This window comes from Gossypium arboreum, chromosome 6, assembly GCF_025698485.1.
Source record: "Gossypium arboreum isolate Shixiya-1 chromosome 6, ASM2569848v2, whole genome shotgun sequence".
Lineage (NCBI taxonomy): Eukaryota > Viridiplantae > Streptophyta > Magnoliopsida > Malvales > Malvaceae > Gossypium > Gossypium arboreum.
The window spans coordinates 33,420,046-33,492,134 of NC_069075.1; the positions used below are offsets into that span (position 1 = coordinate 33,420,046).

Here is a 72,089-nt window from a genome sequence, read left to right on the forward strand (position 1 = left end):
GGCATTGAGATGAGGGCTAGTATAAAACGTGTCTGGGACATGCATCGGCCTCAATGATAGTAGCCAGTGTAAGACGTGTCTGGGACATGCATCGGCTAAGCTTCGTGCTAGTGTAAGACATGTTTGGGACATGCATCAGCGCTTATACACAAGAGCTAGTGTATGACCATGTCTGGGACATGGCATCGGCCTCGATGAAGATTGCCAGTGTAAGACCATGTCTGGGACATGGCATCGGCAACTTAACCCATGTTTGAGGCTTATAGAATATCCGATAGTATTCCAAAATGTTCAACTTTAAGAGTTAAGAAAGAGATTTAATAAGGAAAGTATGATAATGTTTTGAGTGTTACAGGTACCCATTTTGGTATACATGTATAATGATCTCAATTAGAAAATGTGACTTGAGTGGACGGTAATGAGTAAGTCAAGTTATGCTTACCTTTGAGCTATGAGCATGATGATAAATGGTGAAACTGTTGTTGTATATTTATTTATATGCAACTTACTAAGCTTTATGCTTACTTTCTTTCCTTTCTCTTTTCTTTCAGTACTGCCAAATTTCTCAAGGATCCCTTGAAGTCAGAGATATCAATGACATTATCAGCCGTAATACTCGGTATAGTTGGATTTATATTTTTGATTATGGCATGTATAGGGCTAGACTAGGAAGTTGTATTATTGAGAAATTTTTTATGTATATTGGCTTAAGATAAAAGCCCTTCATTTTGTATTAAGCCTAGATAATGGCTATTATTTATTTTGGTAAATGTATATGATGTTCCTTCTATGAATGAATTGATGTCTTTTGGATGGAATTAGTATATTGAAATGATCTTGTGTAGGTTGTGCAAAATGGCTTGGAAGATAGCCTAGTTTGACTACACGGGCAAGACACACGGGCGTGTGTCTAGGCCGTGTGTGACACACGGCTCACCCCCATGGGTGTCTGTTATGGTCGTGCGTCGCCTGCACTTAGACTTTTAAGTCAGTATTGTAACACCCCAAACCCGGCCCAGACGTTATGGCCGAATTTGACGTGCCACATTGGAGTTGAAAACCCGCGTTCTGTTTTTAGTGTTTTAAAACCATATATTTTGTTGAGTTAACAAAGTGTATGGAAGCTGGGCACCAGGTAGGTATCCGAGATAGAGGAGGTGAGCCATGAAGCCTGCTTAAGTACCAAGCTCTTTAATTGGATCCAATCCTAGACATGCCCACAACCATAGCCACACTTTGTCATATCGAGTTTAAATTTGTTTAAGTGGACGTCTTTGATAAATCGATTAATCGTGGTGTTGAGATATTTTGAAAACAAGTATCATTTTGAAAACACGTCCTAAGTCTAGCCCATTTGAATAATTATCAACCGTGTTTAAAGTTATTAAAATTAAAGTAATCCCGAAAAGAAATAAAAGGAAAGTTAAAATGGCCTTATTACAACCCAAAATAAATAATATTTAAAGGAAATTTAAAGAAAACCGACGCTTATTTAAAAGTCCAAAGACAATCACTGTGGCCACTCAATCCCTCCTACCCAAGTCCCCACATCAAGGCTCACCGCAAGGTTAAGGAAAGGGGTGAGTTTGGAAACTCAGCAGCAACAAGCCCTTTCGAGCCCAAAACAATAGCGACTGTTGGGTCTAAGCCCAAATCCAATCTCAAAACATGTACTGGGCCATAGCCCTTTTCATATTTCATATCTCATAACACTGGGCCGAAGCCTTTTCAAAATTTCATATTACTGGACCGAAGCCTTTACTGTAAACGGTATGGCCCGTAGGCCCATTTTGATATCACATGTAATGTCAAATGAAAGAATGCAACCCATTTGGGGAGACTACTCAACCCACCATCCGCTACTCTCCACCCGTACCAACCAACACACCATGTGGGGATTAACTCGACCCACCCCGCCATAACTCTCCACTGGCAGCTTAGCTGCTTTATCATATAACTGGGGGCCTAGCCTCTTTTAATAACTGGGGCAAAAGCCCTTTTTATAACTGGGGCATAAGCCCTTTGATAACTGGGGCATAAGCCCTTTTGATAACTGGGGCATAAGCCCTTTAATAACTGGGGCATAAGCCCTTTTTCACTTCCTCCATTCATATAAAAAACCCAACCCAATGCATTTATGAACATCTCATGTGCATATCATACATGTCATGTGCATATCATACATATCATGTGCATATCATACATGTCATGTGCATATCATACATACCATGTTTATCAAAATCCCATGCATTAAATTCATGTATAAACCCTAGGGGTATAATGGTCATTTTACCTAGGGCAAAATGGTCATTTTAATATTATAAGGGTAATATCGTAATTTTACCGTAAATTAGGATTTTTCCATGTTCATCATCGCCACTAACTATTCATTTGTTTAAACTGCGTTTCTAGCCCACTTTTAACTAAACCGAAGTTATTGGGCCTAAAACCCTAATGGGCCCTACTTAGCCGATTTTGTCATCTAGGCCCATTTAGCCTATATCCATAATAGTATTAATAGTCTTAACAGCAATTTAACAGATTTCGCTTTCTACCAATTTTACCCAAATGGGCTCGAAAGCCTATTGGGCCCTATTTCACCCGAGGCCCAACTTACCGTGAACGCCAAAAACACGCCCTTACTGCTTCCATTGTTCCCGATCATCATCTCATCGATTCTAACTAACTAGTGAGCGTCATTGCTCACAAGTCCTCGAAATGCCGAATTTCGACATTTCGCTTTTCAAAGATTTATCACTTTAAGCTATGAAAAGGGTTCGTTACACACCGATTTGCGATATTCCTTGACGAGATCTCCTATGCGATTTCTCCTATAATCAACCACTTATAGATTAGACCATGTTAATATTAAACCAAATCAAAACTACCTATTATCATCACTTACACATTCGCCACCATCCACAATGGCCTTTGGGTTCATACCTTTGTCAAGTTGATGACTAGATTTAGTCATCCGATGATCCAAGCTTTTCACACACCTCAATCGGTAGCCTTTAATCCTCACTAGTACCAACAAACCAAATAACACCAAAAACCCTTTTAGCCTTAGTCGATGAGGGTTTTCACTTTTCTTAAACCACAAGATACAAATGGAAAGAAGGTTCAATACTTACCAAGAGATCTACTCATTGAAGAACGCTCCAAATACCTTCCTACCCCATATCCTTTGTGAATCCAACTTAAACGTGCGTGAAAATAGATCTAAATATTAATTCCTAATCACTAAAATATAAAGCTTTCGACTTTTCAAAGAAATATTAATCTAAGCTATTTAGAGGTTAGTACACACCGTTATGGGTTGAAGTTGAAACGCTTCCAAAATCAATCGCCTACGATAACCACCACCGTCACTCAAACTTAACTAATCCAATATCAATATATGTAAATCCTAAGCACATCACCATACGTAACATAAGGGCATATTCGTCATTTTACCATACGAGGTATTTTGGTAGTTTTACAAATTGAGGGTATTATGGTAATTTCACAAACCAAGGGTATTTTAGTAATTTTGTAAATCGAGGGTAAAACAAGAATTTCAGAATCAAGGGTAAAACAAGAATTTCAGAATCGAGGGTAAAACGATAATTATGTAAATCGGGGTAAAATGATAATTATGTAAATTAGGTAAAACGGTAATTCTATAAATCGAGGTAAAATAGTAATTCAGAACCGATGGTAAAATGGTAATTCAGAATCGAGGGTAAAACGATAATTTTACAAATCGAGGTAAAACGGTAATTCTATAAATCGAGGTAAAACAAGAATTTCAGAAATCAAGGGTAAAACAATAATTACAGAACCGAGGGTAAAATAGTAATTCAGAATCGAGGTAAAATAGTAATTCAGAACCGAGGGTAAAACGGTAATTCAGAATCGAGGGTAAAACGGTAATTTTACAAATCGAGGGTAAAACAAAGAATTCTATAAACCGAGGGTAAAACGGTAATTCAGAAATCGAGTACTTTGGTAATTTTACAAGTCGAGGCATTTCAAGAATTGGTAAACTAAAGTATTCTAAACATGGATAACAATACGAATGGGCCTAAAGCCTATTCTCTACCAAATGGGCCCACACGCTGTGTGGCCCTTTTAGCCCAAACCTAGCCACAGATATGCGATTCACCTAGCCTAGTCCAATATTTACTACACAATCAAACAACTTATCCAATTGGGCCCAGTGAGGCCCATTGGGCCCACATGGCCCCTTTCGCCCATCGCGCCAAGTAGCCATCCAACAACAAGAGTAGTGATAAATATACACCGATAGGAGACCGGAGTTAATCCACGCCCGAGCACTCTTAGCCGACGCCCAACCCAAACGAGCACGCCATACAAATGAAAGGGATCACCAAGAAAGGTACATTTACTCTCTTCATGGTTCCCTATTTAAAGCCAACTTCACAACCACTCTTATATTAGCTTCCGATGTGGGATCCTCCAACATTAGAGTTTAAATTCAACACCAACTCTTGCCGCCTGTTAGCAAAATAAATGCTCTTTGCTTGCCATGGGATTCGAACCTATGCCTCCCCTTAAATGCTCCACATACTACTTGCCACTAAGCCACAAGGCTTTTTGTGTCATATTTTATCCCCAATTAATTATAAGGTCTAAAGGCCAAAGTTCAGGTTGCCTTTAAAAAAAACAAAATAAATTGCAAGAGCCAAGGCTTGAACCCAGGCTCCCATACAACCTTAATGACACCACAACCACTAGACTACAAGCTTCCTTGTGTCATTTATTTAACACAATTATTTAAAAACCCTCATCCAAGCATCCAGGTTTTTTTTTCACTTAATACCAAAATTTTTGCTAAAGCCCAAGTTTGAACCCAAGATTTCTCCAACACTTCTCAAAGCCATTAACCACTAATAGCAAACATTTAATTGTTTCATTTCATTGCACAATTAAATACCTATATAAAACCTCTTTACGGACCCACACTCAAGGCCCAATACTTCTAGGCCCAAATTCGGGTGTTACAATTCTATTTCTTAAAGAAATTTCGTCCTCGAAATTTCCAACTATCAACTAACAGTATTACTCAAGTCAAACCTCTATGCTTCCGCTTACGCACTCTAATTAAAAATAATTCTTAGTACGACCCGAACATCTAATTACCAAAGTAAAGAACATTTATCAAGCACGCATACAATTCATAACACATATTTAAATAAAATAAACTTGGCGATCCCGAGCTCGATGCTCCTTGGACCCACATCTAAGACATGCTCCTGCCTTCCTATGGCATTCACCCGGATGACGTCCGCTGCGATCTTTGCAGATTGGATAGTTTGGTCGTGCCTTAACATGTTTCACAGAACGAGGCTTGGTTTTCTAAGAACTAGAATCCTTCCTTTTCTTACACTCCAAGCACCCTACTTGAAGCGCTTCCCTAATTTCCTTAATTTTGGTATCCAATACTTCCTCTACCACTTTCCTTACTAACTCGGCCAGAGCCTCAAAGACCAAGCTCCGAAGTTATCGCAACCCAAGTTGGTAGACTTTGCTTACCCTCGAATCCATATTAATACTCTACATTACCAAGACATATATCAATTAACTACAAAGATCTCAAAAATTTTACTATTTATTCATATGTCTTATGCGAGAGATAGTATTTTAAAGTTTCTATTTTCACGTAATCATAGCCTAGCTACGCCTCGGTATTCTAGAGTTTTTAGGGTTGCCCTAGTTATAATGTCATGATATGGTCTCAGCCTATCTACAGAATATCTTAATACAAAGGTAATATGAGGAATGTAAATACTTACAGACTTGGTGCCGAGATTCAAGTGCCACTTCTTCTGCTACCAAATTTCAAAACCCAAAAAATTTAAACCATTTTAACATGTATACTCAGAAACATTTTTGAAATGAACTTTCCAAAAACTATTTCCAAAATACCCTTCTTAGGCCTAAATTTTTGAAAAATTTTCAGACCCGATCTACAGACGAGTTGTTGCAACTTAGCTCTGATACCACTAATTGTAACACCCCAAACCCGCCCAGACGTTATGGCCGAATTTGACGTGCCACATCGGAGTTGAAAACCCACGCCCGCTTTTTAGTGTTTTAAAACCATATATTTTGTTGAGTTAACAAAGTGTATGGAAGCCGGGCACCGTGTAGGTATCCGAGATAGAGGAGGTGAGCCATGAAGGTCGCTAAGTACCAAGCTCTTTAATTGGATCCAATCCTAGACATGCCCACAACCATAGCCACACTTTGTCATATCGAGTTTAAATTTGTTTAAGTGGACGTCTTTGATAAATCGATTAATCGTGGTGTTGAGATATTTTGAAAACAAGTATCATTTTGAAAACACGTCCTAAGTCTAGCCCATTTGAATAATTAGCAACTGTGTTTAAAGTTATTAAAATTAAAGTAATCCCAAAAGAAATAAAAGGAAAGTTAAAATGGCCTTATTACAACCCAAAATAAATAATATTTAAAGGAAATTTAAAGAAAACCGACGCTTATTTAAAAGTCCAAAGACAATCACCGTGGCCACTGAATCCCTCCTACCAAGTCCCCACATCAAGGCTCACCAAGGTTAAGGAAAGGGTTGAGTTTGGAACTCAGTGTGCAACAAGCCCTTTCAGAGCCCAAAACAATAGCAACTGTTGGGTCTAAGCCCAAATCCAATCTCAAAACATGTATTGGGCCATAGCCCTTTTCATATTTCATATCTCATAACACTGGGCCGAAGCCTTTTCAAAATTTCATATTCTGGGGCGAAGCCTTTATCAGAAATCAGTATGGCCCGTAGGCCCATTTCGATATCACATGTAATGTCAAATGAAAGAATGCAACCCATTTGGGGAGACTACTCAACCCACCATCCGCTACTCTCCACCCGTACCAACCAACACACCATGTGGGATTAACTCGACCCACCCCGCCATAACTCTCCACTGGCAGCTTAGCTTTATCATATAACTGGGGCCTAGCCTCTTTTAATAACTGGGGCAAAAGCCCTTTTTATAACTAGGGCATAAGCCCTTTGATAACTGGGGCATAAGCCCTTTTGATAACTGGGGCATAAGCCCTTTAATAACTGGGGCATAAGCCCTTTTTCACTTCCTCCATTCATATAAAAAACCCAACCCAATGCATTTATGAACATCTCATGTGCATATCATACATGTCATGTGCATATCATACATATCATGTGCATATCATACATGTCATGTGCATATCATACATACCATGTTTATCAAAATCCCATGCATTAAATTCATGTATAAACCCTAGGGGTATAATGGTCATTTTTACCTAGGGGCAAAATGGTCATTTTAATATTATAAGGGTAATATCGTAATTTTACCGAAATTAGGATTTTTCCATGTTCATCATCGACTAACTATTCATTTGTTTAAACCGCTTTCTAGCCCACTTTTAACTAAATCGAGTTATTGGGCCTAAAACCCTAATGGGCCCTACTTAGCCGATTTTGTCATCTAGGCCCATTTAGCCTATATCCATAATAGTATTAATAGTCTTAACACAGCAATTTAACGATTTCGCTTTTCTACCAATTTTACCCAAATGGGCTCGAAAGCCTATTGGGCCCTATTTCACCGAGGCCCAACTTACCGTGAACGCCAAAAACACATCCTTACTGCTTTCCATTGTTCCCATCATCATCTCATCGATTCTAACTAACTAGTGAGCGTCATTGCTCACAAGTCCTCGAAATGCCGAATTTTGGATTTTGCTTTTCGGCATTTATCACTTTAAGCTATGAAAAAGGGTTCGTTACACACCTGATTTGCGATATTCCTTGACGAGATCTCCTATGCGATTTCTCCTATAATCAACCACTTATAGATTAGACCATGTTAATATTAAACCAAATCAAAAACTACCTATTATCATCACTTACACATTCGGCCACCATCCACAATGGCCCTTGGGTTCATACCTTTGCCGAAGTTGATGACTAGATTTAGTCACTCCGATGATCCAAGCTTTTCACACACTCCTCGATCGGTAGCCTTTAATCCTCACTAGTACCAACAAACCAAATAACACCAAAACCCTTTTAGCCTTAGTCGACGGAGGGTTTTCACTTTTCTTAAACCACAAGATACAAATGGAAAGAAGGTTCAATACTTACCAAGAGATCTACTCATTGAAGAACGCTCCAAATACCTTCCTACCCCATATCCTTTGTGAATCCAACTTAAACGCATGTAAAAAATAGATCTAAATATTAATTCCGAATCACTAAAATATAAAGCTTTGACTTTTCAAAGAAATATTAATCTAAGCTATTTAGAGGTTAGTACACACCATTATGGGTTGAAGTTGAAACGCTTCCAAAATCAATCGCCTCGATAACCACCACCATCACTCAAACTTAACTAATCCAATATCAATATATGTAAATCCTAAGCACATCACCATACGGAACATAAGGGCATATTCGTCATTTTACCATACAGGGGTATTTTGGTAGTTTTACAAATTGAGGGTATTATGGTAATTTCACAAACCAAGGGTATTTTAGTAATTTTGTAAATCGAGGTAAAACAAGAATTCAGAAATCAAGGGTAAAACAAGAATTACAGAAATCGAGGTAAAACGAATATTATGTAAATCGGGGTAAAATGATAATTATGTAAATTAGGGTAAAACGGTAATTCTATAAATCGAGGTAAAATAGTAATTCAGTAACCGATGGTAAAACGGTAATTACAGTAAATCGAGGGTAAAACGGTAATTTTACAAATCGAGGTAAAACGGTAATTCTATAAATCGAGGGTAAAACAAGAATTTCAGAATCAAGGGTAAAACAATAATTACAAACCGAGGGTAAAACAAGAATTATGTAAATCGAGGTAAAATAGTAATTACAGAACCGAGGGTAAAACGGTAATTCAGAATCGAGGGTAAAACGGTAATTTTACAAATCGAGGTAAAACAAGAATTCTATAAACCGAGGGTAAAACGGTAATTCAGAAATCGGAGTACTTTGGTAATTTTACAAGTCGAGGCATTTCAAGAATTGGTAAACTAAAGTATTCTAAACATGGATAACAATACGAATGGGCCTAAAGCCTATTCTCTACCCAAATGGGCCCACACGCTCGTGTGGCCCTTTTAGCCCAAACCTAGCCACAGATATGCGATTCACCTAGCCTAGTCCAATATTTACTACACAATCAAACAACTTATCCAATTGGGCCGTAGGCCCATTGGGCCCATATGGCCCTTTTCTACCATCGCGGCCAAGTAGCCATCCAACAACAAGAGTAGTGATAAATATACACCGATAGGAGACTGGAGTTAATCCACGCCCGAGCACTCTTAGCCGACGCCAACCCAAACGAGCACGCCATACAAATGAAAGGGATCACCAAGAAAGGTACATTTACTCTCTTCATGGTTCCTCTATTTAAAGCCAACTTCACAACCACTCTTATATTAGCTTCGATGTGGGATCCTCCAACATTAGAGTTTAAATTCAACACCAACTCTTGCCGCCCCGTTAGCAAAATAAATGCTCTTTGCTTGCCATGGGATTCAACCTATGCCTCCCTTAAATGCTCCACATGCTACTTGCCACTAAGCCACAAGGCTTTTTGTGTCATATTTTATCCCCAATTAATTATAAGGTCTAAAGGCCAAAGTTCAGTTGCCTTTAAAAAAACAAAATAAATTGCAAGAGCCAAGGCTTGAACCCAGGCTCCCATACAACCTTAATGACACCACAACCACTAGACTACAAGCTTCCTTGTGTCATTTATTTAACACAATTATTTAAAACCCTCATCCAAGCATCCGTGTTTTTTTCACTTAATACCAAAATTTTGCTAAAGCCCAAGTTTGAACCCAAGATTTCTCCAACACTTCTCAAAGCCATTAACCACTATTAGCAAACATTTAATTGTTTCATTTCATTGCACAATTAAATACCTATATAAAACCTCTTTACGGACCCACACTCAAGGCCCAATACTTCTAGGCCCAAATTGGGTGTTACAATTCTACTCCTTAAAGAAATTTCGTCCTCGAAATTTCCAACTATCAACTAACCGTATTACTCAAGTCAAACCTCTATGCTTCCGCTCGCACTCTAATTAAAAATAATTCTTAGTACGACCGTAACATCTAATTACCAAAGTAAAGAACATTTATCAAGCACGCATACAATTCATAACACATATTTAAATAAAATAAACTTGGCGATCCCGAGCTCGATGCTCCTTGGACCCACATCTAAGACATGCTCCTGTCTTCCTATGGCATTCACCCGATGACGTCCGCTGCGCGATCTTTGCAGATTGGATAGTTTGGTCGTGCCTTAACATGTTTCACGTAATCGAGGCTTGGTTTTCTAAGAACTAGAATCCTTCCTTTTCTTACACTCCAAGCACCCTACTTGAAGCGCTTCCCTAATTTCCTTAATTTTGGTATCCAATACTTCCTCTACCACTTTCCTTACTAACTCGCCAGAGCCTCAAAGACCAAGCTCCGAAGTTATCGCAACCCAAGTTGGTAGACTTTGCTTACCCTCGAATCCATATTAATACTCTACATTACCAAGACATATATCAATTAACTACAAAGATCTCAAAATTTTACTATTTATTCATATGTCTTATGCGAGAGATAGTATTTTAAAGTTTCTATTTTCACGTAATCATAGCCTAGCTACGCCTCGGTATTCTAGAGTTTTTAGGGTTGCCCTAGTTATAATGTCATGATATGGTCTCATTCTATCTACAGTAATATCTTAATACAAAGGTAATATGAGGAATGTAAATACTTACAGACTTGGTGCGGAGATTCAAGCAGCCACTTCTTCGGTTACCAAATTTCAAAACCCAAAAAATTTAAACCATTTTAACATGTATACTCAGAAAACATTTTTGAAATGAACTTTCCAAAAACTATTTCCAAAATACCTTCTTAGGCCTAAATTTTGAAAAATTTTGGACCCGATCCACAAACCGAGTTGTTGCAACTTAGCTCGATACCACTAATTGTAACACCCCAAACCCGCCCCGACGTTATGGCCGAATTTGACGTGCCACATTGGAGTTGAAAACCACGTTCCGCTTTTTAGTGTTTTAAAACCATATATTTTGTTGAGTTAACAAAGTGTATGGAAGTCGGGCACCGTGTAGGTATCCGAGATAGAGGAGGTGAGCCATGAAGGTCGCTAAGTACCAAGCTCTTTAATTGGATCCAATCCTAGACATGCCCACAACCATAGCCACACTTTGTCATATCGAGTTTAAATTTGTTTAAGTGGACGTCTTTGATAAATCGATTAATCGTGGTGTTGAGATATTTTGAAAACAAGTATCATTTTGAAAACACGTCCTAAGTCTAGCCCATTTGAATAATTATCAACCGTGTTTAAAGTTATTAAAATTAAAGTAATCCCGAAAAGAAATAAAAGGAAAGTTAAAATGGCCTTATTACAACCCAAAAATAAATAATATTTAAAGGAAATTTAAAGAAAACCGACGCTTATTTAAAAGTCCAAAGACAATCACCGTGGCCACTCAATCCCTCCTACCAAGTCCCCACATCAAGGATCACCGCAAGGTTAAGGAAAGGTGGTGAGTTTGGAAACTCACAGCAACAAGCCCCTTTCAGAGCCCAAAACAATAGCGACTGTTGGGTCTAAGCCCAAATCCAATCTCAAAACATGTACTGGGCCATAGCCCTTTTCATATTTCATATCTCATAACACTGGGCCGAAGCCTTTACTGTAAACGGTATGGCCCGTAGGCCCATTTCGATATCACATGTAATGTCAAATGAAAGAATGCAACCCATTTGGGGAGACTACTCAACCCACCATCCGCTACTCTCCACCCGTACCAACCAACACACCATGTGAGGATTAACTCGACCCACCCCGCCATAACTCTCCACTGGCAGCTTAGCTGCTTTATCATATAACTGGGGGCCTAGCCTCTTTTAATAACTGGGGCAAAAGCCCTTTTTATAACTGGGGCATAAGCCCTTTGATAAGCGGGGCATAAGCCCTTTTGATAATCAGGGCATAAGCCCTTTAATAATCAGGGCATAAGCCCTTTTCACTTCCTCCATTCATATAAAAACCCAACCCAATGCATTTATGAACATCTCATGTGCATATCATACATGTCATGTGCATATCATACATATCATGTGCATATCATACATGTCATGTGCATATCATACATACCATGTTTATCAAAATCCCATGCATTAAATTCATGTATAAACCCTAGGGGTATAATGGTTATTTTACCTAGGGCAAAATGGTCATTTTAATATTATAAGGGTAATATCGTAATTTTACCGTAAATTAGGATTTTTCCATGTTCATCATCGCCATTAACTATTCATTTGTTTAAACCGCGTTTCTAGCCCACTTTTAACTAAACCGAGTTATTGGGCCTAAAACCCTAATGGGCCCTACTTAGCCGATTTTGTCATCTAGGCCCATTTAGCCTATATCCATAATAGTATTAATAGTCTTAACAGGCAATTTAACAGATTTCCATTTTCTACTAATTTTACCCAAATGGGCTCGAAAGCCTATTGGGCCCTATTTCACCCACGAGGCCCAACTTACCGTGAACGCCAAAAACACGCCCTTACTGCTTCCATTGTTCCCAATCATCATCTCATCGATTCTAACTAACTAGTGAGCGTCATTGCTCACAAGTCCTCGAAATGCCGAAATTTGGCATTTCGCTTTTCGGCATTTATCACTTTAAGCTATGAAAAGGGTTCATTACACACCGATTTGCGATATTCCTTGACGAGATCTCCTATGTGATTTCTCCTATAATCAACCACTTATAAATTAGACCATGTTAATATTAAACCAAATCAAAACCGCCTATTATCATCACTTACACATTCGCCACCATCCACAATGGCCCTTGGGTTCATACCTTTGCCAAGTTGATGACTAGATTTAGTCACTCCGATGATCCAAGCTTTTCACACACTCCTCGATCGGTAGCCTTTAATCCTCACTAGTACCAACAAACCAAATAACACCAAAACCCTTTTAGCCTTAGTCGACGAGAGGGTTTTCACTTTTCTTAAACCACAAGATACAAATGGAAAGAAGGTTCAATACTTACCAAGAGATCTACTCATTGAAGAACGCTCCAAATACCTTCCTACCTCATATCCTTTGTGAATCCAACTTAAACGTGCGTGAAAATAGATCTAAATATTAATTCCCAAATCACTAAAATATAAAGCTTTGCTTTTTGAAGAAATATTAATCTAAGCTATTTAGAGGTTAGTACACACTGTTATGGGTTGAAGTTGAAACGCTTCCAAAATCAATCGCCTCGATAACCACCACCATCACTCAAACTTAACTAATCCAATATCAATATATGTAAATCCTAAGCACATCACCATACGGAACATAAGGGCATATTCGTCATTTTACCATACAGGGGTATTTTGGTAGTTTTACAAATTGAGGGTATTGCGGTAATTTCACAAACCAAGGGTATTTTAGTAATTTTGTAAATCGAGGTAAAACAAGAATTTCAGAAATCAAGGGTAAAACAAGAATTCAGAATCGAGGGTAAAACGATAATTATGTAAATCGGGGTAAAATGATAATTATGTAAATTAGGGTAAAACGGTAATTCTATAAATCGAGGTAAAATAGTAATTAGAACCGATGGTAAAACGGTAATTACGTAGAATCGAGGGTAAAACGGTAATTTTACAAATCGAGGGTAAAACGGTAATTCTATAAATCGAGGTAAAACAAGAATTTCAGAAATCAAGGGTAAAACAATAATTCTATAAACCGAGGTAAAACAAAGAATTACAGAAATCGAGGGTAAAATAGTAATTCAGAACCGAGGTAAAACAGTAATTACAGAATCGAGGTAAAACGGTAATTTTACAAATCGAGGTAAAACAAGAATTCTATAAACCGAGGGTAAAACGGTAATTCTATAAATCGGAGTACTTTGGTAATTTTACAAGTCGAGGCATTTCAAGAATTGGTAATCTAAAGTATTCTAAACATGGATAACAATATGAATGGGCCTAAAGCCTATTCTCGGCCCAAATGGGCCCACACTCGTGTGGCCCTTTTAGCCCAAACCTAGCCACAGATATGCGATTCATCTAGCCTAGTCCAATATTTACTACACAATCAAACAACTTATCCAATTGGGCGTGAGGCCCATTGGGCCCATATGGCCCTTTTCTACCATCGCGCTCAAGTAGCCATCCAACAACAAGAGTAGTGATAAATATACACCGATAGGAGATCTGAGTTAATCCACGCCCGAGCACTCTTAGCCGACGCCCAACCCAAACGAAAGCACGCCATACAATGAAAGGGATCACCAAGAAAGGTACATTTACTCTCTTCATGGTTCCTCTATTTAAAGCCAACTTCACAACCACACCGATATTAGCTTCGATGTGGGATCCTCCAACATTAGAGTTTAAATTCAACACCAACTCTTGCCGCCCCTGTTAGCAAAATAAATGCTCTTTGCTTGCCATGGGATTCAACCTATGCCTCCCTTAAATGCTCCACATGCTACTTGCCACTAAGCCACAAGGCTTTTTGTGTCATATTTTATCCCCAATTAATTATAAGGTCTAAAGGCCAAAGTCCGTTTCCTTTAAAAAACAAAATAAATTGCAAGAGCCAAGGCTTGAACCCAGTGCTCCCATACAACCTTAATGACACCACAACCACTAGACTACAAGCTTCCTTGTGTCATTTATTTAACACAATAATTTAAAACCCTCATCCAAGCATCCGTGTTTTTTTTCACTTAATACCAAAATTTTGCTAAAGCCCAAGTTTGAACCCAAGATTTCTCCAACACTTCTCAAAGCCATTAACCACTAATAACAAACATTTAATTGTTTCATTTCATTGCACAATTAAATACCTATATAAAACCTCTTTACGGACCCACACTCAAGGCCCAATACTTCTAGGCCCAAATTGGGTGTTACATTTCTACTCTCTTAAAGAAATTTCGTCCTCGAAATTTCCAACTATCAACTAACCAGACACTCAAGTCAAACCTCTATGCTTCCGCTTACGCACTCTAATTAAAAATAATTCTTAGTACGACCCGAACATCTAATTACCAAAGTAAAGAAACATTTATCAAGCACGCATACAATTCATAACACATATTTAAAGAAAATAAACTTGGCGATCCCGAGCTCGATGCTCCTTGGACCCACATCTAAGACATGCTCCTGCCTTCCTATGGTATTCACCCGGATGACGTCCGTTGCAGTCTTTGCAGATTGGATAGTTTGGTCGTGCCTTAACATGTTTCACGTAATCGAGGCTTGGTTTTCTAAGAACTAGAATCCTTCCTTTTCTTGCACTCCAAGCACCCTACTTGAAGCGTTTCCCTAATTTCCTTAATTTTGGTATCCAATACTTCCTCTACCACTTTCCTTACTAACTCGGCGATGCCTCAAAGACCAAGCTCCGAGTTACCGCAACCCAAGTTGGTAGACTTTGCTTACCCTCGAAATCCATATTAATACTCTACATTACCAAGACATATATCAATTAACTACAAAGATCTCAAAATTTTACTATTTATTCATATGTCTTATGCAGAGATAGTATTTTAAAGTTTCTATTTTCACGTAATCATAGCCTAGCTACAGCCTCTCAGATTCTAGAGTTTTTAGGGTTGCCCTAGTTATAATGTCATGATATGGTCTCGCCTATCTACAGTAATATCTTAATACTCTGTAAAACATTTTTGAAATGAACTTTCCAAAAACTATTTCCAAAAATACCCTTCTTAGGCCTAAATTTTGAAAAATTTTCTGACTCGATCCACAAATGAGTTGTTACAACTTAGCTCGATACCACTAATTGTAACACCCCAAACCCGCCCAGACGTTATGGCCGAATTTGACGTGCCACATTGGAGTTGAAAACCCACGCCCGCTTTTAGTGTTTTAAAACCATATATTTTGTTGAGTTAACAAAGTGTATGGAAGTCGGGCACCGTAGGTATCCGAGATAGAGGAGGTGAGCCATGAAGGTCGCTAAGTACCAAGCTCTTTAATTGGATCCAATCCTAGACATGCCCACAACCATAGCCACACTTTGTCATATCGAGTTTAAATTTGTTTAAGTGGACGCTTTGATAAATCGATTAATCGTGGTGTTGAGATATTTTGAAAACAAGTATCATTTTGAAAACACGCCCTAAGTCTAGCCCATTTGAATAATTATCAACCGTGTTTAAAGTTATTAAAATTAAAGTAATCCCGAAAAGAAATAAAAGGAAAGTTAAAATGGCCTTATTACAACCCAAAAATAAATAATATTTAAAGGAAATTTAAAGAAAACCGACGCTATTTAAAAGTCCAAAGACAATCACCGTAGCCACTCAATCCCTCCTACCAAGTCCCCACATCAAGGCTCACCAAAGGTTAAGGAAAGGGGTGAGTTTGGAAACTCATGTGCAACAAGCCCTTTCGAGCCCAAAACAATAGCAACTGTTGGGTCTAAGCCCAAATCCAATCTCAAAACATGTATTGGGCCATAGCCCTTTTCATATTTCATATCTCATAACACCGGGTCAAGCCTTTTCAAAATTTCATATTCTCGGGTCAAGCCTTTTATCAGAAACAGTATGGCCTGTAGGCCCATTTCGATATCTCATGTAATGTCAAATGAAAGAATGCAACCCATTTGGGAGACTACTCAACCCACCATCCGCTACTCTCCACCGTACCAACCAACACACCATGTGGGATTAACTCGACCCACCCCGCCATAACTCTCCACCGGCAAATTAGTAGCTTTATCATATAACCGGGGCCTAGCCTCTTTTAATAACTCGGAAAAAGCCCTTTTATAATCGGGGCATAAGCCCTTTGATAATCGGGGCATAAGCCCTTTTGATAATCTGGGCATAAACCCTTTAATAACTGGGGCATAAGCCCTTTTTCACTTCCTCCATTCATATAAAAAACCCAACCCAATGCATTTATGAACATCTCATGTGCATATCATACATGTCATGTGCATATCATACATATCATGTGCATATCATACATGTCATGTGCATATCATACATACCATGTTTATCAAAATCCCATGCATTAAATTCATGTATAAACCCTAGGGGTATAATGGTCATTTTTACCTAGGGGCAAAATGGTCATTTTAATATTATAAGGGTAATATCGTAATTTTACTAGAAATTAGGGATTTTTCCATGTTCATCATCAGTACTAACTATTCATTTGTTTAAACCGCGTTTCTAGCCCACTTTTAACGAAACCGAGTTATTGGGCCTAAAACCCCTAATGGGCCCTACTTAGCCGATTTTGTCATCTAGGCCCATTTAGCCTATATCCATAATAGTATTAATAGTCTTAACAGGCAATTTAACAGATTTCCGTTTTCTACCAATTTTACCCAAATGGGCTCGAAAGCCTATTGGGCCCTATTTCAGCCCCTAAGGCCCAACTTACCGTGAACGCCAAAACACGCCCTTCATCGTTTCCATTGTTCCCGATCATCATCTCATCGATTCTAACTAACTAGTGAGCGTCATTGCTCACAAGTCCTCGAAATGCCAGAATTTCGGCATTTCGGCATTTATCACTTTAAGCTATGAAAAAGGGTTCGTTACACACCTGATTTGCGATATTCCTTGACGAGATCTCCTATGCGATTTCTCCTATAATCAACCACTTATAGATTAGACCATGTTAATATTAAACCAAATCAAAACTCCCTATTATCATCACTTACACATTCGCCACCATCCACAATGGCCCTTGGGTTCATACCTTTGCCGTTGATGACTAGATTTAGTCACTCCGATGATCCAAGCTTTTCACACACTCCTCGATCGGTAGCCTTTAATCCTCACTAGTACCAACAAACCAAATAACACCAAAAACCCTTTTAGCCTTAGTCGACGGAGGGTTTTCACTTTTCTTAAACCACAAGATACAAATGGAAAGAAGGTTCAATACTTACCAAGAGATGTACTCATTGAAGAACGCTCCAAATACCTTCCTACCCCATATCCTTTGTGAATCCAACTTAAACGTCGTGAAAATAGATCTAAATATTAATTCTAATAACTAAAATATAAAGCTTTCGCTTCAAAGAAATATTAATCTAAGCTATCTAGAGGTTAGTACACACTGTTATGGGTTGAAGTTGAAACGTTTCCAAAATCAATCGCCTACGATAACCACCACCATCACTCAAACTTAACTAATCCAATATCAATATATGTAAATCTTAAGCACATCACCATACTGAACATAAGGGCATATTCGTCATTTTACCATACAGGGGTATTTTGGTAGTTTTACAAATTGAGGGTATTATGGTAATTTCACAAACCAAGGGTATTTTAGTAATTTTGTAAATCGAGGTAAAACAAGAATTCAGAATCAAGGGTAAAACAAGAATTTCAGAATCGAGGTAAAACGATAATTATGTAAATCGGGGTAAAATGATAATTATGTAAATTAGGGTAAAATGGTAATTCTATAAATCGAGGGTAAAATAGTAATTCAGAACCGAGGGTAAAACGGTAATTCAGAATCGAGGGTAAAACGGTAATTTTACAAATCGAGGTAAAACGGTAATTCTATAAATCGAGGTAAAACAAGAATTTCAAATCAAGGGTAAAACAATAATTCAGAACCGAGGGTAAAACAAGAATTCAGAATCGAGGGTAAAATAGTAATTAGAACCGAGGGTAAAACGGTAATTTCAGAATCGAGGGTAAAACGGTAATTTTACAAATCGAGGTAAAACAAGAATTTATAAACCGAGGGTAAAACGGTAATTCAGTAAATCGGAGTACTTTGGTAATTTTACAAGTCGAGGCATTTCAAGAATTGGTAAACTAAAGTATTCTAAACATGGATAACAATACGAATGGGCCTAAAGCCTATTCTCGGCCCAAATGGGCCCACACGCGTGTGTGGCCTTTTAGCCCAAACCTAGCCACGATATGCGATTCACCTAGCCTAGTTCAATATTTACTACACAATCAAACAACTTATCCAATTGGGCTCGTGAGGCCCATTGGGCCCATTATATACCTTTTCTACCATCGCGTCCAAGTAGCCATCCAACAACAAGAGTAGTGATAAATATACACCGATAGGAGACCGGAGTTAATCCACGCTTGAGCACTCTTAGCCGACGCCCAACCCAAACGAGCACGCCATACAAATGAAAGGGATCACCAAGAAAGGTACATTTACTCTCTTCATGGTTCCTCTATTTAAAGCCGACTTCACAACCACTCTTATATTAGCTTCGATGTGGGATCCTCCAACATTAGAGTTTAAATTCAACACCAACTCTTGCCACCTCTGTTAGCAAAATAAATGCTCTTTGGTTGCCATGGGATTCAACCTATGCCTCCCCTTAAATGCTCCACATGCTACTTGCCACTAAGCCACAAGGCTTTTTGTGTCATATTTTATCCCCAATTAATTATAAGGTCTAAAGGCCAAAGTCCGTGTTCCCTTTAAAAAACAAAATAAATTGCAAGAGCCAAGGCTTGAACCCAGTGCTCCCATACAACCTTAATGACACCACAACCACTAGACTACAAGCTTCCTTGTGTCATTTATTTAACACAATAATTTAAAACCCTCATCCAAGCATCCGTGTTTTTTTTCACTTAATACCAAAATTTTTGCTAAAGCCCAAGTTTGAACCCAAGATTTCTCCAACACTTCTCAAAGCCATTAACCACTAATAGCAAACATTTAATTGTTTCATTTCATTGCACAATTAAATACCTATATAAAACCTCTTTACGGACCCACACTCAAGGCCCAATACTTCTAGGCCCAAATTCGGGGTGTTACAAGTATTGTCCACAGGTAGGCCACACGGGCATGTGACAAAGCCGTGTCTATAAGTCAGTATTATCCACGGGTAAGCCACACGAGCATGTGTCATGGCCGTGCCCTAAAGTCAGTGTTGCACACGGGCTAAGGGCATGGGCGTGTCTCGAGTCACATGGGCGTGTGGAACCCTAAGGCATGAACTTTTCCAAGTTTTTTTTAAGTTCTTAGTTTAAACTAAATCATCTCGTATGTATGTTTTGGGTCTCGTAAGTCCTATTAAGGGACAAATTAAGTATGAAATGAAAAGTTTTAAATTGATCAAAATTTTATGGCCTAGTTTTACATGTGTATGCTTGAGTTAAGTCTGGTGACACCTCGAACCCTGTCCTGGCGTCGGATACGGGTGAGGGGTGTTACACCAATTGTTAGAAAATCGAGTTTGGAAAACGTAGCGGAAAATAAGTATAGGGAAAAACTAGAGTTTTAATTTTTTTTCCAAAAACAAGAACTTAGTTGTGATATCTAAAGTAATAAACATTTAACCAAAATTGTACTTTTTTGATTTGTCTAAGATGAACGCTTCGACCGAGTAGTTGGGCTCACTTCGAATAAAAAAAATTTCCACAAAATTACCAATAGGGTAATTTCGTAATTTCTTTAAACTTTAGGGTTAAGTTGTAAATAAGAAAAAAATCTCTAGAAATTTTTTGAAATAATTTCTTCAGAGAATTTTTCTCTCTACAACTTTCTCTTGAATTAAAGGATGTGAAAAATAATGACCCAAGGCTCTCTTGATAAGTATTATATTAATTTAATTTTAAATCTATTAAATTAATAAAATATTTATCTACAAGATAATATTAAATTAAATTTTATATTAAGATAACCATTTTAATATTAAATTAATAAAATACTATTAATATAAGAATTAAATTAAATTTCATATTAAATCTATTAAAATAATATTAGTTTTGGAATAGTTAATTTGAAATCAAATTATCCGGTAGAGTCTCAATAGGAATGTGATTTCTCCACTGCTCAATCGCCAAAGGACCACCTTTTGGTCATCGAATTGATATCAAAGATCGAAAATTGGGCCCAAAAAATCAAAACCGAAACCAAGACCCGAAAACTGGTCGAACTGGTGGCAGGACTGGACAAGTCAGGCCATCACTGGCCTGGACTGAGTCTACTCAGAGTGTCGTGAGGGTGTCACACCTGCGATGGCACCACCGGACACGACGGATATATGTATTTAGCTAATTATAGTTGGCTTATAGGGATTACATTAACAAAAGTTAATGTGGGTTTGGAAGGACGGTGCATTTACCTACAATTAGCATAAAAACAGCGGTGGTGGTGAGATTAGACACTATAGTGATATTGTAGCTTAAGAAAAAAATGTAAGCTAAACGCACCGTACCGCACCATCCATCCAAACTCATATTTACCTTGATCATTTTTAAAGTGTCACGTGTTGTACATATATTAGCTCTAGACTCCTTGTGATTTAGTTGACCTATTTGTAACACCCCAAACCCGTGACCGTCACCGGATTTGACCACGAGGTGTTACCGGGCTTACTTTACTTATTCCTCTCTTGGAATTTTTTTTTTTTTGTTTTCCTTTTTCTGTTCCAGGCAGGCTAGTTAACTGCGTCACTGTCACCTTAAAAATCATATCTCGAGTTCCAGAACTCGAAAATGAGTTCCGTCAATTTTTCCTGAAACTAGACTCATATATCCATCCATGGATTTATTTCTAGAATTTTTGGTCGGGCCAATTGGTACAGTTTATTAGTTAAAGTCACCCCTGTTTCAGGGTTCGACTACACTGACCTTTACGCATTACGACCTGGATATCATCTCGTACAGAGCTCTAATGCTCATGCCGTTTGTTTCTAATGAAACTAGACTCAAAGGGAATCTATGCATATAAGGCATGACTTCTAATTGTTTCTGGATAATTTATAGTAAATTTTCCAAGTCGGAGCAGGGGATCCAGAAACTGTTCTGGCCTTATTTCGCGAAAACCTGAATATCTCTTAAAATACAGCTCATACGGTCGTTTCGTTTCGTCCATATGAAAATAGATTCATCAAGGTTCAATTTCATAATTTATTCACTATTTAATTCTACTTCTACTATTTTTAGTGATTTTTCCATCTCACCTCACTGCTGCTGGCAGCATCTGGTACTAAAGCAAACAATGACTATTTCATAATTCTTCCATGGCCAACTATTTCATCATACATAATACAAACTATGGCCACCTTATCAAAATTAAGGTTTCTAAGGCTCGTGCCTATAGGTTTTAGATTCACACTCAACCGACCACATAGGCCATCTTCGCATGGCTTAAAGTTTACAACCCGAGATTCAACAAACAAAATAGCCTATACATGCCAAATGTTCTCCTAGCTCAACTACGAAGACAATACCAAAAGATTTCCAGCCGGTGTGATGACTTCAACGACGGTTCCGAGCACGCAAAACGATATGAGTCCAAGAGACCTAAAATGGGTGACAAGAAAACACCGAGTGAGTTTATAACTCAGTAAGTCATAAGCATTTCACAACCATCCGTTACTAAAATTATCATAAAATGAAATAATGAAACAAGGCCCATTGTTCCACCCATACCGAACTATACCATAGTTCCTTAGACCTTCGGATCAATCTCATACCAAGTCATACATTTACATTTCATATACTATTCAATAGGATATTTGAAGCAATTTCCATACATCATTTCATTTCCGCAACAATCATGCAATTGAAATCATCACATAGATTTAAAACTTACCGACTCAACTCCGAGCATGAACATAGTATCTATTAGCCACGAACTCAAGGTACTTACTCTTTCCGCTGTCCATACTCAACTCGATGAAGACACACCTCCATATAATTGTTCGATCGGAGATATATATATATAGAGTACGCACACACAAGGCTTAATACTCGATTTCGCACACTTAGTGCCATGTGATTTAAGCCCGCACACATAGTGCCATACCCTTCGAGCTCGCACACCCAAGGTCAGATATTTCCAGCATGCACACTTAGTGCCATATATTTCCAGCATGCACACTTAGTGCCAATCTCACACCGTACACACGTATTGCCCAAGACACTTAGTGCCGAAAGCAAACTTTCTACACATTTCACTATTTCTTTTACATTCAACAATGTCATCATTCCATACACATACATTTTCATTTACATATCATCTCATTAAACACAATTGCATAGATATTATGATCATTTAAAACAATGCCAAATATATGCTTAATGACTTACCTTGTGTTGGGTAAAATGGTTCCAACTCGGCTATTCGATGTTCTTTCCTTTGCTTTTGCTTGATTCTCCCCCTCTAGCTTCTTGAGCTAATCAATAAATTAACTAGTTTAACCGTCTTGCCAAATATTTATACATATATACATGACATCAACAATACTATCATCATTAATTCATCAATTCACAAAGTTTTATTTCACGAACATTTGACCCATTTTTACCCCATATGGCGAATGCTACATTCATTACCCAACTAGCCATTCAACAATTTTCAGCCTCATTACCACCCTTTTTATGTCTAATCGTCTAAATGAGATCACATGCCTAACTATATCCGAATGTGCAACATTAATCTAGCATTTCCATTGCATTTAACACTTAACATTTACCCCATCTAGGCCAAATTTTGCTAGCACACAAGCCTTTGGCCGAATGTCCTTGACCTCTAGTCACCCAAAATTTCTTTGTTCTTTAAAATTCATCCAAGACTACATTCGCACTTCCAACTAATAATTTAGGTGCTCTCAAGCTCATTCACAAGTACTATTATATATCACATTAAGCATTAAACCATTTTGCAACATAAATTTTATAGCATGGCCGAATACTCATGCACATACACACATAACAACAAGAACTCAATGGCACAAAAATCTCCTTTTTGTTAAACATTCGAACTCACTCATCTCCATGCTTTCATCACAACAACATCAAAACACTAATTAGGAAATACAACATTCTTGGCCGAAATTTAACTCACCTAACAACTTAGTTTCGATCCAAGATTCAAGGAAAAATTTGAACCAATCCTCCAAACTATGCATGTATTTTCAAGAGTGGCATAAAACATACCTTCTTGTATCAAAACACCTTAGTCTAGTAAGCTCCCATGGCTGATTTTCTCAAGCTCCCCCCCCTTTCTTCTTAGTACATTCGGCCATGCAAAGAAAAATGAGAGAATGGACACTTTTTTTTTTCTTCTTCTCAAGTCATGGCAATTGTAACAAAATGAGAAAGGATGAACAACAAAATTTTTCTCCTTTCTTTTTCCTCAACTCACGGCAACAAGGGGGGGCATCCACACTTTTTTTTCATCATTTTCCTTTTTTTTCATTTCTTTATTTTCCTTCCATAATGCACTAGGCCAACATGTCTAGGACATGTTTTCTTTGCCCATCATCATGTCATGGCCAGCCACTAACCTTAGGAAATGGGTTATTTGACATGCAACTCCACCCTTGTGTTAACATGCACTAATAAGCCATTTAAAATTAGCATATCATATTTCACCATGTTTTACATTGATCCCTATTTAATAATTTCTCATAAAATTGGTAAAATTAGAGAATGAAACTTCCACATATGCATGCACACACATAGTAAGCATAGAATATAACAATTAATTATTTTTATGACTCGGTTTAGTGGTCCCAAACCACTTTCCGACTAGGGTCAATTTAGGGTCACACAACTCTCCCCACTTAAGAAATTTTCGTCCCAAAATCTTGCCAGAAATAGGCTCGGTATCGCTCTCTCATAGAGTCCTCAAGTTCCCAAGTGGCTTCTTCAATTCGTGTTTATGCCACAACACCTTCACTAATGGGATTTTCTTATTATGCAACTCTTTTACTTGGCAAGATCGAATCGCGAACCGCTCTTCTTCATAACTCAAATTAGGTCAACCTCGACCTCGGATGGAGTAATTACGTGTGTCGGTCGACCTATATCGTCAAGCATCGAGACATGGAAAACGCTAGAATCCTTTCAAGCTCGGGGGTAACATTAATCGATGCGCCATCGGGTCCAACTCGTTCGGATACTTCATACGGACCGATGAACCTCGGACTCAATTTTCCCTTACGGCCAAATCTAAGCACCTTCTTCCGTGGTGAGACTTTGAGAAATACCTTGTCTCCAACCCGATATTCAATGTCTTTCCTTTTCAAATCCAAGATACGACTTTTGGCGATCCGGCGACCTTCAAACTTTCACGAATTACTCGAACTTTCCGCTCGGCATCCTTAATCAAATCAACCTCAAGATTTTACCTTCGTAAGTTCATCGAATAATGGGTACGGCATTTACGATCGTATAAAGCCTCGTAAGGCGCCATCTTAATACTTGATTGAAAGTTATTGTTGTAGCGAATTCAATCAAAGGCAAATATCTTTCCCATGAACCACTAAACTCAAGGATGCAACATCTCAACATATCCTCAAGGATTTGAATTATCCGCTCGGATTGACCATCTGTTTGGGGATGAAAAGTAGTGCTAAAATGCGACTTGGTACCCAAAGCCTCTTGCAATTTCTTCCAAAATCGCGATGTAAATCTTGGGTCTCTATCCGACACGATAGAAACAGTACCCCATGCAATCGAACAATTTGGGAGACGATAATTCGCCAATTTATCGAGCGAAAAATCCGTGCGGACAGGATAAATGAGCGACTTGGTCACCTATCAACAATGACCCAAATCGCATCTTTCTTACTTGCCGACACCGGTAATCCGATATAAAATCCATTGTCACTCGATCCCATTTCCATTCGTGTATCATGATTGGTCAAGTAATCCCGATGGCACTTGATGTTTCGCTTTCACTTGTTGACATATCGACACCTTGAAACAAATTCGAAATGTCTCGTTTCATACCGCCACCAAAATTGGCGTTTGTGTCATTGTACATTTTAGTACTACCGGATGGATTGACATTCGACTCATCGTGAGCCTCGCTCAAAATCATCGAAACAAGTTCGAATTCCTTGAATACATAATCGACCCTTGAACGTCAAGCGGTCATTGTCGTCAATCTGAAATTCGATTCTTCATCCGAAACACATTCGCTCGCTTAGCGACCAATTCAGCGTCGACCTTCCGAGATTCAAGTATTTGATGAATCAATAACGGTTTGGCCTCTAATTCGACTACTAGCACCTCCTCGGGTGAAACAGATAAATGAGCATCCATCGCTCTCAAAACAGACAGTGCCTTGCGACTTAAAGCATCGGCCACCACGTTGGCCTTTCCCGGTGATAATCAATGATGAGTTCATAGTCTTTCAACAACTCAAGCCAACGCCTTTGTCCTGTGTTTAAATCTCTCGAGTCATCAAATATTTTAGACTCTTGTGGTCCGAATAAATATGACACCTTTCTCCAAACAAGTAATGCCGCCATATCTTCAAGGCGAACACTATGGTCGCTAGTTTAAGGTCATGGGTCGGATAGTTTCTCTCATGCGGCTTTAGTTGTCTCGACGCGTAAGCCACAACTCGACCTTCTTGCATCAACACACAACCTAACCCAAGCAAGGATGCGCCATCAGATATGACAAACTCTTTACCGGACTCTACTGTACTAGCACTGGGGCCTCGGTTAAACAAGTTTTTAGTCGATCGAAACTTTCTTGACAAATGTTCAACACTCGAACTTAACATCTTTTTGGAGTAGTTTCGTCATTGGTATAGCTATCATCGAAAAACCTTTCACAAATCGTCGATAGTATCCGCAAGCCCCAAAAGCTCCTAACTTCGGTAACATTCCTTGAGGTTTCCAATCGACTATGGTCGAAATTTTGTTCGGGTCCACCGACACCGATGCGCATACCACGCGCCCCAAAAAGCTAACCTCTCTCAACCAAAATTCACATTCTTGAACTTTGCGTATAATCGCTATCTCGTAAAATTTGCAACACTAGCCTCGGTGTTCAAGATGTTCGGCCATCTCTCGAATAGACCAAAATGTCATCGATAAATACAACTACGAACCGATCCAAGTATGGCCTGAAAATTCTATTCATTAAATCCATAAATACCGTAGGGCATTAGTGAGCCCAAACGGCATCACCAAGAATTCAGAGGACCGTACCTCGCTCTAAAAGCGGTTTTGGTATGTCCGATTCTCGGACCTCAACCGATAGTACCTCGACCTCAAATCTATCTTTGAAAACACCGAGGCTCCCTTTAATTGATCAAACAAATCGTCAATTCGTGGCAACGGATATTTATTCTTTATCGTCACTTTATTCAACCGACGATAGTCGATGCACAATCTCATAGTTCCATCCTTCTTCTTCACAAACAATACCGGTGCGCCCATGGAGAAAAACTCGGTCGAGCGAAACCTCTATCCGTCAATTCTTGCAATTGAACCTTCAATTCCTTTAATTCCGTTAATGCCATACGATACGAGGCTATTGAAATCGGCGTAGTACCGTGTACAACTTCGATGTCAATTCCACTTCTCGAACCAAAGGCAATCCCAGAACTCCTCAAGAAAAATATCTGAATACTCACAAACCACCGGTACCGATTCGAGTTTCCTTTCCGTCTCTTTACTTTCAAACAAATACGCAAGGTATGTTTCACACCCTTTTCACATACCTCCGAGCGGTCATAGAAGATATTATCACCGGCACTCCTTTTGAATCAAGAGACTCGACGGACTACCTCGTTATTTACACTCCTCAAATCAATGGTTTTCCTTTGCAATCCACCATCGCATCATGTACGGTCACCAATCCATACCAAGAATAACATCGAATTCATCAAATGGTAGAAGCATTAGATCGGCCGGAAAACAGGATTCTCGAATTATTAGGGGGCATCTCTTGCACACTTTATCAACGAGTACGTATTGACCCAAAGGGTTTGACACCCGAATTACGAACTCAGTAGACTCAACAGGTAGAGTCTTACTGGATGCTAAGGTTTCACATACATACGAATGAGTAGAGCTGGGGTCAATCAATGCAATCACACTAGTATCACAGAGAGTAAAAGTACCAAGGATAACGTCGGGGAGGATGCCTCCTCTCGTGCGGGATGGCATATGCTCTAGCAGAGCACGGGTCTCGGATCGGACAGCCAGATTAGAGGTTCCTCTCGATTACCACCCCTACCTCCGAAATTCTCGGGGCCTACCTCCACCGTCGCTCCACTAGGTCTTGCACCTTGCGCCTTATTCCTCTCATCTAGCTCCGTGCAATCTCTAATGAAGTGGTCCCTCGAACCGCATCCATAACAGCCCTATTAATGGACTTACCCCAACATTCACCTAGGTGTCGCCTTCCACATTGGGGCATTCAGTTTCTCTTGACGATTATTGCCCACACTAGCTACCGCAGAGCTCGGAGTCCGTCGATGGTTGGGCTCGATGGAAATTCCCGCATCGCCTCGACTTACTAGTGTCCTCCCGAATTTCTTTACTGGTCGAGAACGGAGCTTTACTCACGATCTTTTACGATAATCTCTTGCTTCAAATTCAGCCTTCTTCTTCTCCTTTCCAAGTTCTTCCGCCTTGCGTGCTTGTTCGACTAGTGTTACGAAATCCTTTATCTCAAAAATACCCACTAGCGCCTTTAAATCTTCATTCAATCCTTCTTCAAATCTTTTGCATATAGCAACCTCATCAGCCACACACTCCGAGCATACCGACTAAGTCTTACGAACTCATGTTCGATTCGAGATCTTGTCATACGGCCTTGCTTGAGCTCCAAAAATTCCTTACGCTTCGATCGATGAACCGTTGACTAATATATTTCTTCCAAATTGCTTGAAAGAAATCCCAAGTAACTTGTTCCTTTGGGACTATGGAAATCAAGGTCCTCCACCAATAGTAGGTCGAGTCTCAGAACAAAGATATAGCACACTTAAGACATTCATCGGTGTGCATGATAGTTCATCAAACACTCTAATGGTGTTATCAAGCGAACTCGGCCCTTTCGGCATTATCGGTAACTATGGCCTTAAACTCCTCACCCCACGCTTCCTAATCAAGTCCACAGTGGTTTACTCAGCCTCACAGGGATCAAGAATCGATGGCATTACGGGCTCTTGGGGTGGATTATTTAAATTCGGGAATGGTTGGACAGCCGGATTGGTTCGGGCATATTATGCGACCCACTCATTCATCATGGTGAAGAAGGCTTGTTTCGCCCCTTCATTTTGATTATTCGCGGATGACCGAGGCTCAACAGGCGGTGTCCCTTGCGCAGAGCAGCCGCTACACTTTCAACGCCATCCGCCAAGGGTCTCTACCCGGGTTCCATTGCTAATCAAAACAAAATTTCAACCGTCAAGTCATCACATTATTAAGCACTAACGATTTGGCATGTATAGCTAGATTCACACGCGCTATGGTAGTCCTAGAACCGACTAAACCATAGCTCTGATACCAATTAAATGTAACACCCCAAACCCGTGACCGTCACCGGATTTGACCACGAGGTGTTACCGGGCTTACTTTACTTATTCCTCTCTTGGAATTTTTTTTTTGTTTTCCTTTTTCTGTTCCAGGCAGGCTAGTTAACTGCGTCACTGTCACCTTAAAAATCATATCTCGAGTTCCAGAACTCGAAAATGAGTTCCGTCAATTTTTCCTGAAACTAGACTCATATATCCATCCATGGATTTATTTCTAGAATTTTTGGTCGGGCCAATTGGTACAGTTTATTAGTTAAAGTCACCCCTGTTTCAGGGTTCGACTACACTGACCTTTACGCATTACGACCTGGATATCATCTCGTACAGAGCTCTAATGCTCATGCCGTTTGTTTCTAATGAAACTAGACTCAAAGGGGAATCTATGCATATAAGGCATGACTTCTAATTGTTTCTGGATAATTTATAGTAAATTTTCCAAGTCGGAGCAGGGGATCCAGAAACTGTTCTGGCCTTGTTTCGCGAAAACCTGAATATCTCTTAAAATACAGCTCATACGGTCGTTTCGTTTCGTCCATATGAAAATAGATTCATCAAGGTTCAATTTCATAATTTATTCACTATTTAATTCTACTTCTACTATTTTTAGTGATTTTTCCATCTCACCTCACTGCTGCTGGCAGCATCTGGTACTAAAGCAAACAATGACTATTTCATAATTCTTCCATGGCCAACTATTTCATCATACATAATACAAACTATGGCCACCTTATCAAAATTAAGGTTTCTAAGGCTCGTGCCTATAGGTTTTAGATTCACACTCAACCGACCACATAGGCCATCTTCGCATGGCTTAAAGTTTACAACCCGAGATTCAACAAACAAAATAGCCTATACATGCCAAATGTTCTCCTAGCTCAACTACGAAGACAATACCAAAAGATTTCCAGCCGGTGTGATGACTTCAACGACGGTTCCGAGCACGCAAACGATATGAGTCCAAGAGACCTAAAATGGGTGACAAGAAAACACCGAGTGAGTTTATAACTCAGTAAGTCATAAGCATTTCACAACCATCCGTTACTAAAATTATCATAAAATGAAATAATGAAACAAGGCCCAGCGTTCCAGCCATACCGAACTATACCATAGTTCCTTAGACCTTTCGGATCAATCTCATACCAAGTCATACATTTACATTTCATATACTATTCAATAGGATATTTGAAGCAATTTCCATACATCATTTCATTTCCGCAACAATCATGCAATTGAAATCATCACATAGATTTAAAACTTACCGACTCAACTCCGAGCATGAACATAGTATCTATTAGCCACGAACTCAAGGTACTTACTCTTTCCGCTGTCCATACTCAACTCGATGAAGACACACCTCCATATAATTGTTCGATCGGAGATATATATATATAGAGTACGCACACACGATTGCTTAATACTCGATTTCGCACACTTAGTGCCATGTGATTTAAGCCCGCACACATAGTGCCATACCCTTCGAGCTCGCACACCCAAAGGTCAGATATTTCCAGCATGCACACTTAGTGCCATATATTTCCAGCATGCACACTTAGTGCCATATATTTCCAGCATGCACACTTAGTGCCAATCTCGTCACCGTACACACGTATTGTTCAAGACACTTAGTGCCGAAAGCAAACTTTCTACACATTTCACTATTTCTTTTACATTCAACAATGTCATCATTCCATACACATACATTTTCATTTACATATCATCTCATTAAACACAATTGCATAGATATTATGATCATTTAAAACAATGCCAAATATATGCTTAATGACTTACCTTGTGTTGGGTAAAATGGTTCCAACTCGGCTATTCGATGTTCTTTCCTTTGCTTTTGCTTGATTCTCCCCCTCTAGCTTCTTGAGCTAATCAATAAATTAACTAGTTTAACCGTCTTGCCAAATATTTATACATATATACATGACATCAACAATACTATCATCATTAATTCATCAATTCACAAAGTTTTATTTCACGAACATTTGACCCATTTTTACCCCATATGGCCGAATGCTACATTCATTACCCAACTAGCCATTCAACAATTTTCAGCCTCATTACCACCCTTTTTATGTCTAATCGTCTAAATGAGATCACATGCCTAACTATATCCGAATGTGCAACATTAATCTAGCATTTCCATTGCATTTAACACTTAACATTTACCCCATCTAGGCCAAATTTTGCTAGCACACAAGCCTTTGGCGAATGTCCTTGACCTCTAGTCACCCAAAATTTCTTTGTTCTTTAAAATTCATCCAAGACTACATTCGCACTTCCAACTAATAATTTAGGTGCTCTCAAGCTCATTCACAAGTACTATTATATATCACATTAAGCATTAAACCATTTTGCAACATAAATTTTATAGCATGGCGAATACTCATGCACATACACACATAACAACAAGAACTCAATGGCACAAAAATCTCCTTTTGTTAAACATTCGAACTCACTCATCTCCATGCTTTCATCACAACAACATCAAAACACTAATTAGGAAATACAACATTCTTGGCCGAAATTTAACTCACCTAACAACTTAGTTTCGATCCAAGATTCAAGGAAAAATTTGAACCAATCCTCCAAACTATGCATGTATTTTCAAGAGTGGCATAAAGCATACCTTCTTGTATCAAAACACCTTAGTCTAGTAAGCTCCCATGGCTGATTTTCTCAAGCTCCCCCCCCTTTCTTCTTAGTACATTCGGCCATGCAAAGAAAAATGAGAGAATGGACACTTTTTTTTTCTTCTTCTCAAGTCATGGCAATTGTAACAAAATGAGAAAGGATGAACAACAAAATTTTTCTCCTTTCTTTTTCCTCAACTCACGGCAACAAGGGGGCATCCACACTCTTTTTTTTCATCATTTTCCTTTTTTTCATTTCTTTATTTTCCTTCCATAATGCACTAGGCCAACATGTCTAGGACATGTTTTCTTTGCCCATCATCATGTCATGGCCAGCCACTAACCTTAGGAAATGGGTTATTTGACATGCAACTCCACCCTTGTGTTAACATGCACTAATAAGCCATTTAAAATTAGCATATCATATTTCACCATGTTTTACATTGATCCCTATTTAATAATTTCTCATAAAATTGGTAAAATTAGAGAATGAAACTTCCACATATGCATGCACACACATAGTAAGCATAGAATATAACAATTAATTATTTTTATGACTCGGTTTAGTGGTCCCGAAACCACTTTCCGACTAGGGTCAATTTAGGGCTGTCACACTATTGGTCCTTTCTTAATATAGGTATGGATTGTTGTGGCAAAACAACATATATGTGAAGTGTGAGTTGGCACATACTCTGTTCTTGTTAGTTGTGTCTTGAGCTTGTGGAGTCTAGGGCTTGTCGATATTAAATCGCGAGGTGAGGTGTACTTACAAAATATGAAAATAACAATATTTATAATTTTACAACAAACCAAATTATTGAGCGATAAAAATACTTAACAACGATGACTGAAATGCAATTATAATACTTATCCAATTTAAACAACATTATAAGTGAAATTAATTAATAGTAAGTAGATGTAAAGTTGTGATCAAGACAATTCTTTGATTTTATATCTTCTTGAAATGATATTTGATTATTAACAAAATATCAAAATCAATGTTAATGGGCTTTTTCGAATTTTGTTGAATATAGAGTGAGTATTAACATCATTTTTCAACACATTATTCTATATTTATAAATACAAATATAAATAAATAATGAATTGATAAATATAAATATTGTTATTCAATATATTTAAATAATTATATTGTAAATATTTTTTGTTTAAATATGTAAATAGCTATTAAATTAGAATATTATTTATTTTATAAACACTAGAAACTCTATCACGTGCATATGCATGTGAAAATCACGTATACAATTGATGAGATAATAAAGTGTGCATCATATAATTAAAACATATAAAAATATTAAAATAAAACTTTAATTGAGTGGTAAGTTTAAGATTTTGCTAACTTAATTGGACTGGATTCAAATATCATCATATGTATATTTTATTGATTTTTAAATAAAAAAACTAAAGTACCCTCAAATAATATAATTTATTTTAAATGTGAAGGACATTAAAATAATTTCTCTAATAGAATTGAGACCCGATTGATGGGTGACACCAACTAAGAAAAAAATTACAAAAATAGTAAGTATTTGTATACAACCGATAGAGATAATAAATTTAATATTTTACTAAATCAACTGGGAGAGTTCAAATAACACTATATATATTATATTTTGTTAAAATAAAAAATTAATATATCTTCAAATAATATAATTTATTTTAAATACAAAATAATTTTATAATATTTCACCGAGTTAATACCTCTCGTTACACAAATTTAATGTAAATCTTGAATAGTTAATCATTACAGTTAAAACTAGTGGCTAAAGTAGTTGGTGGTGATGGGTTGATTCTGGAATGTGGGCGGCCTGGCTTGTGTGTCTTACTCGTAAAAGTTGTTTGAGCGTTCAATCGAGAAGAAAAGGAAGTAGTCTGAGCGGACAAAATTTGTTGGCGGGGCAACTTGGGATTGTCCTAAGAACGGGTGGAACCCTAAACCAAACGCAACCAAAAGAACCAAAATCCGATATAGACGTTACGTTAGGCCAAAAAAACCACTCCCTTCGGATACTTGCTTTTCGTGGATTCCAAGACCAACCGGCTGTTATGCCTTGTGGACCTGTCTCTTTCTTCCTCCCATTCTACCCTCATCCCTATTTTCATAAAACTCCTTTATATTATTTTATATTCAAGTCTTTTTGAATTTCATTATCTTACATTTAAACTATTTCTTTGCATCAATCAATAAATTTATTTCAAGTTATAAAATTCAAATTAAAAATATGAGTTACAACGACCGGAAGAAGAAAGATTTCCCTACTTCAAATGTTTTTGTTGCACTCATTCTAGAACAAAATTATCATTTCAAACTAAGAAAAGCAAAGGTCAATTTCAATAATGAGATTTTTCCCGTTATTCCTTTCAATTAACTATGATTATTTATTTAATCAAGAAAAGAATTAGGTTGAAGTCATTAAACAATTAATAAATTTATATTTTGATCATTCTATTTTAAAAAGTTACAAAACAGTCACTAAATTATTCGAAAATTTTTATTTAAGTCAATAGGTTGTTAAAGTCGCTACTATATAGCCTTCTTTGCACCAATCGATAACACTCCTTCCCCATCTCTTCTACAATTCAATTTTTTTATGCACAAATTTGCAAACTAAATTCCAAACAATTTTCTTCTCTGATATTCGACACTAACCGCCGGATTGACTTGGATCTCAGGTATGTTCTTCTTACTTGTTGATGGTATTAAACCACCATACCTATTATTGAACCGTTGCTTAGAGCTCGCTAGTCGAATTTATTTATTTTTTTAAAAAACTTAACAGCCCTATGACTTAAATAAAAACTTTTAAATAATTTAGTGAATTAAATGAAACCTTTTGAATAGTTTAATGATTATTTTCTAACTTTTTTAAGTTAAGTGACCAAACTGTAAAATAATTAATAGTTTAGTGGCCTTGGCATAATTTACCCTATATTTAACTAAGTTCGGTAGTGATTTAAAGTTTATATATATATATATATATATATTGCTTTTTGGTATTTTTTAAGTTTTAGATAATTTCTTTTATTTTAAAAAAATACATTTTCAATTCTTTGGATTTTCAAGAATATTTTATAATTGTTTTGAATTTTCTGAAAATCCACATTTAAATCAATTAAGAAAATTACGTGTGTCGTTATATGATTGGCTTGTTATGACACCTATTAGAAAGCTAGTATATTTTTGTTATTGAGTTATTTTTATAATATTTGTCAAATTTAAATATCATATTGTTTAAAAGTATAAAATTATTATAAAATATTAATAAATTCATTCAATTTTAAAAATATAAATAAATATTTCCAAAATTAAAAGGATTAAGAAAATATTTAAATTTTAAAAATAAAAATATGGGAATTATTTATAAAAACTTTTCTCTTATATATGTTTTTGTAATATTTTCAAAATATTCTGGATATTTATAAATTTTATAGTTTCTTGAGTTTTTGAAAATATTACGTATATTTATCAAAACTTTTAAATTTTTGGAAAATTGTTAGAATTATTTTTATTTTTATTTTTAGATTTTTTTATAAATTTTATGAATTATACATATAATTTTTTTCATTTTTATGAATTTACACGTGATCATGTTTTTCGTATTTGCATTTATTTTTTCACGTACAAAAATATTTAACATCGATTTAATTGTTTTATTTACTTAATTTCGAATAACATAAAGATTAAATTAGGTTTTTTAAATAAAAAATTGATAGGACTAAATTATCCATTATCTTGTAGTTTATTAACAGAAAAGTTACACAGTTTTCAATTGTTGATATTTACAATTAAATTATCTTGTTTATTTTAAAATATATATATAATTTTTATCCTTGAACTTAGTAATTAAGTCCACTTTCATACTTATACGTTTTTTAGTCCACTTTGATCATTAAACTAGGCAACTAAATTCATTTTAGTTCCTAAACTTAAATTTTATCAATATTTGATGATGTAAATAGTGTTCTGAAACAAGACTAAACCAGATGGGATAGATTAAGAACTGATTGGCATAACGAACCGAACAAATGGATTAAACATATTGATTTAGAAGCTACTTGAAATTGGTAAAAATAAAAAAATCGAGACAAAAATCAATAGTTGAACAGATTGAATTGGTTTAATAAGATATTTTAATTTTAAATTCTTTTTCAAATTTCTATTAAATTTTAATTTTTTATTTAATTATTGCTAGTCCGGCGATCGAACTGATTGAATCGAAAACCTGTGATTTGACATATTTAACCACCGATCTAATTATTAAAACACTAAATGTGGCACTTTAAAATTATTTTATATCATCAAGCTTTTATAATTTTCAAGTTTAATGAACAAAATGAATCTATTTATTAAATTCAAATTCCAGTTAAAAAATTAAAATATTTGTTAATGTTAAGTAATTATTGTAAAATAATGAAATGTAAGTAATATATGGAAAGGGAGTGGTTTAGTTTTGGCACAATAATAAGATTTCAAATGTTTCAAAGATTTGGTAAAAGGATTTCCTTTAACTCTACAAAGAAGAGAGAGATGTCCGTTTTGATTTTGCTTTTTCAAGGTCAACTTGTTGTAATTGAGTTTTTTCGTCAAAGTGGAAAACTTTTCATTTTAGCCAGCTTGGCAACTAGCGTTACATTCTTCATAATTCCACGCGCCTATATGTCGAGTGGGCCCAATTGTTGTTTCGGGTCAACCCTTTAATTGAAGCAAATCCAATGTCCCCTTCTTTTAAAAATAAAAAATAACAAAATTATTATATTTCACAAATAAAATTAAGAGATTTTATTATCAATGTATTTCACAAATTATTCTCATACAAAAATTTTAATTTTTTAACTTTATATATATATATTAGATTCTTTTAGAAATTAAAAAAGATAAATTTTGAAATTTTTATAAATTTTTGAAATTTTTGTAATTTTTGTTGAGAAAGAGATTAATTTACTCATTTTCAAATTTGACAAGGACCAAAAGGATATTTACACTAATTTGTCATTCGAATTATTAGAGTTATTGAGATTGTAAAATTCAACTCGATTCGAACTCAAAACTCGAATTATTTATTCTAATTGACTTGAATAATTTGAATAACTCAATTCGATTAACTTGAAATTCAAATATTTTTTATTTTTTTTGGAATCGAATCAAATTTTGCTTACACCTAAAACTACTTATAATCCCTCCCTAACCCTTAAATAGGAGGATAATATGCTTCAACGCGCTCAAACCCACATTCTTCTACACTAACAATAATATTGATGCCAAAATAATTGAAAGATTTCATCAAAAAAGAAGATGAAGAAATTAATCCAAAGATTCCAATTTGGAGAAAAGATTTAAAACTTTAATAATAAAAATAATTCCTACTAATATACTACCTTATTATAAATAACATTTACACATTATAAATATTATAAATTTTATAATAAATGTATGCTCATAAAAACTACATATATAGAACACAACATATAATAAATAATGTATAAAGTATGCATAAATAACATTATTAATATATACAATTGATGGTGGTGAAAAAATGTGTATAGTAAAATTAAAATGAAATTTTGGTCTAATGGTAAATTTAAATTTTTACCAATGTTATTGGCGAGATTTAAATCCTCCATATGCATGTTTTTATTTTTTTAAATAAAAGGATTAAAAGATCATCAAATAACATAATTTATTTTAATTATGAAAAGATATTTTCATAATTTTTAATCGAATTGATGTCCAATTGACTTGTAATATTAACTTAATTAAAGACCTAAATGATAGTATACATCATTAATCTATGCTATTACGCATTTTAACATCCAATAAAAGGATTTTTTAAATAAAAATATAAATCTTAAATTTGAATCATTTATTATTTTAACAAAAAAACTTTTATATTGGATGAGATTGTATTATAATTTTTTAAAAAATCAATCTTGTACTATTTCATAGTAAATTTTATAAATCCATAAAAATTATCAAAATTTTTATATTAATAAAAATAATTATAAAAATAGGTGGAAAACAAATTATTTACTAAAATGAATTATTTTGAATAATAAAAATAGTGTTGTCAACCTATCATGTAACATCACCTATAAAATAATATTTTAAATTAAAAGGAGTAACGTCAAAATGTCACGCGAGTAGCCCTTTTTCACCACTTGTTTTTTAATTTTATATATTTTAGTTTTATAATTTTAGTCATTTGTAGGGTGGTTGTGATATGATTTTGAGTTTCATACCTCTATTTAATGAAAATTATAAATTAATTTTTTATTTTAATTTATCATAATTTGATACTTATATGTTTCAATTTAAAAGTTAGTTAAATTATCTAATACTATTAAATTCGATCATCAAATTATTTACCTCAAGATCAATTGTTTATCGAATTCATTTGCTGAGAAATAAAAAATTATCAATTCAACTGTTTATATGTGGCTAATTAGAAAACTTTGAGAAGTTCATGTTTTATGTTTTCTCATGTTCTAATTATTTTTCTATATCATAAATGTTTTCTATAATCATACAATGTCTAGTAATGCTAAGTTTGTTTTAAAGGTCTAATTATAAATTTTTATCTCTTTACATTATAAAAATTGAAAACTAATTTCTTTACTTTTATTTGTTAAAATTTAATCCTCTTATTTTATTAAAACTAATCCAATTGTTGACAAAAACATATAAACTTAAATCATTGATTCTTTGTAACAGCCCGATTTTGGGGCTAGTCGGAATAGTGATTTTAGAACCACTAAACCGAGGTCGAGGAAATTATTTTTTAAAATATTATTTTATGTATTGTAGCGTAATTAGATAAGTACATGAAAATTTTGAAGAATTAATTTTAGCGATTGCTTGCCTAATTGTGAAGAAGGACTAAATCGCATAAAGTGCAAAAGTCCTATTTTGTTAGATAAGAGTGTCAATTAGCTAAAGAAACTAAATTGAGGGCCTTAAAGAGCAATTAGACCCTTATAAAATAGGGTGGTCGGCCATAAGGGGGACAAATTGATGGGAAAGTCAACATTAGGTGGTGTTTTGGTCACCAATTTTGACTAGTTTTAAATAAAATAAAACAAAAAGGCTTCATTTTTTTATTTCTTCTTCTTCAACCGATTTTCTCCCAAGAAATGGTCATGGAAGCTTGAAAAATTTCAGCAACTTTAAGCCTTCATAGGTAAGTGTTTCTAATGAGATTTCTTGAAGATTTTTACATTTTTAAGATTCTTGTGTCATGACCTTTCTAATAAATGAACTATTTTACAAGATGAACAAGAGTTTAGGGTTTTTCCATGAGAGCATTTAGGTTGTTTTCTGAAATTTTATAGAAGAATATGATCCTTTAGTGAGTAATAAACAACTTTTGTGAAGGGGTTTCTCATGAAAACCCTAATAGGTACTATTATACATGAGTTGTAAAATAGATGATAAATGTGTGAAATAGTGGAAATGGTGAATTATTATAAGAGTAAAAAGGGTTCGGCTAGGCTTATAGTATGAACAAATTCGATAAAAATTGATTTTCAAGCATAGGGGTAAAATGGTCATTTTGTGAAAGTCTAGGGGCAAAATAGTCATTTTGCCTAATTATGAACTTTCGGGCATCTAAATTGATATGCTGATGAAATAAATGAATTTTATTAATTTAGATCAAGAGAAACGTGATTCGGGGCTTGATCGGGGTAAGAATAAAGTTTACGGGGATTAAGCTCGTCTTCATCATTTTGTATTGAGGTACGTACATATGTAAATAATGTGTTATTGAAGCTCACTTTGGTATATTTTAGTAATATACATTTCTAATTAGCTTATTGTTGTTACGTATTTAAATTCTAATTGTTTCCATGAATGTTTAAATGACATGTTGTGTGAGTAAATTACAATGTGCGTAAATGCGATGCTATTCGATTAGATATGAAGTCCCGTCAAACCTTAGACATAGCATACGATACAAAGGGGCATGTTATGAAAATTATGTGGTCTGAACTCATGAGTTAAGTCTGAGTTCATGAGATAAATGTTATAGGTAACGTGGGTCAGGGTACTGACTTTGTGTACAGACCCCTAAGTGGCTCAATGAGCATACATTACATGATAGCTATGGGGTTCAAGTACTGACTTAATAAAAAGGCTCGTGAGTAGCTCAAATGTGAGCGCTTCATAGCACGAGGTAGCCCTGATTTCTTATATGGCAATTTAGACGCAAATTCCTCGCATATCCTTATGTATTTCGAGAGTTCAACTGGTAACCCGAAGATTTAGTTGGTGAATACTTTGATGAGGTATGTATACAGAACTCATGGTTAAGACCTGAGTAGAGGACTAGGCGTATTAAGTATACATGAATGAAAAGAAGAATAAGGTAGAGATGTTAAGTGATTTATATCTTTTAAGCATGACAAGTTGTCGTTGGATGAATATGATTTTCTTATAATTACACTTTATTTGCATATATATACTTACTAAGCTCCCACGCTTACCTTTCTTTCTTTTCTTTCCTTATAGTGCTGCCAAGCTAGCATCGGGGATCCAATGACATCAAAAGCTTCAATCACAATATCACTCAATATCTTGGTATAGCTAGTTTCATTGTTATGTTTTCTAGCATGTATAGGGACTCGAGTCGTTGTTTAGTGTTTTGTTAGTTAGCCATAATATTTTGGCTAATATGATGAATATGATACTTATTTTGTATAAGGGCATGGATGTTGGTCAATACCCCTTTTGATTTATAAATAGAATATGATTTTTTCATGGATGAGTAAATTACATAAATGAAATGTTGTCCATTGTGGTTATTTTGGCTATTTGATGTGCCCTTATGTTAGCATAGAGTGATTTTTGTACAGGTTACATAAGTAAGGGTGACAAAAAGTGTAACACCCCAAAACCCGAGACCATCGCCGGTGTCGGACCCGAGGGTTAACAAACCAAGTTCACATGTTTTTGCCCACCAATTTGACATTTCCAGTCAGGCTGGAAAACTGCGTCACTGTCGCCTTAAAAATCATATCTCGAGTTTCAAAACTCGGAAACTGGTTTCGTAAATTTTCCCTGAATTTAGACTCATATATCCATCCATGGATTTATTTCTAGGATTTTGGTCGGGCCAATTGGTACAGTTTATTAGTTAAAGTTACCCCTGTTACAGGGATCGACTGCTCCGACCTTCGCGCGGTATAACTTGAATATCTCTCTGTACAGGGCTTTAATTCTGGTGTCGTTTGTTTCTAATGAAACTAGACTCAAAATGGAATCTGTACATATAAGATATATCTCCTAATTCTTTTGGATAATTTATAGTGAATTTTTAAAGTTGCGACAGGGAACCCAGAAACCATTCTGGCCCTGTCTCACAATAGCTTTAATATCTCTTAACCTGTAACTCCTATGACCGTTTCATTTCTTCCATATGAAAATAGACTCATCAAGGTTCATTTACATAGCTTATTCACTATCTAATTCCATTCCTATGAATTTTGGTGATTTTTCACATTCACGCCACTGCAGCTGGCAGCATCTGTTTTAAGATAGGACTCACCTATTTGGTGGTCTCCATGATTCAACTAGCCTTACCATACATAGGTTCATATATGATCATTTTAACTGTGCAACGGCTGATCATATGACCAACATTCTCATTTCCAAGCCATAGCCACATCATGACACAAAATATATACATACAACCCACAATTAGTCTAAGTTCATACTTCCCTTTTCGAGCCATTTTCACGGCCGTACATACTTACATTACAACATATTTAACAAACAAGGGGTGGTCCTATACATGCCATCTCAAGTTCAAACAAAAATTTATACCAAAATGGAGGCTTGATAGTGTGGATGACTTCGACTTCAACGATCCCAAATCCGATTGCCTCGAGCTAAATCTAGAAAACTAAGAGCCAAAGCAACGGGTAAGCATTTTTATGCTTAGTAAGTCTCAAGGAATATAATGAACTATAATTTACAGCAATACATTCACATAGCCAAATGCATCATTTCATTAATACACATTCTTACTTCATACTTCATCATTGTATAAGTTCGCAAAGCATCAATCAATTCAATAACTGAAATTCATTAGTCGATTGAGCGAATGTTGCTCAAACACGCCGACTTTCCAATGCACATATAACGTACCTTATCCTTTGGGCTGTCCGAGTGTACTAATTAAATTCATTTCAGCAACCAACACTCACCTCCAGCCCAAGATTCTTCGAATATAACCGGATATAATCACGCACAAATGCCTTCGGTCTTAGCCCGGATAGAATAACTCGCACGAATGCCTTCGGCCTTAGCCCGATATAACCACTAGCACAATTGCCTTCGGTCTTAACCGGATATAATTTCAGCATAATTGTCTTCGGCTTAGCCCGGATATCATTCAATTTCTCATGCACACATACATCAATAATCATTGGACATACATATTTCATTTTCGTTACTAAGGCTCAAACACAATTAATATCATTAGCATATTCGCCGGGACTTAGCCCGTGGAATTCAAATACTCATACACACATAATCAATAATCATACACATCCATATTTCATCTCACATAATTCAAGTAAGGTCACTTCTTGAGGACTTACCTCGGATGTTGTCGAACGGCTTTTTCGGCTATTCGATCACCTTTTCCTTCCCCTTGTCCAATTGTGGCCCTCTTGGCTCTTGAGCTAATTCAAACAAATTCAATTTATTAAAACCTCATTGTGCTTGCTTATGGCGAATATGACAAGGATTTTAGATGGTCATATGGCCACTCTTTAGCTTGAATACACAATGGTCATGCACATTTTATACTACATCAAGCAATTCAATACAATTTGTTTGAACATCAAGGAAATGCTAAGGCCTTCAATGGGCTACCCAAGGCCGAATATTCATGTACTTGTTGAGGTCAAAATTTGCACTTAATACCTCACAAAAACAGCATGCAATCTACTAATTAATGCTTGCACATTGTGGCCCAAAACTTATAATATAGCATCAAGCACTTATATGTGTGCTAGGCAATTGTGCTTGCAATTTCACAAGCATTCTTCCACATTTTCTTCTTTAAATCAATATATTCATCACCTAGTTCATAACCAAACAAAATGTGCAATCATATATATGCATATATGAGCATGGCGAATTTTCAAAGTGTCCATAGCCATCCAAAACACAAACTTTTAACTAACATGCAAGAAGCATGAATCATGCTCAAGAATGCATCATGGCCAAGTATGACAATCATGCTCCTTTTCAACTTTAATCATGATAAAACAAAGAGAAAACTCAAAATCTTACTCATGAGTAGAAAATCCATCATTGCATGCATCATCATCAAGCTTCACACTTAGCATGCAATGGCTTTATCACTATAACAACTTTGGCCAAATACCATTTCCATGGCATACCAAAGATTTGAGCCATGGCTAACATGCACATCAAGTTAGCAACCAAAACATGCATGAAACTCCCAACACAACCTCATACATACCTTAATCTTGATGCAAACTTAGCCAAATCTCCTTCTAGATCTCTTCCAAACCAAGCATGAAGCAAAAATCCTCCTTCTTCCTTAGTTTTGGCTCAAAGAAAGGATGAACAAAATTTTTTTTCTTTTCTTCTCTACAACTCACGGCAATGGGGTATGCCACTCTCTCACACACATTTTTTTTTTCCATTCTTTTCTTACCCATGCTTATTTGTTTACTATTTCTCCCTAATGCCCAACAAAACATGTTTCATGACATGTTTGACCCATATTTCTTTGTCATGGCCGGCCATTACTTGTAAAAAGGGGGAATTTGACATGCAAGTCCATTATTTTGCATGCATGCTTTAATTAGTCATCACCTATTTTCCTATCGTACTTTCAAAGTTCACTACTAAGTCCTTTCTTATAATTTAGCACCTAATTAATAAAAATCGAGACACGAAATATTTACGCATACCAATTCCACATACAATAAGTACGGAATATAACACTTAATTATTCTTGTGACTCGGTTTCGTGGTCCCAAACCACTCTCCGACTAGGGTCACATTCGGGTGTCACAACTCTCCCCACTCAAGAGATTTTCGTCCCAAAAGCTTACCGTAAATAGGTTCGGATATCGCTCTCTCATTGAGTTCTCGGTCTCCCAAGTAGCTTCTTCTATCCCGTGCTTGAGCCATAACACTTTCACTAGCGGAACCCGCTTGTTTCGCAACTCTTTCACTTCTCGTGATAGGATACGAATTGGTTCTTCCTCATAACTCATATTAGCTTGAATTTCAATTTCGATGGACTAATCACGTGCGATGGATCGGATCTATAACGTCAAGCATCGAAACGTGGAAGACATCGTGAACCTTTTGAGTTCGGGGCAAAATCAAACGATATGCCACCGGACCGACTCGCCTCGATATCTCATATGGCCCAATGAACCTCGGGCTCAACTTGCCCTTACTACCAACCTAAGTATTTTTTCCAAGGCGATACCTTGAGGAACACTTTATCACCCACCGATACTCGATATCCTTACGCTTCATATCCGCGTCACTTACTTCGACGATCGAAGGCTATCTTCAAACTTTCACGGATTACTTTCACTTTCTTCGGCATCCCTAATCAAATCCACCGAAAATCTTGCTTTCACCAAGCTCACCAAAACAATGGTGTACGGCATTTACGCCCGTACAAAGCCTCGTAGGTGCCATCTTAATACTCGATTGAAAGTCGTTGTTGTAAGCGAATTCAATCAACGGCAAATACCGCTCCCATGAACCACTAAACTCGAGGACGCAACATCTTAACATATCCTCAAGTATCTCGAATTACCCGCTCGGATTGACCATCGGTTTGGGGGTGGAAGGCGGTCTTGAAATGCAACTTGGTACCCAAAGCTTCTTGCAACTTTTTCCAAAACCGCGAGGTAAATCTCGGATCTCTATCCGACACGATAGAAATAGGCACCCGTGTAATTTCACAACTGAGAAACGTACAATTCCGCTTAATTTGTCCATTGAAAATCCGACGACGGGGACAAAGTGGGCCGACTTAGTCAATCGATCTACCACGACCCAAACCGCATCCTTCTTACTTGGTCGACAATGGCGGTCCGGATACAAAGTCCATTGTGACTCGATCCCATTTCCACTCGGTATCGTGATTGGTCAAGTAATCTCAAGGCACCGATGTTCCGCTTTCACTTGTTGACATATTAAACATCTTGAAACAAAGTCGAGATGTCTCGCTTCATACCATGCCACCAAAATCGACGTTTCAAATCATTGTACATCTTCGTACTCCGGGTGGATTGCCATTCGGCTACAATGGGCTTCATTCGAATTATCGAAATGAGTTCAATTCTTTGGGACACAGACGACTTTTGAACCTCAAACAATCGTCATCGCCGATTTGAAACTCCGAGTCCTTGTTCGAACACACGCGCCCGCTTTGCAACCAACTCGTCATCGACTTTCGAGCTTCTCGAATTTGGTGTGTCAATAATGGTTTGGCTTTCATTTCAGCCACTAACACACCGTCGGATCGGATAGACAAGTGCACATTCATCGCTCGTAAAGTGAATAACGATTTACGACTCAAGGCATCCGCAACTACATTCGCCTTTCCCGGTGATAGTCAATGATCACTCATAATCCTTTAACAGCTCGAGCCAACGCCTTTGTCGCAGATTTAAGTCTCGTTGGGTCATCAAATACTTGAGACTTTTGTGATCCGAGTATACATGGCACCTTTCACCGAATAAGTAATGTCGCCAAATCTTTAAGGCGAATACGATGGCGGCCAATTCGAGATCATGAGTCGGATAATTTTTCTCATGTGGCTTTAATTGCCTCGACGCAGGCCACAACTCGACCTTCTTGCATTAATACGCAACCTAACCCAAGTAGAGAGCGTCGCTATAGATGACAAACTCCTTGCGGACTCGGGTTGCACTAGAATTGGGGCTTCACCAAATAAGTTTTCAGTTGATCGAAGCTTTTTGGCATTTCTCCGTCCATTCAACTTAACATCCTTTTGGAGTAAGCCATTCATCGGCGTGGCTATCGTTGAGAAGCCTTTACAAATCGTCGGTAGTAACCAAGCCCCAAAAAGCTTCAACCTCGAGAATATTTCTGAGGCTTCCAATTTAGTATGGCTGAAATTTTATTCGTCGACTCGAATACCGATCAGATACCACATGACCCAAGAAGCTTACCTCTCTTAACCGTAACTCACACTTGTCAACTTAGCATATAATTGCTTGTCCGTAAAATTTGCAAAGACTAACCGCAGTGTTCAAAGATGTTCGGTCTCATTTCTTGAATAGACCAAGATGTCATCAATGAACACGACTACTAATCGATCCAAATATGGTCTAAAGATTCGATTCATTAAATCCATAAATACCGCAGGGCATTAGTGAGCCCAAACGGCATCACCAGAACTCATAGTGACCATATCTCGCTCAAGGCGCCTTGGGCACGCTCAAATCTCGGATTCGCAATTGATAGTAGCCCGATCTCAAATCTATTTTCGAGAACACCGAGGCTCCCTTCAGTTGATCGAACAAGTCATCAATGCGTGGCAACGGATATTTGTTCTTTATCGTCGCTTTGTTAAGCTGACGATAGTCGATGCACAGTCGCATGGTTCCATCCTTCTTCTTCACGAACAACACCGGCGCACCCCAAGGCGAAAAACTCAAGCGAGCAAAACCTCTATCCACCAATTCTTGCAACCGAAGTTTTCAACTCCTTCAATTCCGTTGGTGCCATACGATACGGAGCTATCGAAATTGGGGTGGTACCAGTACCAATTCGATGCCAAATTCTATTTCTCGAGCAGTGGTAAACCCGCAATTCTTCGGGGAAAACATCCGGGTATTCACAAACCACGGGCACAGATTCGGGTTTCTTCTCTGATTCCTTGTCATCGAGCACGTACGCAAGGTACGCTTCGCACCCTTTTCTTACATATTTCTGGGCCAACATCGCTGATATTATAGCTGGCAACCCCTTTAAGTCCGTGGACTCAACCCGAATTATTTCATTATTCGCGCACCTCAAATCGATAGTCTTGCTCTTGCAATTTACAACCGCATCGTGCATGGTCAACCAATCCAAACCAAGAATAACATCGAACTCATCGAATGGCAAAAGCATTAAGTCCGCCGAAAACAAGAACCTCGGAACACTAGGGGACTTTTCTTGCACACTTTGTTAACAAGCACGTAATGACCCAAGGGTTTGACACCGAATTACAAACTCGAGAGACTCAATGGGCAAAGTCTTATCGGATGCTAAGGTTTCACATATATAAGAATGAGTAGAACCAGGTCAATCAAAGCAATTACATTTGTATTGAAAAGAGTGAAAGTACCGGTAATAACATCCGGAGAGGCAAGATCCTCGGCGTGCGCAGATGGCATAAGTCCTAGCAGAGCACGAGCCTCGAGATCCGATGGTAGCATCTCTAGATCCTCTCGACCGCCATGACATTGCCCATATTTCTAGGTGGCCTACCTCGAGCGATGGTAGCACCGGGTTTGCACTCGACTTGCATTCTGCTCATGCATCCTCGGGCAATCCTTCATAAAATGGTCGGCCGATCCACACTTATAGCAGAGCGATCACGAAACCAACAGCCCCGAATGCCATTTGCCACAATGTGGACACTCCGTCCTCTCTCGGCGATCATTTCCGCCACCGCAATCGAGGTGACTCGTGTGGTCACAGGGGTCGATCGCGTCCTCGCCTAGAAAATCCCAAACGCCTCTAGACCGGCTCGATCATCTCGAAATCTCTTCGATGCTTGTTGAAGAGACTTTCCGAGGACCTCTTCGAATTCTCCAATCCCCACATCAGCTTTTTTGTTTCTCCTTTCTAAGCTCTTCGCTTTACAAGCTCGCTCAACAAGTACTACGAACTCTCGTATCTCGAGAATGCCAACAAACATCCTTATATCATCATTCAGCCCATCCTCAAGCGTTTGCACATAATAGCTTCGGACGAAATGCATTCTCGCAGCGTCGGCTAAGCCTCACAAACTTTCGTTCGTAGTCGATAACGGACATAGAACCTTGCTTAAGATCAAGGAACTCCCTCCGCTTTTGGTCGATGAATCTCGATCGATATACTTTTTGAACTCGGTTAGAAAGAATTCCCAAGTCACTTGCTCTCTAGGCACCACGAAGTCGAGTACTCCACCAATAGTAGGCGGACTCGCGTAGCAAGGAGATGGTACACTTTAAGCACTCATCGGGTATGCAGATAGCTCATCAAGCACCGGATAGTGTTATCTAACCATAATTCACTCGCTTCGGCATCATCATCATCCGTAGCCTTAAATTCAGTGGCCCCATGTTTTCGAATCCTATCGATGGGGCTTACCCGACCTTATTGGGTCACCACCGGAGGTATTGTAGGTGCGGGGTTGCATTCAATCGGGAATGGAGGTGGTGGAACAGTAGTGTTGGTTCGAATGTATTGATTGAACCATTCGCTCATCACACTATAAAAGGCTTGCCTAGCCTCATCATTAGGATTATCGGCCATAGGTTGAGAGTCCGCCAGGCGCTGTCCCTTGCGCGGAGCAGCGCCACACTCTCCACATCATCAGCTATCGCTCGGTTGGGATCGGATCCATTGCTATAAACAATCATGAAGTCAAATTGTCGAATTCATCACACTATCGATTCATCATTTAATGGCATGTATAGCTAGACCCCAAACACATCACGGTAGTCCTAGAATCGACTAAACCGTGGCTCTGATACCAATAAAATTGTAACACCCCAAAACCCGAGACCATCGCCGTGTCGGACCCGAGGGTTAACAAACCAAGTTCACATGTTTTTGCCCACCAATTTGACATTTCCAGTCAGGCTGGAAAACTGCGTCACTGTCGCCTTTAAAATCATATCTCGAGTTTCAAAACTCGGAAACTGGTTTCGTAAATTTTCCTGAATTTAGACTCATATATCCATCCATGGATTTATTTCTAGGATTTTGGTCGGGCCAATTGGTACAGTTTATTAGTTAAAGTTACCCTGTTACAGGGATCGACTGCTCCGACCTTCGCGCGGTATAACTTGAATATCTCTCTGTACAGGGCTTTAATTCTGGTGTCGTTTGTTTCTAATGAAACTAGACTCAAAATGGAATCTGTACATATAAGATATATCTCCTAATTCTTTTGGATAATTTATAGTGAATTTTAAAGTTGCGACAGGGAACCCAGAAACCATTCTGGCCCTGTCTCACAATAGCTTTAATATCTCTTAACCTGTAACTCCTATGACCGTTTCATTTCTTCCATATGAAAATAGACTCATCAAGGTTCATTTACATAGCTTATTCACTATCTAATTCCATTCCTATGAATTTTGGTGATTTTCACATTCACGCCACTGCAGCTGGCAGCATCTGTTTTAAGATAGGACTCACCTATTTGGTGGTCTCCATGATTCAACTAGCCTTACCATACATAGGTTCATATATGATCATTTTAACTGTGCAACGGCTGATCATATGACCAACATTCTCATTTCCAAGCCATAGCCACATCATGACACAAAATATATACATACAACCCACAATTAGTCTAAGTTCATACTTCCTTTTCGAGCCATTTTCGCATCGGCCGTACATACTTACATTACAACATATTTAACAAACAAGGGGTGGTCCTATACATGCCATCTCAAGTTCAAACAAAATTTATACCAAAATGGAGGCTTGATAGTGTGGATGACTTCGACTTCAACGATCCCAAATCCGATTGCCTCGGCGAAATCTAGAAAACTAAGAGCCAAAGCAACGGGTAAGCATTTTTATGCTTAGTAAGTCTCAAGGAATATAATGAACTATAATTTACAGCAATACATTCACATAGCCAAATGCATCATTTCATTAATACACATTCTTACTTCATACTTCATCATTGTATAAGTTCGCAAAGCATCAATCAATTCAATAACTGAAATTCATTAGTCGATTGAGCGAATGTTGCTCAAACACGCCGACTTTCCAATGCACATATAACGTACCTTATCCTTTGGGCTGTCCGAGTGTACTAATTAAATTCATTTCAGCAACCAACACTCACCTCCAGCCCAAGATTCTTCGAATATAACCGGATATAATCACGTGCACAAATGCCTTCGGGTCTTAGCCCGGATAGAATAACTCGCACGAATGCCTTCGGGCCTTAGCCCGGATATAACCACTAGCACAATTGCCTTCGGGTCTTAACCCGGATATAATTTCCAGCATAATTGTCTTCGGGCTTAGCCCGGATATCATTCAATTTCTCATGCACACATACATCAATAATCATTGGACATACATATTTCATTTTCGTTACTAAGGCTCAAACACAATTAATATCATTAGCATATTCGCCTTCGGGACTTAGCCCGGGTGGAATTCAAATACTCATACACACATAATCAATAATCATACACATCCATATTTCATCTCACATAATTCAAGTAAGGTCACTTCTTGAGGACTTACCTCGGATGTTGTCGAACGGCTTTTTCGGCTATTCGATCACCTTTTCCTTCCCCTTGTCCAATTGTGGCCCTCTTGGCTCTTGAGCTAATTCAAACAAATTCAATTTATTAAAACCTCATTGTGCTTGCTTATGGCGAATATGACAAGGATTTTAGATGGTCATATGGCCACTCTTTAGCTTGAATACACAATGGTCATGCACATTTTATACTACATCAAGCAATTCAATACAATTTGTTTGAACATCAAGGAAATGCTAAGGCCTTCAATGGGCTACCCAAGGTCGAATATTCATGTACTTGTTGAGGTCAAAATTTGCACTTAATACCTCACAAAAACAGCATGCAATCTACTAATTAATGCTTGCACATTGTGGCCCAAAACTTATAATATAGCATCAAGCACTTATATGTGTGCTAGGCGAATTGTGCTTGCAATTTCACAAGCATTCTTCCACATTTTCTTCTTTAAATCAATATATTCATCACCTAGTTCATAACCAAACAAAATGTGCAATCATATATATGCATATATGAGCATGGCGAATTTTCAAAGTGTCCATAGCCATCCAAAACACAAACTTTTAACTAACATGCAAGAAGCATGAATCATGCTCAAGAATGCATCATGGCCAAGTATGACAATCATGCTCCTTTTCAACTTTAATCATGATAAAACAAAGAGAAAACTCAAAATCTTACTCATGAGTAGAAAATCCATCATTGCATGCATCATCATCAAGCTTCACACTTAGCATGCAATGGCTTTATCACTATAACAACTTTGGCCAAATACCATTTCCATGGCATACCAAAGATTTGAGCCATGGCTAACATGCACATCAAGTTAGCAACCAAAACATGCATGAAACTCCCAACACAACCTCATACATACCTTAATCTTGATGCAAACTTAGCCAAATCTCCTTCTAGATCTCTTCCAAACCAAGCATGAAGCAAAAATCCTCCTTCTTCCTTAGTTTTGGCTCAAAGAAAGGATGAACAAAATTTTTTTCTTTCCTTCTCTACAACTCACGGCAATGGGGTATGCCACTCTCTCACACACATTTTTTTTTCCATTCTTTTCTTACCCATGCTTATTTGTTTACTATTTCTCCCTAATGCCCAACAAAACATGTTTCATGACATGTTTGACCCATATTTCTTTGTCATGGCGGCCATTACTTGTAAAAGGGGAATTTGACATGCAAGTCCATTATTTTGCATGCATGCTTTAATTAGTCATCACCTATTTTCCTATCGTACTTTCAAAGTTCACTACTAAGTCCTTTCTTATAATTTAGCACCTAATTAATAAAAATCGAGACACGAAATATTTACGCATACCAATTCCACATACAATAAGTACGGAATATAACACTTAATTATTCTTGTGACTCGGTTTCGTGGTCCCGAAACCACTCTCCGACTAGGGTCACATTCGGGGTGTCACAAAAAGGCTTGGTAAATAGCCTTATTTTGTCCACATAGGTAGGCACACGAGCGTGTGTCTAGGCCGTGTGTGACACACGGTTCACCACATGGGCGTGTAATATGGCTGTGTGTCTCCTGTACATAAGAATTGTAAGCCAGTATGCATGGTAGTAAACATACAGGCAGAGACACAACCATGTGTCTCAACCATGTGAAGGGCACGGCCTAGCACATGGGCGTGCACCTTGGCCGTGTGGCCCTTGAGGATTGCTAACGTCAGAAACAGAATGTCCAAGTTTTTGCACACGGGCTAGGACACGGGCGTGTCATGGCCGTGTGAAGGACACAGGCCAGAGACACGAGTTCGTTCGAGGCGTGTGAAAACCCCTGTAGGTGTGCATTTAGAATTAATTACACACGGGTGTAGGACACGGACGTGTCCATGTATTGTTTAGGTCGTGTGAGCCACACGGGTCAATAACCCAACCATGTTAAATTGTCACACGGGCGTATTGCCCCTCTCACACGGGCGTGTGCCCATGTGTTATGAATTATTTTTAGAGTTCTTTAAAGGACTCGGATTGTTCCGAATGGGTTTTAATGGATGTTTTGGGCTTATTAGGCTCTTATTAAGGAATTTATAAATAAAATTGAGAAAGTTTGAATTTGACCATGTTTTGTTGTTATGAAAATGTCTATATTCATAAGTTAAAGTTAGGTAATGCATCATATTCTGACCCAACGTGGGGCATCGGTGTGGGGTGTTACATTTAGTGGTATTAGAGCTACAATTTAGTCTATTCTCAGACTAATGTAGCATGTGTACAAGTCTAACTATACATGCCATAAGTAATTATGATAGTGTGACAACTCCTGATCTTTTAAATTGTATTTTTATATAGTAATGGATCCCGATCGAACTATGGCAGACGACGTAAAAAGTAATGTGCCGGCCCCTACCAAAGGGGTGGTGCCATCCGATAATCGACCTCTCACGGTTAGTCAGGGAGGAGGAGAAGGGGCTCGAGAGGCCTTTCTCCACATGGTGAATGAGTGGTACATGGAGTTCATCCGAGCGAACTCGAATGCTCAACCCCCTCCACCCCCACTTATCCTTCAACGTGTCCCCGTAGTACCCCAGGGTATGGACCTTGAGAGGCGGAATAGACCTCCAGTAGATAAGATTCGGAAGCATGGAGCCGAGAAGTTTCGTGCTAATAAAGATGATGACCCTGAAAGGGCAGAATTCTGGCTTGAAAATACCATTAGGGTATTCAATGAATTATCTTACACTTCCGAAGAATGCTTGAAGTGCGCCATATCCTTGTTGAGGGACTCTGCATACTACTGGTGGAAGACGTTAGTTTCGGTGGTGCCTCAGGAAAGGGTCACATGGGAATTCTTTCAAGAGGAATTCCGGAAGAAATACACCAGTAAAAGATTTATGGATTAAAAGTGTAAGGAATTCCTTGACTTGAAACAAGGCCGCATAAAGGTCACTGAATATGGAAGAGAGTTCGTCTGACTTAGTAAGTACGCTCGGGAGTGTGTATTCTCCGAGGCTAAGATGTGTAGAAGGTTCAAAGACGGACTTAATGAGGACATTAAACTGTCAGTGGGTGTCCTTGAGTTGAAAAAGTTCATAGTACTCGTTGATCGGGCTTGTAAAGTCGAGGAATTAATAAAGGAAAAGAAGAAAACCAAAGCGAAAACTAGAGATGTAAGGAAGAGACATGCGAGCAAGTCATTTCCATCACAATTTAAGAAATCTAGAGACACCTACTCTCGTTCTCATGCATCAGCTGGACATTCGAATCGAGATCATAGGAAACAAGTTTCAGATTTTAAGTCTCGGGCTACATCAGTAGCTAACGTGGGCAATGTCAGATCTTCCAAACTAGAATGCTAGCATTGTAGTCGAAATCATTTCGACAAGTGTCGAATGAACAATGGATCCTGTTTTCGATGTGGTTTTCAAGAACACTTTATTAAAGATTGCCCTGAAATGACTAACAAAAAGAAATTTCAGAGTACAAGGCCAAGTGGCACCAATTTTAAAGGAAGACCTCAAAAGAATGTTAGAGTTGGGGCTGGTAGTAAGAATGTGACGAGAGACACTACCGTAAGGTCTGAAGCTAGAGCTCCGGCTAGAACCTATGCCATACGTGTATGTGAAGATGCATCCTCTCCTGATGTGATCACCGGTACATTCTCTCTCTATGATAATACTGTTATTACTTTGATTGACCCCTGTTCTACTCATTCGTATGTATGCATGAAGTTGGTGTCTAGCACGAATATGCCTGTTGAGTCTAATTAAAGTATCAAACCCATTAGACAAACATGTGATAGTCGATAAAGTATGTAAGAAATGTCCTTTAGCAGTTAAAGGTCATTGTTTTCCGGCCGATTTGATGTTGTTACCATTCGATGAGTTTGATGTCATATTGGGTATGGACTGGCTGACATTTCATGATGCTGTAGTAAATTGTAGACAAAAGGCTATTAAATTAAAATATGAAAATGGTGAAACCCTTTGGGTTGAATCAGGTGAGGCAAGGAACTTGCCTATGGTGATATCTTCCATGTCTGCCCAGAAGTGCTTGAGGAAAGGATGTGAAGCTTATTTGGCTTTTGTCATGAATACTAAGGAATCGGAGTTGAAGGCTGAGTCAGTACCGGTTGTAAGTGAATATGTGGATGTATTCCGGGAAGAATTGCCTAGGTTACCCTCTAATAGTGAGGTTGAATTTAGTATAGAGCTAATGCCAAGGACCACGCCTATTTCGATTACTCTGTATCGGATGGCCCCAACTGAGCTGAAAGAACTAAAGTCACAGTTACAAGAATTGGCCGACAAGGATTTTGTGAGACCAAGCTTTTCACTGTGGGGTACTCCGGTGTTATTTGTGAAAAAGAAAGATAGAACTATGAGGTTGTGCATAGATTACTGGCAGTTAAATAAGAGGACGATCAAGAAAAAATACCTGTTGCCGCGAATTGACGTCTTGTTTGACCAACTAAAGGGAGCAGCATGGTTTTCTAAGATAGACTTGAGATCTGGCTACTATCAAATACGAGTTAAAGAAGCAGATATGCCTAAAACTGCTTTTAGGACGTGGTATGGCCACTATAAGTTTCTCGTCATACCTTTCGACTTAACAAATGTTCCCGCCGTGTTTATGAATTTAATGAATAGAGTATTTTTGCCATATCTAGATAAGTTTGTAGTTGTATTCATCTATGACATCATAATATACTCTAGAGACAGGGGAGGACATGTCAAACACTTGAGAACTATTTTGCAGACTCTGAGGGACAATTAATTGTATGCCAAATTTAGTAAAAGTGAGTTTTGGCTTAGAGAAGTCGGCTTTTTGGGCTATTGTTTCGAGTGATGGTATTAGGGTTGATCCCAGCAAGGATTCTGCTATTGTTGAATGGAAACCACCAAAGAGTGTAACTGAAGTTAGGAGCTTTTTAGGGTTGGTCGGTTATTACAGGCGATTTGTAAAGGATTTTTCTATTATTGCGACTCCCATGACAAGGTTACTTCAAAAAGGAGTCAAGTTTGAATGGTCGGATAAGTGTCAGCAAAGTTTTGAGAAGTTGAAGATGTTGTTGACTGAGGCTCCCGTACTAGTATAACTTGAATCAGGAAAAGAGTTCGTAATTTATAGCGATGCTTCTTTGAATGGGTTGGGATGTGTATTTATGCAATAGGGCAAAGTTGTGGCTTATGCCTTGAGACAATTGAAACCTCACGAGAATAGCTATCCGACACACGACCTAGAGTTGGTCGCCATATTATTTGCTCTGAAGATCTGGCGACATTATTTGTTCGGAGAGATATGCCATGTATACACCGATCATAAAAGTCTTAAGTACTTGATGACCCAAAATGATTAAAATCTGAGGCAATGTAGATGGTTAGAACTGTTAAAAGATTATGAGTTGATTATAGATTACCATCCAGAAAAAGTAAATGTGGTCGCTGATGCGTTAAGTAGAAAATTATTGTTTGCTTTGAGAGCAATGAATGCCCGATTGACCTTGTCAGAGGATAGTTCGGTTCTAGTAGAGCTAAAAGCTAGACCATCGTTTCTTCAAGAAATTTTTTAGGCTTAGAAGAGTGATAGCGAATTACTATCCAAGAAAACCCTGTGCGAATCAGATGTTGAATCGGATTTCCAGATCGGTTCCGATAGTTGCTTGAGATTCCGGGATAGGATTTGTGTTCCTAAGGACACCAAATTGATTCGGAAGATTTTAGATAAGGTACATAATAGTTGTTTATTAGTACACCCCAGGAATACGAAAATGTATAACGATTTGAAGAAAATGTATTGGTGGCCGGGAATGAAAAGAGACATTTCAGAGTTCGTTTCCAAGTGTCTTGTATGTAAGTAAGTGAAGGCTGAACACCAAGTACCTTCGGGTCCACTTTAACCTATCATGGTCCCCGAGTGGAAATAGGATCAGATTACTATGAATTTCGTGACGGGTTTTCCAGTAACCCCGAAGAAAAAAGATGTTTTTTTGGGTTATTGTGGATAGGCTAACAAAGTCGGCACATTTTATACCAGTGCGTACCGACTACTCCCTTGAGAGATTGGCTAACTTGTACGTTTCTGAAATTGTGAAACTATACGGGGTGCCATTGTCTATTATTTCGGATAGGGACCCGATATTTACCTCGAGGTTTTGGAAAAAGTTACAAGAGGCATTGGGAACAAAGTTGAGTTTTAGCACGACATTCACCCACAAACCGACGGTCAGTCGAAAAGAGTGTTTCAGATTTTAGAAGACATGTTGTGGTGTTGTGTTCTCAAATTTCAAGGTAGTTGGGAAAGGTACTTATCATTGGTTGAATTCCCCTATAATAATAGCTATCAATCGAGTTTGAAGATGGCGCCTTATGATGCTTTATATGGGCAAAAGTGTCAAACACCCTTATATTGGACCAAGCTCAGAGAAAGTCAGTTTTACGGGGTCGATCTAGTCAAGGAGACTGAAAAGAAAGTTAAAGTGATTCGCGACTGTTTGAAGGCCACCTCGGATAGACAAAAATCCTATGTAGATTTGAAGCGGAAAAAGATCAAATTTCAAGTTGGAGATCGAGTGTTTTTGAAAGTATCCCCATGGAGAAAAGTTCTCAGATTTGGTAGAAGAGGCAAGTTGAGTCTTTGTTTCATAGGACCCTATGAAGTTACCGAGAGAGTAGGGCCAGTTGCCTATCGATTGGCCTTACCACCCGAATTGGAAAAAATTCACGACGTGTTCCATGTGTCCATGCTACGTCGGCATAGATCAGACCCTTCGCATGTAATTGCGCCAACAGAGGTTGAGATTCATCCGGATATGTCTTATAATGAGGAACCTATTAAGATCCTAGCTCGAGAGGTTAAGCAACTAAGAAATAAGAGCGTTCCCCTTGTGAAAGTATTATGGCAGCAACATGGGATTGAAGAGACCACATGGGAGCCCGAAGAAATCATGAAAAGGCAATACCCAAACATTTTTTACCGATAAGATTTTCAAGGATGAAAATCCCTAAAATTGGGGGAGAATTGTAACAGCCCGATTTTGGGGCTAGTTGAAATAGTGATTTCAGAACCTCTAAACCGAGGTCGAAGAAATTATTATTTTTTTAAATATTATTTTATGTATTGTAGCATAATTAGATAAGTACATGAAAATTTTGGTGAATTAATTTTAGCGATTGCTTGCTTAATTGTGAAAAAAGACTAAATCCCACAAAGTGCAAAAGTCCTATTTTGTTAGATAAGAGTGTCAATTAGCTAAAGAACCTAAATTGGTGGCCTTAAAGAGTAATTAGACCCTTAGAGAATAGGGTGGCTGGCCATAGGGGGGACAAATTGATGGGAAAGTCAAAATTAGGTAGTGTTTTGGTCACCAATTTTGACTAGTTTTAAATAAAATAAAACAAAAAGGCTTCATTTTTTTATTTCTTCTTCTTCAATCGATTTTCTCCCAAGAATTGGTCATGGAAGCTTGAAAAATTTCAGCAACTTTAAGCCTTCACAAGTAAGTGTTTCTAATGAGATTTCTTGAAGATTTTTACATTTTTTAGATTCCTGTGTCATGAGCTTTCTAATGATGAGACTATTTTGCAAGATAAACAAGAGTCTAGGGTTTTGCCATAAGAGTTTCTAGGTTATTTTCTGAAATTTTATGGAAGAATATGATCCTTTGGTGAGTAATAAACAACTTTTGTGAAGGGGTTTCTCATGAAAACCCTAATAGGGACTATTATGCATGAGTTGTAAAATAAATGATAAAGGTGTGAAATAGTGGAAATGTTGAATTATTATAAGAGTAAAAAAGGTTCAGCTAGGCTTATAGTATGAAGATATTCGATAAAAATTGATTTACGAGCATAGGGGTAAAATGGTCATTTTGTGAAAGTCTAGGGACAAAATAGTCATTTTGCCCAATTATGAACTTTCGGGCTTCTAAATTGATATGCTGATAAAATAAATGAATTTTATTAATTTAGATTAAGAGAAACGTGATACAGGGCTTGATCGGGGTAATAATAAAGTTTACGGAGATTAAGCTTGTCTTTATCATTTTGTATCGAGGTAAGTACATATGTAACTAATGTGTTATTGAAGCTTACTTTGGTATATTTTAATAATATACATATGTAATTAGTTTATTGTTGTTACGTATCTAAATTCTAATTGTTGCCATGAATGTTTAAATGACATGTTATGTGAGTAAATTACAATGTGAGCAAATGCGATGCTATTCGATTAGATATGAAGTCCCGTCAAACCTTAGACATAGCATAGGATACAAAGGGGCATGTTATGAAAATTGTGTGGTCTGAACTCATGAGTTAAGTTTGAGTTCATGAGATAAATGTTATAGGTAACGTGGGTCAGGGTACTGACTTTATGTACAGACCCATGAGTGGCTTAATGAACATACGTTACATGATAGCTATGGGGCCCGGGTACTGACTTAATAAAAAGGCCCTTGAGTAGCTCAAATGTGAGCGTTTCATAGCACGAGGTAGCCCTGATTTCTTATATGGCAATTTAGACGCAAACTCCTCGCGTATCCTTATGTATTTCGAGAGTTTAACGGGTAACCGAAGATTTAGTTGGTGAATACTTTGATAAGGTATGTATTCCAAACTCATAGTTAAGACCTGAGTAAAGGACTAGGTGTATTAAGTATACATGAATGAAAAGAAGAATAAGGTAGAGACGTTAAGTGATTTATATCTTTTAAGCATGGCAAGCTACCGTTGGATGAATATGATTTTCTTATAATTACACTTTATTTGTATATATGTACTTACTAAGCTCCCACACTTACCCTCCTTTCTTTTCTCTCCTTATAGTGCCACCAAGCTAGTATCGGGGATCCAGTGACATTAAAAGCTTCAATCACACTATCACTCAAGATCTTGGTATAACTAGTTTCATTGTTATGTTTTCTGACATGTATAGGGACTCGAGTTGTTGTTTAGTGTTTTGTTAGTTAGCCATAATGTGTTGGCCAATATGATGAATATGATACTCATTTTGTATAAGGCCATGGATGATGGTCAATACTCCTTTTGATTTATAAATAGAAGATGATATTTTCATGTATGAGTAAATTGCATAAATGAAATGTTGTCAATTATGGTTATTTTGGCTATGTAATATGCCCTTATGTTAGTATAGAGTCATTTTTGTGCAGGTTATATAAGTAAAGGTGACAAAAAGGCTTGGTAAATAGCCTTATTTTGTCTACACGGGTAGGCACACGAGCTTGTGTCTAAGCCGTGTGTGACACACGGTTCACCACATGGGCGTGTAATATGGCCTTTTGTCCCTTGTACATAAGAATTGTAAGTCAATATGCATGGTAGTAAACACACGGGCAGAGACATGGCCGTGTGTCTCAGCAATGTGAAGGGCACGACCTAGTACATGAGCGTGTGCCTTGGCCATGTGGCCCTTGAGGATTGCTGAATTCAGAAACAGAATCTTTAAGTTTTTGCACACGGGCTAGGACATGGGCGTGTCATGGCGGTGTGAAGGACACAGGCCAGAGATACATGCATGTTCTAGGCCGTGTGAAAACCCCTGTAGGTGTGCATTTTGAATTAATTACACACGGGTATAGGACACAGGCGTGTCCTTGTATTGCTTAGGCTGTGTGAGCCACACGGGCCAATAACACGACCATGTTGAATTGTCACACGGGCGTGTTGTCCCTCCTATACGGGCGTGTGCCCCTGTGTTAAGAGTTATTTTCAGAGTTCTTTAAAGGACTCGGATTGTTCCGAATGGGTTCCAATGGATGTTTTGGCCTTATTAGGCGCTTATTAAGGAGTTTATAAAAAAAATTGAGAAAGTTTTAATTTGACCATGTTTTGGTGTTATGAAAATGTCTATACGCATAAGTTTAAGTTAGGTAATGCCTCATATTCTGACCCGGCGTAGGGCACGGGTGTAGGGTGTTACATTCTTTCTTAATTTTCCATTTATAAATTGTTGAATTGATGATTTTATTAATTCTTTGCATATGAATTTGATAAACGGTTGAACTTAATGTAAATAGTTTGATGATCGAGTTTAATAATAATTTGACTAACTTTTAAATTTGAAAATATACAAAGATCAAATTATGATAAATTAAAATAAATGAACTAACTTTTAATTTCCGTAAAATAAATGTATGAAATTCAAAATTATACTAGAACTAAAATATATAAAATAAAATAAAAATAAAAGTTTGGATGACAAAGGGTGTAGATTTTGACATCACCCATTTTAATTATACTGTATTTAATTTTAAAATATTATCTTTTATAAGTGATGTATAGATTAAGACTCATCTTGGTAAATAATTTGTTTTCGTATAAATTTTTATGAGAAATGATTGTATCAAACTGTGATTTCATGTTATCCCTATCCCTTTCCAATAGGAGCATGACAAATCAAAGTTTTTTCTCTTGAAAAAATTCAAATCCCTATTGAAAAAGAATAAAAATGATGTGAAATCACAATTTTATATTATCTATTCTTTTATATAATTAAGGTAGAAAACCTAGGAAAGAGAAGTCAGCAAGCACAACATAGAAAAAAGTTATTTTAAATTTTAAAAATCAAAATGAAAGAATTTTAACAGTTCCAATCAATTTATGGAATTTAAAAAAATGATTTCCTTGTTTAAATAAAAATAAATAAAAATAAAAGTTGAATTCAAACAAATGAGTTTAATTTATGAAAAGAATTGAATTCAAACAAATGAGTTTAATTTATGAAAAGAAGAAAGTCAAAGATACTTAAAGTGAAATCAATCCATAAAAATAAAATATTGAGACAGGCAGAGGGTTAAAATCTAATTTTGATATTCTCAAATTATTTGGTCAGCTCTACTAAACCAACAACAATCCCCCAAAAGCAACCTTCATATGCCGTCTTTAATGGTTTAACCAAAATAAAGAAGATGACAAGGTAACCATAGCTGTACGCATTTAAAAACCCTCTCTCTCTCTTGCTCTTTAAACAGTAGAGTAGAAGAAACGAATGGACATTCAAAGCCATTCAAGTCATTTTCACAGCAACTGCATTGAAATTCTTTGAGAGAGAAAACACACAAACAAAGAAAACAAAAGGGAAAAGGTGGAAAAATAGTATATTTATTATTATTATTATTATATGTAAAAGAAAAGTCTTTCCAGGAAAATTCACTTTCCTTTTTGTTCCTTAATCTTCCTAAACAAACGCGGATTTTGTTTTTACTCAAATCAAAGAATCCCATATTTTTTCGTTTCGTATAAAAGTCTTTAATCGAAGATCAAATCTTGTTGACAACATCCTTTGAAGATTCAACCAACCACCCAGAGCTAGAATAAGGCTGAAAAATCTTCAAAAGCTAGAAATTCATTTGTTTTATTTTTTTGCCGGAGTTGCTTCTTTTATTCTGACCCTTGTTTGAGAATTCAACTTCGGATTATCAACCATGGCAACTGCTGCCATATTCTCTTCTCTAAGGAGGAGAAGATCGCCGTCTCTAGAGGCTTTCTTGGCTCCTGTTGACTTAACCCAAGTAGCTCTTCTTCAAACCTTGGCAGCCGTCTCCTCTGAGCTTATCTCTTTCTTTTCCGACAAACCTTTCTTCTTTCAGCGGAGGAATTCTCGATCTTTGATTCGGAAGATGGAAATTTTCCTTGTTATGTTGGAGTATCTGAGGGAGTCTGGATCACGGTCCATGCCAAGCTTGCCTTCAACAGCCGTCTTGTGCTTCAAGGAGCTCTATTTGTTGCTCTATAGGTCCAAGATACTACTTGATTATTGTGCTCAATCCAGTAAGTTGTGGCTTTTGCTTCAAAACCATTCAATTTCAGGCCATTTCCATGATTTGAATCAAGAAATTTCTACCCTTTTGGATGTTTTTCCAATAAATGATGTTGGATTGAGCGATGATGTTAGGGAACAGGTTGAGCTGTTGCAAAAACATGCTAGGAAGGCTAAATTGTATGTCGATAAAAGTGATGAGAATTTAAGGCTTAGGTTCTTTTCTTTTCTTAATGAATTTGACAACGGGAGGATTCCAAATCATGTGGACTTAAGATTGTTCTTTGTGGAAAGACTAGGAATTAGGGATGCTAAAAGTTGTAGGTCTGAAATTGAGTTCTTGGAGGAGCAAATTGTGAACCATGAGGGGGATATTGAACCTACGGCTTGTGTGCTTAATGGGTTTGTTGCAATTACCAGATATTCTAGGTTTTTACTATTTGGTTTTGAGGAAGATGAGGTGCAGTTGCCTTCTAGGAAACAGAAGAAACCGAGGAAAGGGTTGATTACTCGAGAGATCGCGGATACCTTTATAACTATCCCTAAGGACATTTGTTGTCCGATATCTTTGGACTTAATGAGAGATCCGGTGATAATTTCGACAGGTCAGACGTATGATCGGAGTTCGATTGTTAGGTGGTTGGAGGAAGGCCATTGTACTTGTCCAAAGACGGGGCAAATGCTCATCCATACTCGCCTTGTTCCTAATCGGGCTTTGAGGAATTTGATCATGCAGTGGTGCACTGCTCATAGTGTCCCATATGATCCCCCGGAGGCTGCAGATGCACCTGCAGAGTCATTTGCTGAAGCTTTGCCAATCAAAGCTGCAACTGAAGCTAATAGAGCAACAACAACCCTTCTTGTTCAACATCTAGCAAATGGATCACAGGGAGCTCAAGCTATTGCTGCTCGTGAGATTCGCTTGCTGGCTAAAACAGGAAAGAAAAACCGCGCTTTTATTGCGGAGGCTGGGGCAATACCACATTTATGCAAGTTGCTGTCATCTTCAAACCCTGTTGCTCAAGAGAATTCTGTTACTGCAATGCTGAACTTATCCATTTATGATAAAAATAAAAGCCTTATTATGGATGAGGATGGTTGTCTAAGATCGATTGTTGAAGTTTTGAGGCTCGGGCTCACAACGGAGGCGCGGGAAAATGCTGCAGCAACTTTGTTCAGCCTTTCAGCTGTTCATGACTATAAGAAGAGAATAGCAGATCAGGGAGGGGCAATTGAGGCCTTAGCAGGGTTGTTGAGAGTGGGGACTCCAAGAGGGAAGAAGGATGCCGTAACTGCTTTATTTAATCTGTCGACTCATTCGGACAATTATGCGAGAATGATAGAGGTTGGAGCAGTTACAGCACTTGTCGGAGCTTTGGGGAATGAAGGGGTTGCGGAGGAAGCTGCAGGTGCCTTGGCCTTAATTGTCAGGCAACCAATCGGGGCTGAAGCCGTGGGGAAGGAAGAAATGGTTGTGGCAGGGTTAATAACGATGATGAGATGCGGAACCGCAAGAGGTAAAGAGAATGCAGTTGCAGCACTGCTTGAGTTGTGCCGCAGTGGTGGGGCTGCTGCAACTGAAAGAGTGCTCAAGGCCCCAGCATTGGCTGGCTTACTTCAGACACTGTTGTTTACGGGTACGAAAAGGGCAAGAAGAAAGGCTGCATCACTTGCTAGAGTGTTTCAGAGGTGCGAGAATGCATCCTTGCATTTTGGTGGATTGGGTGTTGGATATGCATTTGCAGGCAATTCAACTCCTCCTAACAGGGATCCACGATTCGCGGATGACGTCTCAATGCCTATGTCTATCTCTGTGCAAGTATTGTAAAGGTAAACATCACAGTGCGGTACTGTCCTCCTCGCTTATATATAAGTTGTCATTTTTGTTGGTAATATATTTACAAATTCTTTCATTGAAAATTTCAGATAATGAGAAAAAAGAAAATTACCGAAATGAGATAATCCAATCATCTGTTGTGGGAGAATGATAGAAATGTCACTAAGCAATTACCTTCATCTTATTATATATATGTGATGTTCAGTGAGTTGAGAACAATAAATACAATAACACTGGAAAAGACCGTCACAAGCTCATGAATCATGAACAATAAAGAACTTAAAGCGGCTGAATTTACATTTTGTTTTCAACTTGTGTGGAAAATTAGAAATTTTTATCATTTTGAATGTTCCATTTGCCAAAGTTAACATGCTGATTCTTATCAAACACGAGTTAGAGGTGGTTGCATGAATCAATTAGGTTAAATCTCGGGTTTATTTCTTCAAGCTCATGCTGAAATCATTTGTCTACTTGAATCATCATCTCTTTTTCTTTCCAATATTCCGACAAAGAATCCATGGAAACTTTTACTTTTTATTATCCGGAATGAATAATTGGACTATGAGTCAAACTCAAAGTACAGATTTTATTTGATAAAAAATCACATGCAAACTTATAGAAGCATCTAAAAAAGCTAAGGTCATTGTTTTGATCAGATGGTTTTATTACCTCAAAACCATAAGAATTAAGGCATCTCACCTTTTATGAAGATTCTGAGGAGTGAGATATTTTATTAAGGTGAGTGTTCAAAGAAAAATGGGAAATACTTCTAGACATGGTTGGTTGCCCAGTTTTTCTGTAGAGAAATTGGTTTTCAACAATAAAAATAAAGATTTGTAATTAATTTATCTATTTTTTATTAAAAAAGATAAAATGTAGAATGAAAAAGAAATAGTAACATCACAACCCAAGACAGAAAAAAAAGCTCCAACTTCAACGTGTGCATTTGATGAGAGTGGAGATTCATTAATTTATATATCCCCCTCATCTTGTTTCTGATAAGTGTAAAGGAGGGCAGAGGCATTAATGCCTTTCCTTTACGGCATTTCTCCAACCTGGAAAACAAATATTTTGGTTTTTTGTTATTTCAAGGTCTAGCTGACAGGGAATAAAGTTAGGCACTCTTTTGAACACAGAATTGTGCGGTTTCGGATCATACAGTGCAAAAATTAAATTGGGTATTCTTCCGTTATTATTGAAGGAAATTTCTGGTCCTGGACAACCAATAGTTAGACTTGCACCTAATTTATTCAATTTGCCTAACTTGGTTTGGTATTATTGACTTTGGATTTTGGACCACTCTGTGCTGATGAATGGTAAACCCTTTGCTCTGCCACAAACTCAAAAAACTTGTTGAAACGAGTGAAAGTAAAACCAAGAAATCAGAAAAAGTCCATTGTTCATTTAATAGGAAAACAGAAACTTGATTTGGTGCAATGTTTTTGGGTTAGATGGTGAAGTCTGGATTGCAAGGGATGCATGCATTTAGACAAGTACACATAAATTCTTTTTTATTGTATTGGAAATTTAGTGGTCAAACTCATTGATTGCTGATTTTGGATGCAAATGGAATTTTATTTCCCCAAACTAGGGGAGACCAATGAATTATGGTCTATTGGTCATCATCATTTTTATTTAAAATTACTTGAATATTTTAATTTTGCTTCAGTAACACATATTCTAATAAATAAATAAATCTAATTATTTTATTTTAAATAAATATAATTGCTGATGACATAATGATGTCACGTTAATCAAGATTAAATTAAATCAAAATAAATTTTTTATGCTATGCCAAATCAAATTTCTCTTAATAATGCATATGAAAATTTGTGTATAATGTTGAAGCCGGCACTCGCACTGATAGCGACTGTGACCATTTTCATTCCATAGTTTTCGACATGTTATAAAGATGTTTAGCATACAAGTCCAAGTGCATAACAAGTTGTTACTTAATAACGTCATTTAGACCAGAAGATAACTTCTGGTTGAATGTAGCCTTTTAACTAGCATGGCACATTTTCTAATGATCTTCTTTGTATCTCCATCTCAACTTCAACATTTAAGTTTGGGAGTTGGACAAGATGAAGCCACGTTTTGGCTTGAAGGATATAATTAACTATCCAATTAAGATAAGGGATTGGTTTCATTATCCAAACTGCTACTAAACATTTGAGGAATTGTTTTGTTTTAGAGAGTAATATATTTGAATGATTTTGATAAATATCTATCAAGTGATGGAAATAATAGGGGTGAGATACGGATTATTCACGTTCACTGCACTAATTATTAATATCGAGTACAATAAAAGAGGAGGATAAGGAGGAAATGAAGGTGGTGTAATGGAGGCCAATTCACTTAAAGAGGCTGAGAGCCAGAATTGAGACAAGGGGACGACCTGGTAAAGAAGGCAATTACTTAGAGTAATTTTAGGGTGAAAAAAGATTGATCCTTTCTTTGTCATTCATCAATGTATGTATAGGAGAGGTCCTTTTGTTCATTAATATGTTATGCATAAAGGATAATCACGGGCATATATAATGAGACTCTAATAGGACGAGGTAGTTATGCTTGAATGGTGTTCACATTTAAACACGGGTATATAATGTAACGCCCCAAAATTCTTATTTTTGTTATTGTGAAAATGTGACATAATTGTGTATCTGCTTCAGTGGTTAAGTGTTCTAGGTGTGTTTGGGAGGTTTTGAGTTTAAGCTTTGACTTTGGCAAATTCTAGTATTTTTTTGACTTAACCCCTATTTCTGGCTAGTAGGCTTTTAATTAAAAGTTTGTAAGTACTTACTAAAATGGGCTTGTTGGTCTGGTGGTTAAAGGGAGTGTTGGTTGGTAGAGGGTTAGGAGTTCGAATCCCTACGTTAGCGCAAGGACAAATATTTTTATTTGCTCGTCGATTGGAGAGTTTGAGTTGTATTGGAAATCTGAGTAGTGGGAGTTTCGTAGAGAGAATTTAGTGGAGTGGATTTTGAGGTTATCAAATTTTCTAAACATTATAGTTTCCTTTTTGCAAAATTTCACCAAAACTCCCCCACCTTTCTGACACCATCTCTTCTTCCTTTCTTCTTCTTCTTTCGTTTTTCTATTGTCAAACCTGAATTTTTCTTTCCATTCTTCTTTTTATTTCTGTTTCTTTTTGTTGGCTACCACACCTTCATTCCATTGGGTCAATTTTCATCACACGTTCTGGTAAGTGGAGTTTTTGCTCTCTTTAACTTACAATTTTTTCAACTTTGATTCACGGGTTTTTGACATTTAGCAGTAGCATTTCGTGTGGATTAAGGGTCTGATATGCTATTGCGTAATCAACTGTTTCGAGGTACTGGGGTAATCTTTTCATAGCTTAAGGGATGCATTTCTCGCTTCGGATTTGATTTTAGTTCGATTGATTAAGTGAGGAATTGAGTGAAATTGGTCAATTATAGGTTCTGAAGTGCTCAGGGATCATTGTAGCATCAGTCGAAACCAGGTGTGTACCTGAAAATGCAGAAAATGAGATTTGACGAAAGCTAAAAAGGTAAGCTATCGATGCCTCACGGGCATGTGGTAGGCCTTGTGTGACCACACAGCCGTGCAATCGACGAGGCTAGGCTGTGCGTGCAAGACATGACCGTGTGATGGCCAGGTAGGCCATGTATGACATACGAGCTAGATTGATTTAAGCCGTGTGGGCCACACGGGTATGTGGGTCCACATGAGTAGTCCACATGGGTGTGTGGGATTTTGGGCCAGGTCGTGTGATCTACACGACCAAGGCCAAATTGGGCCGTATGGGCACACTAGCGTGTGGGCCCATACGGGCAGGCCACATGAGCGTGTAAGCCCATTTAACTAAAATGTGTTCTAAGGTTGCACGGGTCGCCCAAGTCGACTATGAACCTACTGTAGGTTCGGTAAGCATTACTTAGACCCTTAAATACGTGAACTGTATGTATAATGTATGTACTAAGCATGATGATTATATGAATGAATACTGAACTGTATATATAACTGATATTCATGTATTTGCATGTCATATACTGTATGTTGCATTGCATTGGGTTGGGATGTTGATATTTGGTGGAAGTGTACTAAAAGGCTCTTAAACCTATTATCTGGCAGCTCAGCTACAATTTAATGATTATGTGCCGCATTCGGTACTACTTGGAGTGTAGGGATGGGTGGGTGTTTTAAACCCCACATGGAGTATAGGGATGGACAGAGATGGTGTGTAGAGGCTGGTTGAGTAGGATTTTGTTTACTGTTAAATGTATATCTGATACTGTTACTGTGATGGGCCTAAGCCCTAATGCATATCTAATACTGAAACTGAGATAGCTAAGGCCCGAACTGCTACTGAGACTAAAATAGGCTTAGGCCCAGATTGCATTTAACTGTTTACTGCTAAGTGACTGTATGCATGTTTGTTGTGAGGATTACACATTGAGTTCACATAAACTCATCCCTTTCTATTAATCTGTACAAGTAATCCCCAAACTTGACGGTTCGGTGTAGCGGAGGACTCGACGGTGGCCACACATATTGTAAATTACTTACTTTCGTTTACGGTTTTATTTGTTTGTGTGGTATTTTTATGTAGTTGGACTTTATGGACTGTTTTGCTTTAACTTTGGAAATTTTAACTGCTTTTACAGACTTACAACTTCAACCTTAACAAAATACGGATTTTCAAAAAACTAAGGTGTTCCATAAAATGAACGATTTTTCTTAAAAATGAATGATTTCCAAAGCTTCTGCTAAAAAGATACGTTTGAGACAAATCAAAGGGACATACGTTATTTTGAGTTAATTAAATGTTTATAAACAGAAATGGTTTTTATCGTCAACTTAGTTTTCAATCACCCTATCAAGTAACATCGCCAGATTCGGCCATAACGTCCAAGCCGAGTTTGGGAGTGTTACATTTAGTGGTATCAGAGCCAGGTTACAAAACTTGCCTGCAGATTTTGGGTTTTAAAACTTGTTTTGAGAACTGATTTTCAAATGATTTGAAATGATTTGGCTGAGTATGTGGTATACCGAGTCTTCAGCACCGATCCTGTAAGTCTTCTGAAACTGTGGTAAGTTTAAACTGAAAATACTGTAGATAGTATATTTTGAAACTACAGTAACTAGTATAATGTGAAAACACTTTAGGCAGTGTATACTGAAACTGTAGTAAAACTAAGACTGTAGCAAAATAGATAGAGACTGCGATTTGTAAAAATCACTTTGAATTACTGAAACTGTTTACATAAAATATCTGCTAATAAATACTGAAACTGTAACTAATTCATAAAATTTGTAATACAAATAAATTTGACTAAACATGAGCGCACAATGTTAATGATATTGGGCAGTATGTCAAATCTGGACACGAGTGAGACGCCAGTGTCACCTGCTACTGAGACTGGGTCTCAAGATCTTATAATTGGGGATGACGCATTGTCCCAAGCTATGTTAATGATATTGGAGAGGGTCACTAGACCTAATACTAGATCTGGGGGTCGTGGGTTGTTTACGGAACGACTCTAGTCCAATAGAGCTAAACTTTTTAGGGTTGTCACTGGATTTGCCCCTAATGTGGCCGAGTACTGGATTGAGGCCACAGAGAGGATTATGAATGACCTGGATTACACCCCTGAGCAGAAACTGAAGGGTGCAGTCTCTTTGTTACGAGACGAATCTTATCAATAGTGGCTGACTATTAAGGAGGGCACTCAGCCCGAACGTCTGACTTGAGAGTTCTTTAAGACTACCTTCTAAAGGAAATATGTGGGATAGTTATGTGGATGCTCGTAGGAGGGAGTTTCTGAATCCTACCTAGGGGGATCGATCAGTGGCCGAGTTTGAGGTTGGGTTCCTAAGATTGAGCCGCTATGCACGAGGTATGGTGGCATTGGAGTATAAAAGGTGTGTCCGCTTTGAGGATGACCTCAGAAATAATTTGAGAGTTCTGATAGCTCTACAGAGGGAGCAAGATTTTTCTATTCTGGTCAAGAAGGCAAAGACCGCTGAGGATGTTAAGCGCGCTGAGCGCCAAAACAGAGATCATGAGAGGGGTAAGAACAAGAGGGATTTGGAGCCCTCGAGTTCTGTGCAGAAGTCTAAAAAAAGGCCAGAGTTGATGGGCCAGTTAGAGCTAGGCCCCCTATTGTTCCTATTGGATTGCAGCTGTGTGAAGATTGTGGTAGGCGCCATCAGGGATGTGTCAGAGGAGGACTGGGGCGTGTCTGAAGTGTGGGTCACTAGAGTACCGCATTTGGGAGTATCCTCTGAGGGCCTATCAGATGCAAGCTATGGGTATTGGCACTACACAGCCACAGAGGGTAGTTCAGTAGCCACCTAGGGGCCGTGGTTAAGCTAGAGGTGGTAATGGTATGGGCCGTGGTCAGAGAGCACCAGGCAGAGGAGCTGGATAGATTGAAGTGAGGCAGCCTGCTCTTGTTTATGCTGCACGTCATCGAGAGGATAGAGATGCTCCAGACGTCATCACGGGTACGTTTCTTATTTATGATGTACCTTACACTGCATTGATAGATATAGGATCCACGTATTCCTATATTACCTGTTCTATTTCCAAAAATCTAAGGATTTCAGTTGAGAGTACTTTTAGTGAGGTGGCTATGCTGAGCTCGTTGCGACAATCTGTTAGAGTTAGGAAACTGTATAGGAATGTTCCTTTAGAGGTTCAAGGGACAGTATTTCTGGCTGACTTGATGGAGCTTCTGTTTGGGGAGTTTGATTTTATTTTGGGGATGAACTGGTTGGTTAAGCACCGTGTCAGTCTGGATTGTGAGACCAAGAGGGTCATCTTGAGAACTAAGGAGGATAATGAGGTAGTTGTGATTGGGGAACGTCAGAAATATTTGACTAATGTGATCTCTGCACTGGTGGCTGAGAAACTGGTTCCTAAGGGATGTGATGCGTTCTTGGCCTATATAAGTGTTTCCATTTCTGGAGACTCTACTGTAAAGGACATTAGAATTGTAAGGGATTTTTTGCATGTTTTTCTGAGGAGCTACCGAGTTTACCTCTGAATCGGGAAGTGGAAATTGAATTGAGCTTTTTTCTTGGTATAGCTTTGGTGTCTATCACCCCCTATCGAATGGCACCGAAGGAGCTTGTGGAGCTTAAGGCTTAACTTTAGGAGTTGTTGGATCGTGGTTTTATCCGTCTGAGTATGTCTCCGTGGGGAGTACCAGTTCTGTTCGTTAATAAGAAGGATAAGACTAGGAGGATGTACATTGATTACCGATAACTGAACAAGCTGACCATTAAGAATAAATATCTGCTTCTGAGTATTGACGACCTGTTTGATCAGTTTAAAGGGGTTTCAGTATTCTCCAAGATTGATCTGCGTTCTGGGTATCATCAGTTCAAGGTTAAGGAAGCTAATATGCATAAAATGACATTTAGGATTTGTTATGGACACTACGAGTTTCTAGTGATGCCTTTTGGACTGACGAATGCACTGGCCACATTTATAGATCTCATGAACCAGGTGTTTTAGCCCTATATTGATCAGTTCATCATGGTTTTCATCGATGATATACTAGTGTACTCTAAGACTGAGGATGAGCATGACGAGCACCTTAGAGTGGTTCTTCAAATTTTGAGGGAAAAATAGCTCTATTCTAAATTTTTCAAGTACGAATTTTGGTTAAGAGAGGTAACATTTCTAGGACACGTGGTTTCTATTGAGGGGGTCTGTGTCAATCTTCGAAAGATTGAGGCTTGGATTGGAAATAGCCTAAGAATGTGTCAGAAATCTGTAGTTTTTTAGGTTTGGTAGGTTATTATCGGCGGTTTGTGGAAGATTTCTCATTAATTGTAGCACTCTTAACTAAACTGCTAAGTAAGGGTGTACTGTTTGTATAGACTGATGAACAACAATCGAGCTTTGAGAAGCTCAAAACTTTTTTGACTCAGGCTCCTGTTCTGATATAGCCTGAATTCCTGAATTTAAAA

General features: G+C 37.6%; 1 protein-coding gene and 3 long non-coding RNA genes across 4 annotated transcripts; 2 read left to right on the forward strand and 2 right to left on the reverse strand.

Annotated features, from left to right (window-relative positions):
* Window positions 1–22,151: 22,151 nt before the first annotated feature.
* Window positions 22,152–24,244, reverse strand: LOC128293933 (uncharacterized). The gene is made up of 3 exons (XR_008284090.1): window positions 24,021–24,244; window positions 23,172–23,257; window positions 22,152–22,382 (listed from the first exon to the last, which is right to left on the reverse strand). It is a non-coding gene; the product is annotated as an uncharacterized LOC128293933 (long non-coding RNA).
* Window positions 24,245–30,015: 5,771 nt separating this feature from the next.
* Window positions 30,016–32,204, reverse strand: LOC128293942 (uncharacterized). Its single transcript, XR_008284101.1, has 3 exons — window positions 32,006–32,204; window positions 31,159–31,244; window positions 30,016–30,336 (listed from the first exon to the last, which is right to left on the reverse strand). It is a non-coding gene; the product is annotated as an uncharacterized LOC128293942 (long non-coding RNA).
* A 6,909-nt stretch (window positions 32,205–39,113) lies between these two features.
* On the forward strand, window positions 39,114–40,805 carry LOC128293722 (uncharacterized). Its single transcript, XR_008283905.1, has 3 exons — window positions 39,114–39,202; window positions 39,675–39,759; window positions 40,531–40,805. It is a non-coding gene; the product is annotated as an uncharacterized LOC128293722 (long non-coding RNA).
* Window positions 40,806–61,426: 20,621 nt separating this feature from the next.
* Window positions 61,427–64,241, forward strand: LOC108460907 (U-box domain-containing protein 17-like). Its single transcript, XM_017760608.2, has 2 exons — window positions 61,427–64,117; window positions 64,214–64,241. Exon 1 carries the CDS (start codon window positions 61,953–61,955, stop codon window positions 64,113–64,115), a length of 2,163 nt encoding a protein of 720 aa, XP_017616097.1. The 5' UTR covers window positions 61,427–61,952; the 3' UTR covers window positions 64,116–64,117; window positions 64,214–64,241.
* The last annotated feature ends 7,848 nt before the right edge of the window (window positions 64,242–72,089 follow it).

Excerpts from the sequence above, each read along its gene's own strand:
- LOC108460907 (XM_017760608.2), top strand. The coding sequence starts at position 61,953 with ATGGCAACTGCTGCCATATTCTCTTCTCTAAGGAGGAGAAGATCGCCG.